The following is a 53,203-nucleotide window of genomic DNA, read 5'->3' as shown; positions in this document are numbered from 1 at the left end:
CCCCCCCCCCCCCCAACTATATAGGTAAAATCCTGTTCTCCAGGGGCTTGTCTATGTTGGGAATTGCTGAGGACAGCCGTTCTAAAACAGTTTATTTTTGAAACTGCTATTTCTGCAGAGCCTCTTGGGGGGATGTTATTCCAGAAAGAAGCAGCAGCTTATGTTTTACTAAATGCAATTTTTAGCCTGCTTCACTGAGGCAAAAAATATTCAAATATGAACCCTAAATATCTGGAAACTGTAGGGACACGGGAATTACTTTACCACAGGGAATTATCATTTTCTGTTCAATCTCATGCTTCTTCAATGGGTCTGACCTATCGTTTCCATGAACTTGCACTAGGTGGTACCAAAGCAGAGTATTGAAATGGTATCAGATTTGGGAAACAGCCATCAGAGGTATTTGATAACATGCTCCTAACACCGCAGGCTGGATGTTTGGGGTGATGTTAAACACTCGCCATGTGGCTCTTGCACTAATGCTCATTAAATATTTCAACCTTAGCACCAGAGCTGTCAGCAGCAGGGACAAAACTGAGTTTATGGCTCCAAGGACCAAGAAAATTATATCAGTTAATCAAGCCCATAAACACAACGTGAACACCAGCCCACTTAAGGCATCTCCAAGGAGCCCTAAATACCACGTCTGGCTTATCAGGGGCTTTCACTGGCCAAACAACTGAGTGAGTGGAGTTAATTTCAAGATGTAAAATCAGCAGGACCCGACCCAAAAGCTGAATTATGTGGAAAATTATTTTTAAGTATTGAAGACCTTGTTTCCTCTGTTTTCTCTTAGAGCTGTCAAAGAACAAGGAATTGCTGTGAACTGTGGGAAAATATGAGCTCATGGAAGGGGAAGATATGGAGAGGAAACCCCTTCTTTAAGTCTCACCTGGTATCACGGTGATGGTTTTCAAGGCACGAAGGACACGGAAGGTCCTGAGAGCAGAGATGTTCCCCAGGTCCACGAACTCAGTAATGTAGCTGCAGAAGAGGAGAGGAAAGGGCTTCAAGGACTCTGTCAGGCACCCACCCCCCTGTTTCTCAGTCGTCCTCCCCAGGGTCCCTCACCGGGTGCAGTGGCCAGACCCCCTGTCCTCCCTGCATCCCAGCAAACTCACGCCATGGAGATGACCATGAAGTCCAGCCAATTCCACGGGTCACGCAGGAATGTGAAGCTGTCGATGCAGAAGCCTCTCGACAGTATCTTGATGAGGGACTCGAAGGTGTATATCCCAGTGAAAGTGTATCTGAAATCGGAACAGTGACTCAGGGGATGCTCACTCGGGTCCAAGGGCCAGCTCAGGATGAGGTTTTGTCTACTCCTGCCAGTGGGACCATCTTGGGGAGCTGAGTCTGGGGGCTCATGGTCACGGGCTGCTGTGTTCTTGGGGTGCTTCAGCACTGTGGGAGGTTTTCAACTCACCTCATAAGGTAAGTTGGAACATCTTGAGGTACCAATCCCTTTGGTGACTATTCTGTAACACCTCTGATCCCTGCTGAAGTCTCAACACCACCACTCTCTCTGTGAAACCCTGCCGAGACCCTGTTGTTCAGAACCATAGCAGAAAATGCTGGATTTCCTCCTCCTCACCTGCGGCTGGTGAGGATTTTCCCCTCCTCACCACGCTCTTTGGACTGGTGGATCTGCTCAGCCTCTCCAGACTCTCACTGCTGACCCAACCCAACCCAACCTGCTCTGCAGTGATCTCCTGTTGCAGGGATCCCACCACATTTTGGGCAGCTTGGAAACACTCCCGCTCTTTGCAATGCTAGTGCAGAGCAAAGACATTCCTTTTGGGATCAAGAGGGCCACCAGCATCTCCCAGTGACACCTCTCCTCCTCAGAAGGGTGCCTACAGCCCTCCCAACAGCCTGGGTCCTGTCCCTCCTAAGGATGGCCAAGCTGGGGTGGCCCCCATAGCTGGGGGAGGCCGCGGGAGGCAGGGACTTACTCCACGTTCTTGGACCATGCCGGGGGGTTGCTCATCGTCATAAACACACAGTTGGTTAAAATCGTGATCATGATGACCATGCTGAATAATTTAAAACCTGGTCAAGGAGAAATGCTGTGGCTGTTGCTTAGATTCCCCCTTTCACACAGTTATGAAGCCAAGCAGCCTTAATCCTCTTGTCCTGGCTCCCACCTTGCTCCTATGCCCTGACCTGCTCCTCCTGCAGCTCCCTCCCACCTCACTCTCCTTCTCACAATTTCCCCTTAGTCCTGCTGTTCCCATGCATGGTCCCCACCCCTGACCTCCCTTTCTACTCCACTCCCCAGCTCTGTGGTGCCAGCTCTGCTTCCCTTCCTGTCCCTTGTGCTCCTTCCTCTCCATCACCCCAGGATACAGTTTTCCCTACTTGTCTGATCTCTCTGCCACAAACACCCACTTTTTTCTCCTACCTCATGGCCATCAACCCCTGCTGTCACCAGAGCTCTGCTGGGATCATTTCCCACCCATCCTAGTGCCCCTCTTGCTCTTGGGGTCCTTTATTGTCTTTCCATCTTTGCTTGTGTCACAATAAAAGCCCCATCACTACCCAAGTTGCCTCGTTCCCTGTACCTCACTGTCCTGGTTCCTCTGTCTTCCCTCTCCAAAGCATCCTTTGAGCTCCCCTAATTCACCTGCTTCCCAGAGGTCCCCCTGATCTGTAAACATTTTCCCTCCTTTCCAAGTCTTTCCAGACCTCAGAGACCTTGAACTTCTTCCTAGGAATCTCCACCACTTAAGTTTCTTCCCTTCTCCAACCAAGACTGAGCTCTTGGTGCCACCAAGGTCACCAAGGCCTTCAATCACCCTCTCACTCCTTGGGAAGGGAACAAAGCACTGGGGTAGCTGGGCTGTGGGTCCTGGCTATGGTGGGGGCCATCCTGGGAGATTTGCTCACCACACCATCATGAAATGCCTCTCTCAGCCCTCTCCCAGGGCTGTTTGCACTCTGAGCATCAGGGTTTGACCAGTGGAGCAACATCACAGAAAGCAAGGATATGAATGGATAAGCACTTTGATGGCTCCTCTGCGGATGGGGTGGAAGGGCCCCAGCAGGTAGAGGGCAGGGGTTGCTGAGAAGCGGAAGATGGACTTCCCTTTGTTGAGGACTATGAATGTCTGTGAAGAAAAGAGAGGAGGGAGATGGGTTAGCCCTTCTGAACACCCCTGAAACACCCACGGATCAAGTGCTGCCATTAGAGGTGGGACCTCTATGTGTGCTTTGGACCTCCAAAGTCTTGGGACTTTGCCAAGGAGGAGAAGATACCACAGCAGTCTGGGGCTGTGGATCACCAAGATGGGCTCAGATGAGACTCTGGGCATGGTGGAAGGAATGAGATGTCCAAACTTTAGTCTTTTTCTTTGGACTTGCATCTAATGCCAAGTCTACCCATGGACTAAACTCTGCCCCTCACCTTCTTATCCTTGTAGAAAGGGTCCAGGTCCTCCAAGGGGGTCCCGATGAGCTCCAGTGGTGGGTCACCATAGATGAGAGGCAGGTTCTTGCCAGCTTCCAGGTCACTTCTGGGCTTGATCTCCTCTTCCTCGGGCAGCTCCACTTGCTGCCGCTTTATCTTGAGCGCCTTTGCCTCGGCGATGCGCTGCTTGATGGCAGCCAACGAGGCGGGGGTGAAGGGGCGAAGGTGCTCGGGGCCCGGAATGTGTAGCAGGCCGGCCATCCTCTCATTCTGCTCCCAGGACGCCTGCGCCCAGCCTGCTGGGGAGAGGGGGGGCTGAGAAGGCAATACCAGCTGATGCCATTTTGGGGCATTTTTGCTCAACCCTTGAAGTCAGGTGATGGCAAGATCTCAGTGAGTTTTTGCAAACTGGTTTACTGCAGAAATACTGAACTTACAAGAAAGATTATTATGCATGCATTTCTTGTAGAAGGAGCACTCCATGTGCTCCTTCTCCTCCCAGACCCCCATTCAGCCTCTGATCAAAAAGCACCATCAGGTTGAGAACCATATGAGCTGAGCAGTTGGTGTCCCTGGCACCAGCTGGCTGTTGTTAGACGTGTAATTTCACAACACAGACAAGGTTGTTCAACAAAACAAACCACCTTTGGCATTAGCGGCACCACTCCAGCTGTCTCCCCTTTGCAATATGCTGCAAGCCATCAGCAGCTTTCCTCCTGCACCTTGTGCAAGCAACGTGCAGTGCCCAGAGCAAGGGGTTCCTCAACCAGAGGAGCTCAGTCCTGCAGTGACCATTTCACAGCACCTGTCCACAGCAAACAGGAGTAACCTGCAGTGCCAGGCGGCTCTGCTCAGGAGCGGAAGGGGTTAAGGTCTTATCTTGAGCCAAAAAGCAAGGCAATAATGGCAGTTTCTAATGTTACAGCAATCAGGACGACTCTCCAGACAGGACTAGGATGGGCCATTTGCAGAGATAAGGGTGGCTCCACTGAGCAGCAGAACAACAAGAAGGGTTAGAGACAGCAAAGTGGGGACAAGATGGGTGGTCCCACTAGGAGGAACAGGCTGCCATGCCCCGAGCGAGGCCAAAAAGCCTGGCTAAGGCTTCCTAGACACTAGAAAAGCTCTTGCTTTGAGTCACCTTGCCTTGGCTTCACTCGATATCTGACCTGTAAACACTGGCTTGTGTCAGATGAGCCCAATATACCGCAACACTCGATCCCGCTTTTCAGGGATACTGGGATAGATGCACCTCTGGGCCTCACCCTCCACAGAATGAGCATTCCCCTTGGAAAACAGCAACTCCTCCATGCACCAAAACTTTACATGGTGCTGCTGAGTGCCTGCCCCCAAAAAATCTTTAGGATCAATAATCCTCACAGACCCAGCCCTGACATGCTGAGAGCTGGAAACCTTCAACCCTTTGTAATTAAGGAGAACTGGACATTTATAGCTCTGATGGGAAGAGAGACTCTGGGTGCATGATGGTATCGACACGTTCCTATGGTGATTATAAAACCAAGTGATAAAAGCAATGGCAAAGGGGGGTATCGATTTCCAGCAGCGCAGGATAACTGCATTTTAGAAATCACCGTGCTCCCTCGCTACCTCTGCTGAATTGAGTCTCTGTGTGCAAAATGGATTTTTTCTGTCAAGGGCAGGCAACCCCCACAGCAGCACAGAATTGTGTGGGCATCCCTGATCACCCCCATTGCATCCAGCCCCAGGGATGAAGCAGGGGCCAGCCCCTGGCTGCAACATCTCTTGGGCAGAGACCTCCTTCATCACAGTGTTCGAAGAGCCCCTTCATGGCTCCAGTGACTGGGCTTTGATGCACATTCACAATACAGCTGGTAGAGGGATGGGAGCAACTCGCTGCCTTCTGGAACAGGGCAACATTTAAAAAAAGTCAAGTGGCAAGAGCACCAATTTTTGTATTTAAACCTGTTTTAGAAGAGGGAGAGTTTTGTCCTTGCTGAACAGGGTTATCTAATAGGATAAACTGAGTCACATCACTGCAAAGTGGAGTCTGCCACTGCCACAGCCCAGCTCAGGGGCCCGAACCACTGCAAACCAGCCACCTCAGAGGGGCACAGTCCCATCTCCCTGCTGGCCCTCTGGATCTTCATCAAAGCAAGCAAAGAGGGTATTTTTGCCACCACATGTCTCTGCAAGGAGACAGTGCCCACAGCAGCGGGTCAGCAGAGCACCACTGTTCCTTCTTCTCATCCAGAATTATTCCGGATTTACACCCATTTCATGCTCTACTTGAGCAGATCTGGAAACCTGCCCTTTGCATTCCCTCAATACCAGTGGCCCCAAAGCTCAAGCCAAAAGCACGGGGCTGCGTGTGGCTCTATTGCTCCGAGTCCCATTGGGGATGCACTGATACATGCTCAAGCAGCACCCACAGCACCCATGGGGACACCAACCCACGCCGTCTCCTGGGGACTCTGAGGACTCACAGGAGCTCGTTGGTCTAGGCAGCTTCAATTTCCCTGGAAATAGGGTTTTGCAGAGCTGTTAGGCAAGCCTGCATTACAGGCCATGCCAGTGCTCTGTAGGGCTCCAGCCCCTGCAGCAGCACACTGCTCTCCAAGGCTTCGAGGTGCTGCATGGTCCATGTCTTCCCTGGACCCCCCCCTCTGGGTGCTGCCCCTCAAAACCTCCAGCAATGCCCCCTCCCTGCTTGCTGCGCTCAGCCTGTGGTCTCGGCGGAGGTGGTTGTGCCTCCAGCTGCCACCAGCGATCACCGCAGGAGTCAGGTTTCTGCAGCCCCATGACTCTGCTCATTCCTCTCCCGGCAGGAACAAGTGCAGGAGGGGAAGCTCGAGTGAGCAGCACCAGCTTTCCTTTTAGCCTGTGCCTCCTCTTCCTCTCGCTGGGCTGAAGCCATCGTGCGGTGCCATGCTGACCGGGCTGCCAACGGAGCACCCCAGGCACAGCATTTGCAGCCACGGGGTGAGGAGATGCTGGGGCTTGGCAGCACTGCCCAAGGCTGAGCAGGGGGTCCTCAAAGGGGATGTTGCCCTGGGCATGGAAATGCTTTGTGGCTTTTTGGAGTCTTTGGCAGCATCTGGTCCTGCTCTCGCCTATTTCTGGCCACCCAGAGACAGTGGGGTGACTCCGGGGAGCAGGATCAGAACTTAAGCATATGTCCAGCTCCCACAGATGGCAGCCCTGGAGACATCAGCATCTCTGGTTGCTCACTGCTTCCCAAAAGAGAAGGAACAAGGAGCCAACCACAGGCTCTGTGTGGGGCTTGGCTCATCATACCCCTCTCCCCCAGTAAGCCCAGTTCCCACACCAGTCTGTGTGGGAGACAGTGTGGGGTAGACAGCCGGGCCCCACCACCCCAAGTGAAGAGGCTCATCCTGGACCAGCCACACCCAGCCACCAGGATGGGGTGAGCAGCCCCTCTGCTCCTGGCCTGGCACATCCTGGCACATTTATAGCAGCTGCTATAAATAACTGAGATCAAACTCCTTGAGCCTCTGATAGGTAAAAGCAGTTTGGGTGCAGCAACAGGTGCTGCCCCGGGCACAAATCACCCCCGTGGTCCCATAGGGCTCAGTCCCAGCTCGCCCCAGGACTGTGTCTCCCCAGAGTCCCTTGTTAAACACAGACTCTCCCTATGGGCTTTTCTGCTAAGAAATCAGTCACTTAAAATGTCTCTACAAAGCTCTGAGCTGCTATTTATTGCCTTCTTAAATTTCGGACTTCCAGCTAAGCTGGATAACTCCTTTTTACTGTGACACAGTTGAGCTGTAGGTTTTGGACACACTGCTCATGTCCTACAACATGGCATGTGATGGATGAGCATCTCATCCCCCAGTTCAGCATCAGCAATTACCAGCAGGCAATGGGGAGCAGGTCTGGGCTCAGGAGCACATGGCCTAACCTGACAGAAATTCAGTTTCCTCTGATATTTTTTGCCACTCTGAGGCTGCACAAATGAATGACCCTCCAAAATAACAGCAGTAGTTTGGAAGCTACCAGAGATGCTGCGTAATAAGTTCTGTATAATCAGGACAGACAGAAGGGTGACAGGGTCCTGTCTGAGACTGCTTGGAGACCCACCCCATCCAGAATTGGCACTTCATCCCTGCAGAGAAAATAACCTGCTGGGGCTGAAGAAGTGGGGAAGGACTTTCTTGGCTGCTGTGTGCAGACATGTGGCTGTGGGGGTGACAGGGTGGCCAGTGGCCTCTTTCGATCTTGCTCACCCATGTGGGTGCTGGGCTCAGCCCATCACCTAGGCTCCAGGGCTCTTCTCCTCCCTTCCTGGGACAATGCTCTTGGAGAGCCTCTATAAACCCAGAGTCCCCCAAGCCTTTGGTTAACCCTGGCCTGGTAATCTCAGGGAGATGCACTTGTTGCCCCCACCATACTCAGGGCTGGGTTAACAAAGACAGGTATGACTGGGGTGTCTCAAGGGGAGACACGCTGCTCCTGAGAGATCTCAGCTCTACAGATACCCAGAACATGGGACGGAGTCAGCGGTACCCTCCGAGTACCTGCAGTATTGCAGCAAGACCACTGAACACATCTTGAGGAGCTGCCCTTGCCCATCTGCAAGCTGGCCCTCAAGATTTGTCCTCTTAACAGGAGACAGTCTGGAAAGCCCCCAGAAGAGACCGATATGGACACAAGTCCAAGACAGAAAACAACCTGAATGGTCATCAGCAAGTGTAAATCGGCTTCACTCACCAAGTAACAGCAGAGCCAGGTGATGCTCAGCCAAGCGCTCGCAGCGCACAGCACACGGGGACTCCCTGCGCAGGGATTAGCTTGGAAACAAGGAGCTCGTGCACCAAAGCCGGGAAGCAGCCAGCTCTGGGACGGCCGGTGCCAGGGAGCCAGCCCACGGCTGGCCCACATCCTTGTAGCTCCAAGAAGTTAACACAGGGGGAGATAAACCAGCACCCAGCACTTCAGGAGCTCTAGAAAGCGGATGCTGTTGCACACACAGTCCAAACCCATCGCAGCACACGGTAAGCACAATCCTGTAGCACCTCCTCCTTACTACCTTCACCCCAAATCCTCCCGGGACACAAACCAGCACCCAGAGGCTGACTGCACACAGGACAACCCAACCCTCTCCATCTCTTGCTTATTTATCCCCATGAGGACACCCAGGGTGGGGCGGGATGGTGCAATGAGACCAGCTGGGACCACGGGGTTTGGGGATGAGTCACAACTCCGTGATGGATTCGCAGTCATGTGCACCCCAAGTGCTGTTACAAACACTGTCCATCCTCCAACTGTTACGGCCGATCCCCGTGGCAGCCCCATCTCACCTGCCCAGGAGGCCCCTGGGGCCATGACATGGGTGTCACTCTTCCAACCCTACCCCATGCCCCACAAAGTCCCCCACAGCAGGTCCTCTCTCCGCCCCTGCATGCATTAAATATGTTTTTGTTTTGGTTTTTTTTTTTAAATCACATGGGCTAGGAGACTCGCTGCCAGGACTTTATGTATTTTATTCAAACCCAGTCCGAGGACTCGGACACTCGGTGCAGTCAGGACAGCATTTACACATCCACGGAGGACAAGGAGCTTTATGAGGATGATTAAATACCAGAGTCCTTATGCCCTCTGCGTTTCCCACCTCTGTATGCCTGACTGCTCAGCCCCAGTGGTGGGACCACGGGGGAAAGGAGGAGCAGGGCCAAATCCTGCCACTACACCGGGCAGGGCAGAGGGACCCCAAACAGCTCCAAACCCCCTGGGTGCAGGCTGTGACTCAGGAGGTGATGTGGTGGCGGTGCCATCCACTGTCTGCTTTGGTTTAACTGCAGGATATCTGTGCGCTTCCTTTGTGTGTGATTTTTTTTGGGGTGATGCTTGAGTGTATGGGGTAACACGGTACTTTGTTGTAAAGTCTGATAGTTGCAGAAAAAAACCCTTTCCAGCACGGTCCTAGGGATGTCATGACTTGAAAAAATCCCACTGGATGTTTATTTCCTACTGTATATTACCCGAATGTTGAAAAACAGTGGGGAAATTGAAAAAAATCAGATGTGAAATGTTTTTTTCCTGCCCACAAATAGCACAGGGGGTGGAGAGCTTTGCTTTAAGTCATGCACATGGGTGATTTAACAGTGTGCTGAGCAGGCCCTGGAGCCGCATTAACGTTTTTGAGATTCTATGAGTTTCTAGCAGTAACTAGGATAAACACCCTTCAGTTGTTCCAGACAAAATTAGCCATTTTATAAACAAGTTTATGTCCCTTTCTGTAACATGATAATGTGCTATTTAAGAGCCTGATGTTTAGTATTCCTAGATAAATTGTCGTCCCTTAATACTTTGCTGTAACTACATTACAAAGACTATCTGAAAAGACAGGTAAAGTCTCCAAAATTTCTTTCTGCAAACAAATGCCTCTTACGACATCGCTGTGGGACGCTGGATCTCCACCACTGTGGCGGTTCTGAGCCCACCATAAACTTGCGCGTTTTTAGGCTGCCCTGTTTTAAAGGCAGGTGGTGCTAAGTTTTCATGAAAAGAAAACGCTACCAACAAAAATATTAAGAGTCACCCCAATCCTTTTCCCACTCTATTTTCAAATAATGGTGGGCTCAGAAGACTTAGAGAAAGAGGAAAAAAAGCTAATTCTTCATTTACCAGCATTATCCTTTGAATTCCTGAGTTTTTTAAACACTCTGCTGGGAAGTCCCATGGGCTATGAAGCTCAAACACCGGCCTCTCGCCCGCCAAGTCCGGCGAGGGCTGCTGCCTCCTGTTAGTGACATGTCCCCTCTGTGCCGACTCCTGTCACCACTGAGGTTTTTTACCCTCCTCTGGGTGTGTTTTGTTCCTTTGCCTGAAGTGTGGCCCAAGCCAACTGCACCGGCAGGAATGTGGGATGCTTCCAAGCAGCATCTGTCATCCCGGGGAGCCGGGTGAAGCTCTGCTGCCTGCAGTTTGCCCCATACCCCGCAAAAGGGATGATCTCTTGAAAGCCCTTGGAAAACAGCGCCGGAGCAAGCCCAGGGCTGGTGGGTGCCTTTCCCCGGCCAGACCAGGGAGACTGAGATGCTGCAGCAGGTTCCTGTGATTCAGGTGCCATCATGGTCCCCTAGGTTAGTCCAGCCCAGCCCAGGTCATCCACTGTGTGTTACCCACAGGTCACCCACAGCAACAGCAACGCTTGCGTGGGCCAAATGCAAAAGGTGATGCTTGATTTTAAGCACATGAATGAATTCACTGCCATGGGAATGATGCTACTCTGCTGCTTTCTGCCTGCTAGAGGCTGCCTTTCTCAGGCAAACCCAGAGGACGTCTCTACGCGCTCTCCAGCCCCTTTCCTGGCAGTAGCCAACCCACTCCCTGCCTTGCGATGCACTTTGGGACAAGGACACCCGTGAGCCGAGGGCTGTGCCAGCGCTCAGGGGATTTACACAGAGGGGGAGAAGGACGTGATGCACAGTCCCATGTTTCATGGTGTGCTGCAGCAGCACCTTCAGCAGGGCCCCAGTGGCAATGGGTGCTCTGCACGTGCCAAACAAGATGCTGCTCCCTGGCCCCAGCTCCTTGCAAAGATGCAGCCAAGCCCGTGTCATTGGCGGCTTCATTTGGAGACCCAAATCCTTAAGGCTGAAAATGCTAAGGGGGCATCAGCCTCCCCCTGGGACACAAACCTCTAAACCCCCCAAAATACGTGCCCTGCAGAGGCGTCTCAGCTCCTGCCACCAGCATTGTTAATTTAATACAATTCACCGATTGTTATTGTCCTGAATTCACTCGAACCCTGGCACTTCAATGCCTGTTTGCCCGCAGCCCCACCAAGGGTACCTCGATGTGCTTAAAGGTGGGGGTGGCATACATACACTGGAAGCTGTGAAGTCCTCAGATACTCTCCCGGGCCACAGATGGAAATAGGAGGTTGCAACATCCTGCAGCAACGTGCTAACCCCCTCCTGCCTGGAGCCTGGGGATGCAGTGGTGTGGGGGGAGACCCCCCCATCCCCACCTGCTTTCTATCCCACTGTCTCTACTGACCCCCTGGAGGGGATTGCTGGAAAAGGGACACCAGAGCGGATGGCTGCTTGGGTTTATTTTGGGGGTGTTTTGGCTGCAGTGGAGACTCGAGCAGGCAGGGAAGGGTTAAAGCAGGGACCCTGCGCTTGCCCACTGCCCACTGCCTGCACTCGGGTGTCATCCAAAGCTCCCTCTCCTCCCTGCCAGCAGCTCTCATGTCAGGCTTGGAAAAGATCTGAGCAGTGCTGCTAAGGCAGTGAGGGGACAATGTGGGGGAAGGGAGGATGATGTGGGGCCCTAATGACTTGCTACCTCCCACGGGGTCCCTCGGACTCAGGGAACAGGGGGGGTCAATGATGCAGCCACCTCTGAGGGATGCCAGGAAATACACGGCCCTGAGGCTCCCATAGGGATCACCAGCGAGCAGTGCTGGGAGCAGGTCTGATGCTCCCACGGGATTTGCAATACAGGAGTCCCTGAAGCATTCTGGGGCTCGAGGTTGTCCAATTTCCTCTCACAGTCTCTGTACCCCAAAACCCGGTACCAGACACCCTGCAAACCAGGACCAACATGGTGCACCTGCAGCCATGACCGCCCTCCCCATGCCCAGTGTCAGGCGCTGAGCCCTGCACCTCCCCTCTTGCCCTTCAGCTCCCAAGGGATCTTGTTCAAATCCACTTGGATCGGGAGAAGGGGGACTCAAAGATGAGATGTTCCCAAGAGCTGTATAAATAACCAAGGAGGGAGGCAGCTGGACAGACAGACAGGCACAGAGGCTGAGCACCCGGCATCTCCGGAGCTATAGCTGGATTCTTTGCCCTCATAAACTCCCCAAACCAAGTTCTCCCCTCTCCTCTCCTCCATATAAATGACCTCATTAGTCCAACCTGCTGCACACAGGAAGGATGCTGGATGGCTTGTCATTACCTGTGGCTGCTTGGTCTCCTACCCCCAAATCCAGTAAGTTTCCTCAAGTGAAGATGGAGCTGCCCAGTGGCTCCACAGGGCCCTTTTATCCTGAATGATGCTCACTGGACCCTTATATACCCACTGGAAAATAGAAAATGCTATTTAAATATTAGCACAACCAAAGCAAAGCAGGACTTTGTGTCCTTCAACCAGTTCCTGTAAATATGCCCTTCTCCCCTTGGACAGTTACAACATCAGGGATTTTCCTATCCAGGACTAGAGGAGGCAACTCCAGCACAAACAGTATCAATCCACTGGCTCCCTGTGAGGATCTCTCCTGTATAACGGGACCAGCTGGGGTGTCCCGCTGTCCCCAGGGTTTTATGGAATTGTTGCCCCTCGCTGATATCCGCTGTTAAATCTTTTGCAGTGCATTTTGCTTGCTGCATACCCAGGCTGATCCCTCACACCTCTATCAGCAGCAGTGTGGGCAGGGGAGGAAACGCCTGTGATTATCTGCAAACTTCACTCTGCAACTGAGCACTGGCTCTGGGGAGCAGAGTAGCGATGCAGGACCTGGCTGAGGGGGATGGTTGTGAGTGGCTGATTGCCTCTGGATAAACCCTGAAATGGCACTGGGGGTGCACAGGGCTCCCTGCACATGCAGAGAGTGATGGGATCTTTGAACAGCCCCATGTACCCACCGCATGCACGTGGGGGGATTCAGCACCCAAAAAATGATCCAAATCCCACCCACTGCCTGTTTCTCTGCTGCCTGTGGGGGGCTCTGAGCCCTGAACCCCACACTGGGCTCACCCTGCCTCCGTGTCACCCCAAAGGCTGTGCGTGTGCACCCCGCTGCCCCTGCATTTGAATAGGGAAATGATGGCCCCCCCACTTTTATGTCACCTCGTCACCGCTGTTTCAGCATGGCAGAGGGGTCCCACCTCCCCCCATCTCCCCATGGGGGTCCCTCCTGGGTCCCCCACAGGGGACAGGGGCTCCGTGGGGACAGGCGCCTTGCTGAAAGGAGACACTGCAGAGCACCCAGCAGACCTTTCCTGAAACCTTGGCTTGGCCAAGCTGAGGTTTATATTTAGATCTCCAGGAGGAGAAGCCAGGAGAAAGGCGACTTGTGACTTTTAAGCCCTGCCTGTAGCTCCCTTACTCTGAGTGGGAAGGTGGCTCAGAAACCGGTTACCCGTCACATCCCCCACTGTCCCCTCTCTTCCTGGCAGCGGGTCCACAGCCACTGAGGGTCTCGTGGCTACTGGCAGCCTCATCCCTGTGCCCTGCCTGCACCTTTGTGGGGACTTTCTCCCCCCATCACAGGCTGTTTTCCATGCAGGGGGGTTCAGCGGGTGCCTACAGCCTTAAACACCACCACAGCGACCGCGAGGGTTGTCCTGCTCCCATCCACCTCCAGTGAATCCCCGGGCATTGCTTGTACCACTCTGGGCACAGCGAGAATGACAAAGCCCTGAACATCCAAGACCCCATAGACCCTGCCCGGTGGCCTGGCATCAGCCCAGGAGTGAACCCAGTACTTACTGTTGGGTGGAGAGAGCAAAATCCCAAGGAGAGACCTTTTAGGGCCAGAATTTCCCTCTCCTTCGACTCCTAGAGGCTTTGGCTCAGTGAGTGCCTGTTGGCAGAGCAGCTGCTGCTGCTGTCAGATGGTCATGAGTGAAACCTGAGGACATGCGGGGTCCTTCAGGTAGCCTCGGCCCGTCTCAGCTGTGGCATTTGTCCCCCGCTGCGCCAATCATGGGGCTGGCGGCGCCTGCAGCCCCCGTGGCCGCATCGCCCAGCGCTCCCGGGGTCCTGTGGGCACCGAGCACCCCTGCACTGTGGCCACTCTGGCCATGCTCTGGGCTGGCGACATGGCCACCCAGAGCAGTCACGGTGGTAGAACAGGGCGTCCCAGATGTTGAGGTGACTTTGGGCTGGCTTTGGCACCAAATGGGATGTGGGGAGGTGGAGGGGAGGTGGGAAGGGACCCTGCCAGCACCTCCCCATCTATCTCTCCCAGAAGTGACATGCACTTGGAAAGAGCAGAGGGACAACTGCGAGGGTGGGGGGGAGTTTGGTGCCAACTCTGCTGCCAATGTTGTCTCTGAGCTGGTGGCACTTTGGGAGTGTTATTCCCGTTGTGCAGCACCCAGCACCAGCCGCAGCTCCTCCTCTTGCTTGTGAGCAAGGGGCATCTGTCATTTCTGCTTTGTTCCCCCCATGCCTGCCCTCCGCTGTTGCCTTTTGCACCAGCACGGTGTTTCTTTCCATGTCAGGAGCATCCGATGGCCTGGAGGATCAGCAGCCATGCAGGGTCACCCCGCTTCTACACTGGCACCCCTCACCCTTGCTGCCCACCCTGCCTGGGGGGACCCCCGTGGGTCTGAGCCAGACCAGGGTGGCACAGGATAGTGCAAAAGGAAGGCTTGACATGTGGTTGTCTCCTCTCTTGTTCTGCCTGATGAGGCCTTTTGGGGCTCTTTGCATGCCCAGGTAGTTGCATGGGTGTGTAGAGTGCACAGGGGGCACCCAGGGTTGGGAGGAGAGCATGGAGGGGTGCTCAGCTTGTAGGTCTCACCCCTTTTGGGGTGCATGGGGCTGCGTTGGGGGTGAAGCAACCACCCCAGCACCCAGCCTGGTCAGAGGAGACTCATCATCTCTCCAACATCGCTGGCTCTGTACAACTCTTCTGCTGATTATCCAGTCCCAAAATACCCTCTAGCACCTTTTCCATGCTGGTGTGGGCTTTACTGGAGCTGAAGCTCCTGCCCTCTCAAGCCTGGCTTCCCTTCTTGGTGCATTCCCATGGAAATTTGCCTTTCCCTGCCTCCAGCCCCTCACCCATGGGCTCCTTGTGCTTGCTGGCATCCCACACAATCCATAAAAACAGGGCCAAGACTGTAGACCTGAGCACCCTGGGAGCTGGGAAGTGAAGTTCCTTGATTCGATTCTGCTTTTCAGTCAATAATTTTCCTTTTCTGTTCGAGACTGAGTAAATGAGGCAGCTCAGGAGACCGGGTTCAGCTCTTCGGGGAGAGGTCGTGCAGCATGGGACAGAGAATTAGCTCTGCACAAGAGATGCCAAAGGTGTGCTTTGGGAAGCATAACGTTGATTTCTTCAATTAAAAACAGATCCCAGGGCTCTTTTTACTGGCTTGGAGCTCAAGCCAGGCTTGGAGAGGCTAAACAAGTGAATGAGAGAGTGAAGAGCCCCATGTTAGCTCCCAGGGACTTGCTACAACTAGGGCAAAGAGCACTGGGAGCCCGTGGGGAGCTCAGCAACAAAGAAACAGCCTTATACCCACGGGAAAAGAACATTCCCTGTGCGGTCGGTGGCTTTGGCCGGTGAGGAGGACGGACAGGGACAGGGACATCCTCCTGCTGTGGATGCGGGCACTTTCCACATGGTCTGTTGGTCACAGAAGGAAATTCAGGGAATGCTTAGTGGGTCCCATCAGCTGCCAGCTGCCCCAAACCCGGCCTCGTCACTACTGGAAAGCCTGTGCAAGCTGAGCTGGTCTTTTTTCCCTTTGCTTATAGCCTAGAGCAAACCTGTGGTGAGGCACAGGAGGGTGGAAACCCTGGGATGTGTCTCCTGCCCTTCTGAAGCTGGGGGCCACCCTGGGGTGCCCAGCCAGGCATTGGGCTGGCACGAGGGCACAGCTCTGCCTGCAAAACCAGCTAAATCCCAACCGGAATGGGAGCTTCGGGTACCCAGGGGTACTCTCAATGCTAATTTGGGTGCTAAAAACATGCCCTTGGGGTGACAGCAGGGGATAAAGGCTATGCTTGGCATAGCCTGTGGGACCCTGGGGTGTTTCAGGTGCCTTGGTTTGAACCCTTCCCTGAAGCCACTGGTGCCGGGTGCATCCAGACCCTCGCCCTACTGTGGGGCTGGCTACATCCATGTCAGTTCTGTGGGGCCAAGCTCTGGCTGTTCTCTGCGCAGGCAGGAGCTGGGCAGAGTCAGAGCTGCCTGCACAGAGCAGGGTGGAAACAAGCTGCCCCAGCGAGCCGGGGCGTGGGGAAGGAACATTTGCAGGGAGAAATCCCTGAGCCGCAGCACCAGGAACTTCCCAGAGCAGGGATGAAGGAGCAGGTGCAGGCACTGGCATCGGGGGCACCCTTGGCACCCGAGAAGGGTGGCCTGGCAGCCCCCGGAGAAGCAAGGGATGCAGGCAGGGACAGAAGCAACAGGCAAAGGCACAGCTCTCCCAGCCCTAAGCCTTATTCCCATTCCCATCGCTGATTAACCCTCACCTGGCCAGAGCTGCAGAGGGATACCCTGGGAGGTCCCAGCCCTGGGACATGTGCGGGGCTGGGCGCACGCTCCCCCAAAGCAGCGTGGCCCCCTTACCTTACTCCCTGGGTGCTCTCAGGGCCCCGAGTAGAGTCATTGGGTGCTGGCACCCAGGCCCAGCAGCTGGCAGCCCCCAGGACGTGCCAGGGTCCCTCCACGCCGGCTGAGCCTTGTGTCCAGGGCGGTCTGCGTGGGGACACTGTGCGCTCCAGGGCTGACACCCTGGATCCGATGTCAGCGCCCAAGGCAGCCTTGCGGGGCCGCAGTGCCACCCACCGGCTCCAGGCAAAACACCCCCCTTCTCCCGGACACCCCTCTGCCCGAGGGGAGGACAAGGGACCCCCAGGGATGCCAGGCTACTGTGGCACCTTGCGCCACGCTGGAGGGGAGACGGGGAAAACCTGGCCCTGCTCTGCCTGGGCTCGGCTACCCCAAATAATGTGTCTGTAGAGCACGGCCCACACTACAGAGGCAGTGAACCCTTTTGAAAACCATTTCTGCAGACTGAAGGGGATGCACAGGCCCTGTGGCCGTGGCACATCAGCCCTCCTGCACCCATGGGGGGCTCCTGCCCTTGCAGGCTCCTCCGCGCACTGAGGAGGCCACGGGATCAGTGCCCAGTAAACCAGCAGGTCATTTAGGGTGCTAGTTTAGCCCCCAGAAAAACCCATTTCCAGCTAAAATGAATGAAAACCCAGTGCTTTTCAAAGCTTTATGGCAACTGTGACGTTCCCACTGAGCATCCCCAGCCCTGGTGCAAGCTGCTGTTGCTGTCTGCCTCGCATCCCCGCCAAAACAGCATCTTCCTTGCTAATGATGGAGAGAGATGTTTATTCACCTGTGGGTTCTTCGTGGCTGCAGGCAGGCATTTATTTGGCAGTTGCTGTGCTCCTCTGGAGGTTTCCTGGTTGGAGAAGCAGGGTGTTGCTGGCCTGAGGGGTTGTTTAATGAAGCATCTTCCATCTTACCTCAAATCAAGTCTGGGGCTCTGTTTCCCTCTCAACGCCTCTTTGTGAAACCAGACAGGATCTCTGGAGATCATGCAGTCTGGAAAAGGGCCAACGCATGGGTTTTATTTAAGGAAGGACATGTGGCTACATGAAGAAATTACAGGAAGTGTGAGAAACTCTGCTGAGATCGGGTGGCTTGGGTCTTGGGAACATGGGAGAGGCCAGGAGGTTTAGGGAAAGGGCATTCGAGGCCTTTCTTGCTCCTGGAGACAGCATTTGCCAAGGCGAGAGCTCTGCTCAGGGAGGGCAAAGGATGCTCGTGGGGGTGAACATGGCCAGGCTGTGGCATAGTGGTGGCAGTGCTGACCTGGAGGGGACGCAGCACCCCAGCACCTCTGGCACAGCCCATTTTGCAGCTATCTTGTGTTCTTCCTCGCTTTCCTCCTCCCCCTCCCTCCATGGGTTTGCCCAGAGCCTGGCTGTTTCACCAGACAGAGAAAAAGCAGATATTTCTCCCCCAGGGAATATTTCCAGGCTTTACAGATATTGTCAGGTTTCTACCCTCTAGCAAGCCTGGTACTAAGTCATCTGGGTTTGTAGAGCAAAGCAAACCTCTGAAAAGTGATGTTGGATTTCAGAACAAGATTTTTTGGTGAAAACCTCACTAGTCCCAGGCAAACAACTCCCCAGTGAAGAAGAGCGAGTCCTACTGTTTTCAAATTGTCCCATTGTTCCAGTGCAGAGCCCCTGGTAGAGGTGCAGAGCCCCTAGGAGCTGGCATGGCAAGGATGATGGACCATCTTCCCTGGCACCAAGCACACCTGAAGCAACAGGCACGGGAGAATGGGAAACATTTTGGAAAGCAGGGGATGATCTGAGTCATGAAACCATCCGGAGTCTCATGTAGAAGCTGTCAGTTTTCAGCTGTCTTTCAATTTGCTACTCCCACCTCCAGAATGGTTCCTAGGGGCTGTGTCTAGGCATCTTCCCATAAGGGAAACAGTTTTATAAACCAAAGCAGGAAGGGGAAAAAGCGCTGGGACCACTTTGGTTTTTATTCCAGTGCCAAATGAAAAATGCCAAATGTCCTTTGTGAAATGAAATTTGTGTTTCCTACTCAGTCCTGGGGCAGAAAAGGTGGAGAATCTCCCTTCCCTTTTCCTAACACACTGACCACTTGGGCAGGTGAGAAACCATCATGGATCAATGAGAGATGCCAGTACCCGAACAGGCAGAGCCTTTTGCAACAGTCATTCACATCACCCTCTGAGGATGCCAGACCCAGAACCTACAAAATTCTTTTTATTGTGTTTCTGGAACCATAGCTGTGGAGCTGCACCACCACCACCACCGTCCTCAGGGAAGTATTTGCCCCCAAACGCTGTCCTCGTCATGCTGTGAAGTCTTGGGTTGCCAGGTTGAAGACGTTGCTCTCCATGGATGACTGCCACTTGCCCCAGTTCCTCTTGATCTCAGCCTGGACCTGAACCGACACCACAGACCAGTGCTGTCACCCAGGGGCTCCCACCAGCACCCGCGGAAGGGGCACGAGCTGCACACTGGGCTCAACAAGGGATTTGGGGTGCAAGAGAGTGGGGACCCTGTGCATGTCTGCACGCATGCATGGTTGTGTGCATGCAGTGCTCATTGGGGTGCACCCTGGGGGTGTCTGTGTGCCCATGTGTGTGGCTGCAGTGCCCAGGGGGTTGGTGCTGGGGGGGCACTCACCTCTCCATTCAGGAAGCAGTACAGCAGAGCCACCAGGAACCCCTGAAAAGGACAGAAAGAGCAAATTTCATCTCATGAAAGGGGCTGGATCCCTTCGTGATCATCTTCTGCCTGCATTTAGCATCCTCCCACACCTCTTACCCCATCCCACAGGCAGTAGGGGTGTGGGATCAGTGCAAGTTTCTCACCAGATCACATCCCTTCTGCTTTGTCTCTGGTGTCTGAGGGGAGCCTGGGACCCAGACTGCAAAGCCCCAGCTGCACATCCCAGGGTCTCCTGGTGTGATCTTGGGGTGGGACAGGATGGGTACATGGGGTTTTTGCCTACCCCTCTCCCCAGTCTGTACCTGGTAGGAGCCGAGAACCAGCTCGAAGTACAGCCGGGCATCCACACCGATGTGCTCAGGGAAGAGTGCAAACACCACATAGTGTACCCCGAAAAGAGGGATGAGGAGCAGCGTGGACTTCGTCAGCCTCCTGCGGAGAGTGGTGGCATGAGCAAGGGCCTGGATGAAGGTGAGAGTCCTGCTGCCCTGGAAGACAAGCCCTTCCCAAGAACTTGGTCTTAACCCAAAATAGGTTTTCCATGAAAGGCAGGTCTTGGAGGCTCCAAGGATGGTCCTCATCTCTGCTCCTCCAGGGAAGGGTCCCTGCTGCCCTGGGTGACCCCAGAAACTGGGGTGAGGGGAGCTCCCTCTTGACCAAGCTAGCCCTTACATGTACTGCTGCTTGTAGTTTTTGCTGATGTCTGGGGACCGGATCTTCTGTGCTAACATCCTGGTGACATTGAGGAAGATGAGGAAGTTCACCTGCCATGGGACACTGTACCTCAGGTGCTGCACAGACCCCTGGTCAGGTGCCCCTGTCCATGAGGGACCCCCAGCTCTGGGGCCGGGATGCTCAGGGGATATACTCACAAATATGGCCAGGAGGATGGGAGCCTTGATCACCCACCAGTAGAGACTGGTGTAGTCGTCCCAGCACCTATGGGAGAGGGGAAATGGCTCTGCCACCCACTTGCACCCTCTTAGCTCAGGTCTTGCTCTGCCACCCCCCCCAGCCCCCTGCCCTGTTTGCACAGCACCTCTTTCAACAGGGCCCAACCCCACCAGAAAATAGAAATAACATTAAAATGAAGTGCTGCCCCACTTATCCCCTCCTAAGCCTCCCATGCAAGAGGTTTGTCCCCTGGGATGTGCATGGGGCACCCGTGGCTGAGCTGGCCTGGAGAAAGATGAGGGGTGCCTGCTCTTACCCGTGGTTGTCGTACTGCAGCCTGGTGAACACCCACACGCAGACTGTAAGCATGGGGACACCTGCAAGGACAGGACCCGGGCAGGGATATGGAGTCACCCCAATTCTCTGGGGAGCCCCCGTACCTCCCCTCCATCCCTTGTCCTGAAAAACATGTGCCTGGGACAGGTCTGGTGCTCTGCAGGTAGCAGGAAGGTGAAGGCCTTTCCTCCTTCTTCGGGTTTTAAAAGGAGATGGTGCCCACTGAAGGTGATGTGTCTGTCTGTGTGTCACCTCCTGGCCACCCTCCTGCTCCCCCTGTGTGCTCTTACATCTAATCTGGTCACCTGGGATGAGTGTTTCCAGCCCCTGGTGGATGTGGGGAGAAGGAAGGACCTGATTCTGTTCAGGATGGGTCAGCAGCAGATGCTGCAGAATCCCTTTGGTCACTGTAGCTGAGGTCACTGAGTGGTTTTGCACACATGTCATGAAGTCAAGGATCAGGCCATGCTGCCCGGCCAGCTCCAGGGGCTGGCAGGAGCTGGTGGGTGCCCCACCGAGCACAATGCAATGCAGAGAGATGTGGGAGCACATGCTGATAGCAGCCATGGGGAGCACCGTGATGGTGGACCTTTGGCCAGGCAGATCTCAGAGCAGCAGCTCCAGGCACCCCAAAAGTGGTGCCTACCCCCCATCTGTGTCAATGGGACCTCACTGGAGGGGGGTTGATGTGCCGGGGGGCCCCGCACTCACCCCAGCCGATGAGGATGTACCACCAGATGTACCTCTTGTCGGAGGTGAAGGTGAGCAGCAGTAGGGTCTGCAGGTACATGCCCTCCACCAGCAGCCAGTAGAAGTTGGCCAGGACGGAGTACTGGAAGAAGGTGATGGCTACTTTGCAGTTCACCTGTGAGGATGAGGAAGGGGGAAGGCTCAGCAGTGCTGGCTGGCATCAGAGCCTGTTCTGGGGGCACAGGGGATAGTCCATGTCCCCATTCATTGGCTTGAGGAGACCTGTGATGGTCTTTCAGTGCAGCCCCAGAGATGTTGCACCGGTCCCACGTCACCTGCAGTATTTTTGGCTCTGCCTGAGCAGCATGGGCTGATGACTGCAGGCCATTATTGTAGGACCTTTAGAAACCCATGTCTGCTGGCATCCACACTGCTGTATCTGGGCTACATGCAGGGAGTTCTGTTTCTATTGACAACCCCAAATCTGCGCATCCAGTGGTGCAAGACCTGTTTGCTTGTACGTGATGCTGATGGAGTTGTGCAGAGCTTTAACCCCTCTGGAAGAGTCTTTCTGAGAGCAGGGAGAGCTCTGAAGGCAGAGCATGTTCTCTGCAGACAGGCCCCAGGCAGGGATGCTGTCGTGAAACTCCTGATGTCCACCCAAGCCAGCCTTTTCTCCCCAGGTTCACAGCCTCTCTCTCCCTCCTCTGCACTGCTAAATCTGCTGCAAATGTAGCAAAACTCTCCCTGATCCACACATGGTGCCCCATGCTGGGGCTCAGCACCTTACCGTTGACATTGTGCAGTGGTCGATGGACTCATCCGAGAAGAGGACGGCATCCTTGATGAACACGGCAGCCCCACGCAGTATAAAGGAGGTGAAGAAGTGGATGTGGATGGAATTCCTGGTGCAATGCAGCTTCCTACAGGAGGAAGAGATGTGCTGTGCCCAGGGATGGAGCAGAGAGAGCAGATGGGCAGAGAAGCTTCTCCTTCAGGAGCTGCTTCCCTAGGTGAACCCCAGCTGAGGGGAGTATGTGTTGGTCATGGTCAAGCACAAAGATCTGGAGGTGGTTTTCCTGCTCTGAAATCATGAAGGACGGGGTTGTTCTGTGCTCGAGGCTGCTGCCTGGAGAGGTGTGCTGGACAACATCCTCCAGCCACCTCCAGAGAGCACCCTTCTGCAGCACAGCGAGGTCTGCAAAAACTAAGCTTGAAAGGGCAACCTGAGCATTTAAAGTCTGTGTGTCAGCAGGAAAGGACAACGCTGCAATTTGTCTCATGTCTCCGTGGTTATCTGTGTTGGCAGGGATGGATTCTGGCTGCTCTGGGAGGGATTTACCCTGCTCATGATTTACCCTGCTTTCCTCCAGCTGCAGCCCATGGAGCCACCAGCGCGGAGCCCTACCTGAAGCAGGAGAAGATGCCGATGGCCAAGAACAGGGCTGCCAGGGACGTGGAGTAGCCGCAGGTGTAAAGCACCTTCATGGTGACAAAATAGCCTTTCTGGAAGGGAAAGCACAGCAGAGTGAGGCAGCATGGGCTGGGAGGTGCTGGTCTGCAATGGGCAGGGAGGTCGCAGGGTGATGCCTCAGCCCCTGCTCAGATCCCTCCAGGCAGCCCAGCAACAAGAATGAGGCCAACAAGATATTCCTGAGAGCACTTTCATTTTTCACTGCCCATCATCATGGATCAAAGTGGGGTAGGGTGATGCTAGGAAGGGTGCCCCACAGCCCCTGGGAATCCACTTGCCTTGGCCTCGGTGTCATTATTGCTGCCAATGGCCTCCAGCTCACAGGCGTTGTAGTAGGGAGGGCTGGGGAAGCTCCACCCCGACTCGGTGCAGTTCCTCTGGATCAGCGCTGCAGCAACAAGAGGGGACCTCATGAGAGTCACCGGCATCGCCTCTGCATCAGCACCCCCAGAATGTCCAGCCTGGGGATGGCACCTTGCTCTCCGGAATGGAGCCTAAATCCCAGCAGCAGCATCCCAGCTGTGACAGCAGCGTGGTACCCGAATGGCCTGGCTGCTCCATCCTGCCCACCCAGATCACATCTCTGCCCTCCAGTGCTCTGCCTGGAGATGCCAGAGCATCTTCGGGCAAGATGTGAAAGCAAGCATGAATCCTCATGTTGGGAGGGAATTAAGGCTAAACAGGGGCTTTTTAATCCTGTGAGGGCTTCAGCAAGCCTCTCCTGAGCTGTTTCTGCCCTAAAGCAGCATTTATCAACCCTCCATTGCCTTTTCAATTATGCCCAGCCAAGGAAGCACTTGGATGCCATGGGGGCAGGTCGGGTGCTCTCCTTCACACTCTGCTGCCTCCAAGATGGATGGAGACAGTGACTCCCTGGGGAGCAGCACCCACCCCAGGAGAGTGCCCAGAATTGAAATAATCATGATCTTATGGTGTGTTTTCCATCTGCATGGCTTGGAGCTGTACTGAGCAGGCCAGGAGCAGTAGGCTGGTGTGTGAATGGGGAAAAGAGGGCACCGAGCAGCAACAGGAGTGTCCTGGTGTCACCCAGTTGGAGGATGAGGTCCTCAAGTGCTCTGCCCAGAGGGGATACTTGGTGATGGGTACTGGGTGATGAAAGGGCTTGGGGACTTCCCTGGCATGGAAGCACCCTGCATCTCTGCTTTTGCCTGTCCCCTGCTTGGATTGCAACATAAGCCAAGCTTTTGGATGGGGCAGGAGCTGTGGGACCAGAGGGGAAGGGCTGAGGTGGCACAAGGATCCCAGGCAGGCAGGGGTGGGCGCAGCTCTGCCCTCCATCCCTGGGGATGAGCCGTCTGGGCTGGACTCAGCACTGCACCTTTGGACTTCTTGAAGATGTGAAGGATGTCAGGGCAGGTGACGGCTTGGGACTGGCCGACGGACACGGCTGACCAGCAGCTCACTCCATCCCACTCGGTCAGGCAGCCTGGGGAGGGACAGGACGGTTAGTGCCACTGGGAAGGGACGTGCCGGACGGACACACACACACACACACACACACACACACACACAGAGCCCCCCGGTCCAGGGGCACAGCCCCCAGCAGGCATGGCTGTGCAGATGTAACACGAGAGCGGAGAGCAGCCAGTCGTCACCCGATCTACAGGGCCATGCCGTACCCCCTCAGGAATTAGGAGCATCCCGGCTTCAGTTCTGGGAATGACCTCCCCCAGTGCTGAGATCTCCTTTTAGCCCGACGTCGACAGGACCTGGTATTTCCTGGGGCTACATCAGACCCAGAGCTCCTGCGAGGAGGTTCCGGGAATGAGGCTGTGGGAAAGGCTGGGACTTTCCTGGTGGCATCTAAAATAATGCCAGGTTTATGCTGGATTTCTGCACGCAGCAGCTGTGGTGACCCAGCTCAGGATGTCTCTCCAGCCCGAAGGAGGAGGACAGGAGAAAGCACTGCAAGACTTGCTGGAGAGCCATTAGCTTAAACATGTTTTGCTCTAGCACTAAGTTAATCTTTAAATGACTCTTCAATTGCCTTGGAAATGAGCATGGCTGAGCAGATGTGGGGCCTTGAAGAATTAGCACTGCAGCACACCGGGATAAGACATAGACATCACACTTCCAGGACAGCTCTCCTTCTTGCGCATGTACATTATTAACCTTGTAGATATACATTATTAACCTGGAGCCACATCTATTCCCAAGCAGGGAATGTGCACTCAGACAAGTCTAATTAGTTTTCTCTGATTTCAGCAAAGCTGTCTGTAGGTATCCGGCCAGGCTTGGAGGGATTTACAGGGCTGTCATTGCAACATCAAGGTACATCTTAATTTTTTTTCTGGAGGATAGTGAAGAGAGCACAGCTATTGGGACTGTTGCTGAGAGTGGTTGCTTCATTTCTTAGGCTCTGAGCAGAGTATCTGGATGTGTCTGTAGGCAGAGCCATCTCGCTGTATATAAAGGCACCTCTTACTGTATGAACGAGCTCTTCCAGCACAGGGAGTGCTGTGGGACCACTTGGTTGGGAGACAGAGGAGCAGCCCGTGGCACAGGGATGGAGCTGGGATTCACACAGCTCTGCAGTGCAATCCCAGGGAATAATTCCATTTGAATGGGGAGAAAAGTTTTAAGTCCCCCTTCCCACTCTGTTTCCCTCTCCCAGGCTGCTGCAGCACCTAAAAAAACCCCATTTCTTAGAGCTGTGCAAAATGGGGAACAACTATCCCATGGAAAAGAGTGATGGAGGCAGCCTCTGGGTGCACAGGGCAAAAAAACATGAGGAAAGGAACTGTCAATGTGTCTCACTGCCCACTCGCAGGCAGAGCTGTGCCTTCGGTGTCCCCGTGTCGTTGGTCCCCAGAGGCCACCACATCCCCATGCTGTCCCCTGTCTCCAGGCTCCCAGCCAGTGTAGCCCAGCAGCCTGAGGTGTTCCATTTGGATCGACCCAAAACAACCTGCTTTATTCCAGTTTTCCCCGTGGGAGGCTAAAACATCCCCAAGGTCAACATTATCCTTGTGACGTTCTCCTTGATGTGGCTGAAAAGAACATTTTTTCCCTCAAAATGCAGTTTGATGAGAAGTTCCTGATCAGCCTTTCTACTGGTTAATTATATGCAGACCTGCCAGGGCTACCTCCTTATTTCTTGCTGCTCTAACTGGTATCTGGACACCTCCAAAAGAGATCACTTGAGCCTCACCAGTAAGTTATTCCTCCCCGGCTATTTCAGAGCATTAAATTCTGAAAGCGCCAGAGCAGATTTTGAAGTGAAAACACTGAGACACGATCTCTAACCAGTTTTAGGGCCCCACACTGGGTTCCCCAGCAGAATGCTGAAGCCTGATGTCCCTGTCCTGTACCTTCACTCTATATTGCCACCATGTTCAGGGCACCTAAGCCTTCCTCCTCATCATCACTTCATGCCACTCTCGGCAGGCCCCTCCCCATGCTGGCACAAGCAAGTGAGGGGGAAGGGAAAAATTCAGTTCAGGTGGACAGCAGAGGCAGCAGCCAAGCCAGAAACCCGGGATTAAATACTGATTTTAATTATGCATTCATGTCTTTTGCTTATTTTCTTACAGTGAGATTCCTTCCCTCTGGCTGGCATGATCTGGGCTGCAAAACGGACTTTTTCCAATCAACTTGGCTTTTCTCTGCTAATCTGGATGAACGTTATATCTCTGCACAGTTACTTAAGCAATTATGCACCTTAACATGCATTTATTGAGATGCTTCATTCCCACATTTGTATTGGATGAAACTCACTGAATGACGCATTTCTTATTCACTAGGTGATAATTTTTACCCAGAATTTGAGCCAAGCTGCTTTTGGATGGAAATTGAAATGCAATTAAACAAAAATGTACAAAAGCAGCTCTTTAAAACTGTTTTTCAATTAGTTAATTGGTTTAAAAGTCCCAGACATGTAAAAATGAAGTTGCTCAAAACATGTTTAGCATTAAAACTAACTGAATTAGGAAAGCAAGAAGGCATGAAGTGGTGACACGCACCATGCAACACTCGCGCTGATGGCCAGGGCTCTGCATTGCCTGTGCCCACAGCCCTGCCTGGCCCTGGAGTGTTGGTGTAGGCGGGATGGGAGTGAGGCAGGAGGCTCTGCTCGGGGCACGGACCACACCATCACTGCCAGATGCTGTAAACTGGGGGGGACTCAGCCCCTGTGGATGTTTTCATCCCTCAGCCCACCCATACCCCCTGACTGCAATCTCAACCTTCCCTCTCTCTCTGCAGCAGCATTTTTTGGGGCTCTCCAGGGATGCTCCTTAGCCTTTGCTTTGGTTCTGCTCTCCATTTTTCTGAAAATATTTGCTTTTCTGCATCCATGTGTGCTCTGCACCCCTCCCACTATGGATCATCCTCCAAAGACCCCCTTAGCAAATCTTCCTCCCCCTCCTGAGCTTACACTCACCTTGCTGCCCAGGGGGTCCAGGGGTTGCTGGCGTTTGGCTTTCACTCTTGATGATCTCCAGACATTCAGCTTCTTGCTCTTGAAAATAGAGGATGATGGAACAGTCGGGATGTGTTGCTTGCACCTTGAGAGGGGGGAAAGGGCAGACAGCAGGATCCCAGGCATTAGAAGACCTGAGCAGGCACCAGCCAATATTCACTATTTCTGCAGCAGCCAGCCCCGGGAGAGCCTATCTATGTAACTGTGCTTTTGGACCTTGACATTTCCTTAGCTTTCCACTGTTTCCCTTGTAAACACCATAAAGAACCACTGCAATTATTTCCAATTCCCTCTGAAAGCATGTGATGCTTAAGGGCACCGCTCCGCCAAGATGCAAGAGCCATGCAGAGGAGCTGAGCTTACAGAGGGGCCAACCCCATCAGCAGGGCAGAGGCAAGCACGTTCAAAGCCTGAGCAAGAAAACCATGTAATCAGAGATTTAAGAAAACCACCTATTCAGGTATGTCTAATCCTTCCCTTGCCGACTGGGTTTTGCTCACGTGTGTTTTCTCACATTCAGGCTTGTGTGTTTTAATCGCAGGCACTGGCAACAGCCATCAGAGTACACCCTTCTCCCGTTCCCCAGTTCCTTGGGGAGATGCTGCAAAAGGGGCACCCTGACCTCCTTAAAGCTTTTGGGTTTGCTGGCAGAAGTGCTGGAACACCAAGGAGTACGCCTCGAGCCCTCAGCTCCCCAAAATGCCAGGATGTGGTGGCTCAGCACCCTGGGATAGGGCTGCCTGGAAATCCCAGTTTTTGACTTTGTCCCCTTGGCTTCCAGCTGGAGAGCCAGGAGGCTGAGGCTGAACTGAGAGCAGGCCATGAATTTCACACGCTCATTCCCAAGCATCCGTGCCCATGGGGGGATGTGGTGGGGGCTGCAGCATCCAGATACAGGACATTTTTGGGGCAGGGTTTTTGGGCCAAGACATGGCAATTGGTTGTTGATTTTAGTCGTGTGGACAGAGATATAAAAGCTGGACAAATAGAGGGATGAGGGTGGGCAAGTGGGCCCAAGGACTGGAGGGAAGTGTGGGGCACTAAAGCATCGCTTGGGTGAGCCATGTCCTTCTCTGCCCTGTCCTAGTCACCATGCAGCCACTTCTCTGGGGTTCCTTCACCTCCCCCAGGAGATTTTGTTTCCTTTTTCTGCTGAACATGAGATTAATTCCTGGTCTGCAAAATGCATTTTAGTGATGGCTGCTGGGCACAGCACTGAGAAAGAACGCTGCTTCATGGTAGTGATGAAGGACCAGGACCAGGCAGAGGTGCCACAGACCCTTTTACCTGCAAAGTGACTGGTTTTTATTATTTACAGTAATCTGGCTGCTGGAGCACTGGAGCAGGTAATATGCAGTGCTCCCTTCAGAGCTTGCTTCAGGGCAGGAAAATCCTTGCCATGCCTCAGTTTCCCCATCTGGGAAGGGGCCTGATGACATCACTTTTCTTATAAAGCCCTCAAAGCCTCCAGCACTCCCCCAGCCCTGCTTGCTTTCCCTGCTCTTTCCCCTTCCTCTCTCTTTTTATTTCCCTTCCCTTCCCTTCCCTTCCTTTTTTCCTCTTTCTTTGTCCTTTCTCTTTTCCCTCCTTCCGTTTCTCTTAATTTTCTTTTCCTTTCCGTTATTCATTCTCCATGTGAGCTAAGGAACTTGTGGAGCAAAGCATGGCTGGGAGAAATCCTGAAGGTTTTGCAGAGAAATTCTGAGCCAAAGCCCTCTCCGGCCTGAGCCCTCCACCCTCCGGTGTTTGAGCAATTTGACAAGTTCAGGATGGGTTTGCCAGTGTGGCTGCCAGACTCACCATGCATTGCTCCTGCAGCACAACTGCTCCATGTCCCCCCCCCATTTCAGTGGGGGCTTGGTGCCAGCTGTCCCCGTTGGTCTGTCCGAGGATGGGGAGCACCCCAAGCATGGTCCTGGCCCCCTGCACCCTCCAGCCATCCCAACCTTCCACCTGTGGATGCTCCCCCAGGCCCTTGGGGTTTGGGGCTCCTTTGAGGTGTGTAGGAGGATGCGAGCAAAGCCCCCGCCAGCACCCACGTGGGGATGGAGGGGACCGTCCCTGAGGCAGGGCACAGTGGGGTCACCCTCCCCGGGGATGTTCTGGAGCAGCCCCTGGAGCTGAACCCCGAGGGAACTTCGCTGGCTGCGCTGGCCGGACCCCGAGCGCTGTCCCAACGCTGGGGAACGCAGGGGGGTCCCAGCATCACCCACCTCCCTCACTGCCCGTCCCTGCGCTGCGTTTGAGAAAATCCTCCCCCAGAAGCAGCAACGAAAGCACCTGAGTGGGTGCAGCGGTGCCGGCAGCTCGCAGGGCTGCAGCTCGACATCACCCCCGGGTCGGACAGTGAGAGGGATGGGGACAGGGGTGGGGATGTCCTGGGGGAGATCTGACCCCTGACCAGGACATGCCACCCCCCAGGGCGGGCTGGACCCTGAAGTGGCTGTCACAGGCAGGGACCCCCACCCTCACTGCCCACCCTTCTCCCCACCGCAGTCCCGTCCTCCCTGGGGACACTTACCCAAAGCATCGGGAGTGCGAGCAGCAGGACCAGCAGCATGCGGGTGCCGGGGGGCTGCCATGGGCCCCCCATAGCTGTATCCAACCCTGTGCTGTCCTGTCCACAGTGTCCCAGCTCAGTCCCCGAGGGGTGGGGGACAGCCGATCTCCTCCTGCATGGCCCTGCAGGTGGGGGGCTGCATCAGGACCTCGGCTCCCAGGGGTGACCAGCACCTTCCTCCCCCTAACCCCTCTTCACTGCTCCTTCCCAGCCCTGTCCTGCTCCTGGCTCCCTCTGAGACCCTTTCCTGCAGCGGGTGCTCAGTCCCACTCAGGTCACCCCGACCCACTCCCCATGCCCACTCAGCTCTGGCTGTACCCCCCACCTTGCTGTCCCTGCCCAGTGCTGATGGGCTCTGTCTCTCTGTGAGACTGAATGTTACAGCTCCTGGATCTGGTAATACGGGAGGCTCCACCCTCCACTCCCCCTCCCCATGCAGCCGGCTGGATGCGAGGAGCAGCACGGGGGGGACAACCCAGCCTGGCACTGCCCAGCCTGGCCACTGCCAGGCTCCCAGCACACCCTTACCTGCTCCTGTCAGAGACCTGGGACTCCCCAGCTGGGCCCAGGGGGATGTGCAGGGGGGACACGGAGCACTCTTGCCTGATCCTTGCATGCTGCTGAGCTGGGAAACTGCTGGCTAAAGGCTGTGGGAAGTGGGGGTGCAGGCAGGATGGGGTGCAGGGGGCATGCTAAGGGCCACACCTGCTCCCCAGCTGGCTTCATGTGGGACCTGGGACTAGAAGAAAGTAGACAGCTCAAAGGAGATGTTGTGATGCTGGGACTGCGCACACACATGTACAAATACATGCCCTGACATGTATGTGCATGCCTGGACACATGCATGCACGTGGGGTGGGGGCAGCGCCGCTCCTTCAGGCCCTGCCTGCACAGGAGGCTCTGCCAGCCCCAGCACGGCGGGCAGCGCTGCCCACACCCAGCTCCGTCCTGCCTGCTCACCTCGCCCAGAAAGGCCCAGGATGGGCACCAGGTGTCTGGCAGGCAACAGGCAGCTCTGCAAAATAACCTTAACTCTGCCCCAACTGAGGTTTTTTGGTCTTGGCTGAGGTTGTGGGTTTTAGTGGTTTGGTGCTACCAGGACACTGGGTGCTGTAACCTTGGTTCTAAACCAGAGCAGAGCAGAGGGGTGCTGGTGGACCCTGGGAACAGGAGCAAACCATGATGGACACACACCTCCCTGAGCACAAAACACCCAGCACAGCATCCCTCCCAGGGATGGGGCTGCCTCAGGGCCAGCCATAGACCCCCAGACCCTCACCTGGGGTCTTCTTTTATATATTTAATATATATTTATATATATATTGAAAATATATTTATATATAACATAACTTTTAATATATTATATATATAAAATATATATTAGAATATATATTTTAATATAGTTTTGTATATATATATAAATAATTATCCATGCTAGAAAGCTCCAGCTCCTTTAGCAAGGGGAATTTTGACCCAAACTTCACCATTTTAATGCTTTTAGTGATGAAGCAGAGAGGACAGGAGGGGTGAAGGAAGGAGGAAGAAACCCAGGACCTTAGGGAAAGCAGCCGTGATAATCTTGGGATTAAAGGTCCAGCCTTGCACCCCTGGACCACCCCAAATCCTCCTCACTGAAACAACTTGGGTGTGGGCAATGGTGAATGGAGGGGCTGAAAATGGCCCCAAAGGCCCTTGCTGAAGGGTAGAGGGCTGGGGGGTCTACACTGTACACTGGGGTGTGAGGAGGGTGAACCATTTGTGCTGCTAATTTTAGTAACCCTACATCATTACCATTTCGTAACGAGGCAGCGAATCACATTAGCTGCTCCTTCCGTAACTTCTCATAATGAGCTACAAAGCCAATGAATGAACTCCTGCTGTTGCTCTGCCGCTCAAAGACCTCAATCAGAATTGCTATGTAAATTAAAGACCTCTAAAAAATGCAAATAAAAGAACTAGGTCCTTAATATTTAAAAGCACTTGTCTGACATTATTAGAAGTGACCGAGGCTGCTCTCAGCAGCGCAGACTGGCACAGGCTGATCCTGCAGTTATGTTGACACAAAAGGCTGCCGAGACCCGGCCACACTCATTACCATCTAATAGTTTCCACTGAAGTGCAAACACCCAAACTTAATCATTTAATTTCCCAACAGCATATAAACACGCAGTGGGAGAGTGCCGTATCAGGTGCTGCTAAAACCAAATAAAACTATACCCGATGCAAATATCCCCGCGCTGAGCCGGCCGCATCGCCCCGCGGGCAGCACAGGCAGCTCCGGCTGCTGCTGGCCGAGGTGGGGGGCAGAGGGATGGGGTGATGGGGGACGGGCTCTGGTTTGGGGGTGGCGGTGACCCGGAGCTGCCCAACGTGTCCCAGGCCAGTTTATTTGGTGCCATCTGGTGGCAAATTGACTGGAGGGTCCCGTCCCCAGCTGGTCGCTGGAGGGGAGCAGCCCAGTTTTGGGGATGGATAATCTGCTCCCTGCCGTGGGAAAGGCCAGATGAGGTTTGCAAAGCATCGCATCGCCGGAGGCTGCGGGTTACAGGAGCAGCGGGGACCCTTCAGGTGATCCCCAACCACCTCCACCTGCCCGAGCTGGCCCTGCCCTTCCTCCAGTGAGGATGAGCTGGGACAGACAATGGTGGCCTGACTTCCTGCTTGGTACTGGGTCACCTGCCCAGCCCTGCCGCTTTTAGGGATGTTGCTCTCTTTTGCAGCAGCAAGTAGAAAATAAATGAGGTCAAACTCACTGCACTGCAAAGCCTGGCCAGCCTGGGACCCCCCAGCCGTTCCTAGGCTCCCCACCTGCACCCCAATATGGGTATGTAGTGGTGACAGTGGTGGGGACCGTGGTGGCTGGCTGGAGGGGATGGGTGGGAGGATTTGCCTCGGGCACATCACTTTGGTGTGGCAGCACGGGCATGCACAGCCATGGGTGGTGGGGAACAGTGGCTGTGGGGCTCCCTGACCATGCTGAAGCCCCAGGAAAACTCCCCAGAGGCTGCCCTCAAGCTACGGGCGCTCCCATTAATCCCACACCAGCGCTGGGATTGCTGCTGGTGCCTGTCAGTAATTGCAAATGACTCAGCCGTTTCCAAAGCAAATGAAGTCACTTGCAGTAATCTTTTTGCAAGTGGCAAATGCTCATTTACCAAGGGTTGGAAATTACTAATTGTCTTCCCTCCATCCCACATTACAGCAAAGAGGTGGGGTGTCCCCTGCCCTCGCCAACAACCTCTTGCTTGATTTTAGGCTCTGTGGAAGGAAACAGTCTGCAAAGGGCAATTCAGAGTAAGAGGAGACCACAGTGGCTGGATGACGGCTCAGGGAAGATGGGGCTCAAAACGCTAGCGCCCCTCCTGGAAGGGGAAAGTAGTATTTTATTTTATTTTTTTTTGTAATTAGCTTTCAAAATGAGATGCTTTCACCCATTCATGCTCCTGGACCCACAGAGCATCCCTGAGAGGTGTGTGCCCGAGTGTGTGACAGAGTGATGCAGAGCACAGGGGACAGTGGTTGCCAAACTGCCGCTCCATATCTCGGGTTTGTCTTCATGTGCAATGAAAAACTGGTTTTCGGACTATTTTTTTTTTCCTTCCCTTAGGAGCCAGCAGTGATTATGGGGGGATATATTGCCTCAGTCATGATTACTTCATCTTCCATGAGTCTTAAGCAAGGTTGCTGCCTCCCGCCTGTGTTTCCTCATTTTGGGAATCTCTCTGGCTCCAATTTGTCTCTGGGGAAGGGAGATGGCACAAGGGATACATCGTCACCTCGCTGTCCTCCCTTAGTTATCGGAGGGCAGCTCTGTGAGTCATTGCTGTCATGCCATGTCAGAGCACAGCTGATCCGGGTTTGATGCATCACCACCCCAATGTTCCCAGTCTGACGGTGGGCCATCGCGCCGTGGGTGCCCCTGTTCTGCTGCTCAGCTAATTTGCCAAAACTTGTTGATGCTAAGCTTTCCTTACTTGCACTGCAAGCAGAGACCTGTGCTGAGGGAGCATCGCGTGGCTCTGATGGGCTGGATCACATTGTTCCTGCTCCACATGTCTGGTGCAGCATCACCCCCTGCTCCTGGCTTGTGCTGTAGCGTCTGCACCTACATGGTGCAGGTGTTGGGTTCATGTCCAAGGTGGTGGCAGAGGGTGCCTGTTCCTCCTGGTCCCCAGGGAACTGACCCTGTTTCAGGACCACTTGGTCCTAACCATGGACCACAGAAAAGCTTCTGGTGGAGCCCACCCTCTGCCTAACCAGAGGGTAAGGCTGAGTTCCTGGCCCTGGGTTTGATTTATGGGGAAGATTTAGGTGAGGGTGTCCAGAACAAGAAATTCCAGACTTACAGTAAGAGAGGGGCTCAAGAGCTTCTGAAGTGAGGACTGCTAGTAAAATTATCTGCTGAGCATCCTTAGGGTGTCTCTTGGTACACATCTCAGTCTGAGGGTTGGGTTAGGCAAGGTGGCTCTTACTGGGGACAGTGGCGTCCATCCCTTCCATAACTGTATAATCTTCTGATCCCCCCTGATCGCTGGCTTTCTATGATGTGCATACAGATGGCTCATGTGCCATCAACAAGCATGCCAAGATGGGGAGCATAAGCTGGTCCTGGGCTGTCACCTCTCCCCAGTATAGGTGAGTGGGCTGTTGGGGGTCCTCACCCCACCTCCTTGGTGAGAAGAGGTGGTATCTCCAGCCAGAGGGTCATTTCTACCTGTGAAGGATGTCTCTAGGCAGTGTCCTGGGGACAGCACAGCCTCGGCTGCCTTTCTCAGTCCCCATCACACCTGCCTTGACACTTGCATTTCTTTGTGTCCAGACTGTGTGGATTGAGAGCCAGGCTGACACGCACTGGTGGGCACGTGGTGTCTGTAACTCCTGCTCCCTCTCTCCCACTGATGCTCAGACCTTCTCTTGTTCACATACCATGGTGACAGGCTGCAGCCAAGCACAGCCCTGCCCATAGCTGAGCCCCCAGCCTGTGCCCCATCCTGCAGTGCTGCACAAGATGCACTGGGGCTGTGGGTCACACTGGACCCATACTCAGTTTGCGCTTGGTTTCATGTGAGCTCATGCTAAATACCCCCAAAATTCCTCTCCTCTCCTCTCCTCTCCTCTCCTCTCCTCTCCGCAGGAGGGCAGCTAATAACATCCCCAAAGCAGCTCAGGCTGCCATGGGGGGCCTGAGGATGTTCAGAGAAGGTCCCCTGCCACCCCTTGTTATCCCACCAGTGGCAGAAGCTTTCTTTACACTGCTCAGCCCTTTGCCCTGGCGCTTGAATCCTTCCTACAGATGAGAACAATATTAGCACCAGCATGACTGATACCCAGGCTCTGTTCAGAGCAAGGAAGGCTCTGCCAGAAGCAGGGGGTAATCAGCACAGTAATTAAATGTGCAAATAATGGGAATTTGGGAGTTGTAACAAAAGGCAGAGAAATAATCTAGAGGGGCTTGGAGAAATTAGGAACACAGAACAAAATCTAATCAAGCAGAAAATAGCTCGACTGGAGCCAATAGCTGGGGGCTAAGGCAGCTGGCCTCGGAGCGCTCCTCCCCTGGCATTTGGGGGTGTCTCTAGTGTCGTTTTGGGGCAGAACAAGAGAGATCTGTTCCTGCCTGGTGAACAGGGCTGGCTGCACACTGGGTTTCTGGGACAAGTTCCCAGATCTGCGCTATTGGTGGACGGTAGATTTTGGATGTAATATTGATGGAAATAATCATCCAGAAGAACAGCCTGGGGAAATGCAGCTGATGGAGGTGGAGGAAATATACCCAAGGCCAGTGGAAAGTTGGGCTGTTTGGAGGGAGAAAGTGGTTTTTCATTGCAATGGGTTTGCTGGGACTTAAATATTTTGTGCAGACATATTGATCTCAGACACACTGTTTCCCTGAGATGAGCTTGGACATGCAGAGCTCTCTGGTCATGAGGAGATTAACAAAAAATGTGAGCTGGTTTTGGTCTGATGGACACAAATCCCCATGTGAGCTTCATGGGAGGGACTTGTGGTAGGGGAGAGCAGCAGGCTGGAGCCAGGCTCTGGTGCAATGAATTCATGCTCATGCTAAGCCTTTTCTGGGTTTCCATTGAGGGATGTGGTCGCTGGTCATTGCATCCCTGGGGAACTGGTCCATGAGGCTGGGAGCCTGACCCAGGGGACCCAGCGCTGTGACAGGGCCATCCTGGGGACCAGAGCTCAGGTGGCAGGGCTGAGAGATCTCCTCAGCCACTGTGCCTTGGTTGTGTGCGGGGGGATGTTGTCTCTGAGGACCTGCAAGAGGACATCCCATGGGGTAGAAGGACATTCTCCCTCCACCAACAGAGACCCCAAACCTGTGGTGCACAGTCAGGGTTGTCTCCATCGGACAGAGACACCACAGAGCCTTGTAGATCCAATCCTAGACTGACATCCAAAGATAGCCCAGACTCTCACCCAGACCTGGTCTCCCAACACTCCCTGAAAAAAACATCTTGCCAGGTTGGCTCTGACATCCCAGAATCACCACCCCCAGGCACAGGTGACATGGTTTAGCCCCACAGGGACATGCTGCAGCTGCCTCCTGGCCCCTCCAGCTGCTTTCCGCCAGCTCTTGAAAGGACCTTTCAGTAAGTCCCAATCAAAGAGGCAGCGTAACGAGGAGTGAGCTGCTCTGATGGGAAAGTGCATCCTGCCAGCCCTCACCCCATCCTTGTTTTCCCATTTCCTGAGGAGATGACCTGGCAGCAGGCTTGAAGACAACACAAGGCATCAGCCCTTAAACTGCAGCTCTCATTGCTACCGGTGTGACTGCTGAAAGTTCATTCACCTGGGCTCAGCAAGGTGTATTCAGCAAAAGGCTGTTAAAGATGGGATTGCCTCTGGCTTGGGTTGTCCTAGAGCCCCACATTGCCAAACCTAGGGAGAAGGTAGCAGGGAACTTTCATTTTCCCTCTTATACCCGGCTGAATGACCGCTGCTCTGTCCTGAGGCTGCTGCGTTTGGGCTCATTATCCCCAAATATCTCCCTGCTCAGAAATGCAGCCCCAGAGACTGGGAAAGAGGCACCGAGAGCATGAGCCACAGGGCAGGAGCAGACCTGTATCTCACCGGCTGTGATAGATGAGACCTGCAGAGACCACAAGGCACCAGGATCTGGGATTTTAAGAAAGCTCCCAAAGCCACAAGCTGTGAGATGCCACCAGTGGGTCTGAACAGCCCCAGCACCAGATCTCCCCTGCAACTGGGACCAGTATCAGGACTTGGATAAACCTGCAACCTTCTGCTTCCAGCTCACTTCCCCACGGGGAAGGTTGTCCTGCAGCCTCAGAAATATCACTGGAGGGGCACTAAATCATCCCTGCCCCACAGCCTTTTGCAGTGGGGGGTTATACTGGGGATACCCTACAGGGAAAACCAGCCCAGGGATACTCCTCTGTCGGCCAAGCCTCCGGGGAGGGTTTGTTTAACCCCAGCAGCTATAGCAACGAGCCCTGCTGCCTGCTGCTGCTCTGCTCGCCCCATCTGCCTGCCGGCCCGAGACATGGAGGTGGGGGCAGCGGGGGACCCCCCAGCAGGGACCTATGTCATCCCTCATGGGGTAAGTTCGGTCTTTGGATCTGTGGGATAGTCTGGGCTCATGAAGGTAGGGTGGGAAAAATGGGATAGGGTGGGAGGAGAGAGGGGCTGGAGTTGGGGTTTTGGGTGGGCACTGGTGTCTGGGGCAGCAAAGCTGCTATTTGCAAAATGCTTTCCTGCTCCCTGCAGACCCCAGGGCCTTGGGGAGGTCATTTCTGTGCAGGGACGTGTCCCCAGGTGTGGGGACTTACCAGGAGTGCAATTCATCCAGGCTTGCAGGGCTGCACCCCTGAAAAGAGAGAAGCCAGTGCAAGCCACTGTCTCCTCTGGGGCTCTCATCCCTGCTCCCCCCGGGGCCAGCACTGCTCTCCTCTGCGCCACCAGCTCCTGTCCCCTCTCCTCCCTGGCTGCCACACTAACAGCACTAAATTAAACCAAGAGTGGGAGAACCCTGGGGTTTTCCTTCCCCTCCTGCCTTTCAGCTCCAACCTGAGCGATCTCCCCAGGAAGCCGTGGCAGTGCCCCAGCAGCCGGTGGTGATCCTCCAGCAGCTTCCCGGGACCGTGGGTGCCCTGGCCCCCGTCAGACCCTCGCACGTCCGGGGAGGTGCGTGATGGTAGACATTGCAGAGGACAGCGATAAAACCAGCTTGACTTCATCCTCTCTTTTTTTCTAGCTTTTTCAAGGAAGAAGGGCAGGCAGGGGGGTTGTGCCCACCCCCTGCAGCCTTGCGGGGCTGGCCACACTGTGCTTCGATGGCTGCTTTGCCCCATGGGATGCGATTTTTGGTGGTTTTACCAACCTTGAAGTCTGGGCCGGATTTGGCCATATCAGGATACTCCAAGGGAATGGTTTTGGGCTGCTTTTTGAAATCGACCTCTCTTTTTACTTTTTTTTCCCAAAAATCCCATTTCATGTGGGTGTAGGGAGCGTCACCAAGGAAAAGCCAGGGTGATGCAGGCTTCTTGACCATGCTAGGTGGGACCGGAGTCAGACACACGCCAGCCCCAGAGGCCATGGGATGTGCAGGCAGGAGCAAAGACCAACTGTCTATAGGGGCTTCACCCACACTTGTGCAACCCAGGATCCAACAATCCTGACTGGGAGAGCTGACAGCAGAGACAGAGGGGGCATGTGATCCCTGGGACATGTCATGGGTGAAGCTCTGCAGTGTTGTGCGGAGGGGGGAAGGTTGAGCTGTCTTTAAAAATCCATGGAGGAAAGACCACGCTGAAAACTGGTGTGGAAAGAAAACGGAGACCCCAGCCTGGCCCCTCACAGCCCTGTGGTGGGGACTGGCTGCCTTTCCAGTGGGACGGGTGGGATCCATTAAGAGCTGCCAGCCTTCGCGTGCTTTCTCCTCCCAGTTCAATGCCTGGCTGCTGGCCCACTCCCTCCTCGTGGCTCCAGCTCCGGCCACCTCTGGGGCTGTGCTGTAATGCTCCTCTCTGGAGGGCCAGCTGACTCATGGGTGCCCTGGGAGCCCATCCCTGCAGCTGTGAAAGCATTTTGGGATCTGGCATGTGGGGCACAGGGATGCCCAAACACTTTCTGACCCAGGCTCCAGCTAACAGGGGCTCATAGGTCTCATGCAAAGCCAGCAGGATCTCAGAGACATCCCCTCCAGGAAGTTTATAGGAGTTTTTCAAGGGAACTTCATGCCTGAGGCAAAAGGGATGTTCGAATGGGGATACAGAGCTAGACGCTGCGCTTCCTCTGCAGCCGGACTGCCCTCAGCAGCCGTCCTGTGGCTTGGGCGTCTAGCCAAGGGGACTGGCAGGCTAACCTGTACGTGCATGGCTGCTCTGGGTCCAGCTCCTTGTGCAGAGCCAGACAGGGGCTGAGGAGGCTCCAAGCATCCCCAGCCTGCTCCTTTCCTGGACCAAGCTCCATAGGTGCTTGCTTCTGGGAATGGAGATCAGCCCCCACAGTCTGGCCCCAGCTCCTGCCGCCTTAGGGGGTTTCTGAGCTCCCCTGTGTGTGACATGGTGCAAAGCAGAGCTGACCCTGGCATGCTCCCCACATGGTGCCACCCCGAGGACACTGTCTCTGTTGCCCAGTGACAAGGCAGAGCCTTGCCAAGCTGCTGAGTGCTGCCAGAACCGGAGCAATTCTCCTCCGAATGGGTGGAAAGTCTGATGCCTCCAGCACCACTAATCACCTTTTGTGAGCAGCCTTTAGCAAGCCAGACCAGATGTTTAATCACATTTGCAAAGAAGAAAAGGCTAAAATATGGCTATTTTAAAGCTTTATCCAAGCAAAATAATTTTTAAATGCCACATGGGCCTTCCAAATTGGGGTGGGGGGAGTCTGGCTTGGCTCCCACTGCTTGGGCACAGGGACAAGCCTTGGTGCTGCCCTACCCCAGGCACTCATCCCATGGCTGCGTTTCTCATGCTTTTGCTCTGGTCTCTGACACAGAATCCCTTACTCTCTGGCAGATTTAATCAAGTTGATGCTGCTTCAAAACTCCCAAATGCACCAGGTGGTGATGAACAGCCTGGCTGTATCAGCACTGACATCCTTTGGGTTTGGGCCATCCCCAGCCACTGCGCAGGTAAGGGTCCGGGATGCTGGATGGGCAAAGGGATCACAGTACCAAAGAGAATCAAAGGACCAAAAGGACCAAAGAGGTGGGAAAAATGACCTTTCCAGAGCTGCTCAGGAGAGTAGAGTGACGGTGTCCCACTTTGGCACAGTGTGGGACACCTCCAGAGACAGAGGTTGGGTGGTCCCAGCCCAGCTCAGTCCACGCTTTGCAGCTCCGTGGGGGTTTGGGGTTCTTTATGCTGGTTTGACCCCCAGCTCTGCCAGTACAGATTGCATCCAGACTGCTTGGAGGCAAGTTAGGCCAGCTGGGAAGATCCAGGACCCTCCCTGCATGCTGCAGCACGGACAGGGTAAAGCGCTGGGCTGCAGCGGCAGAGCAGTGAGGCTGAGCACTTTTCATTAGGCAGGATGGCTCTGCAGGGGCTTTCACTTAAAAGTCCATCTCAAACCAAAATCATATTAAACATTTCATCTCTGTGGGGGAAACAAATGTTGCTTTCTCAGCAGGGGGAGATCTGGGCTGCAGGCAGTTGCCTTGATCTCTGCCAGCTGGCATCTCTAGGCATGCACCCTGCTGTGCTGCCCACCCAGTCCCCACCAGTTCACCATGCTGGTCAACACTGGACCCTGCCTGTTGCATCTCAGTGGCTGGATCAAATGGGTTCTTCCCAGCAGTGTTTTAAGGTCCCATCTGTGGGGCTGTCACCTCCCTGTGTCCTCAGCAGCCAGGTTCTCATGCTGGCTGACCACTGGGGTTTGTGTGGGTTCAAACCCATGCAGCCTGATCCTGGGAGAATCCAGCCATGCTGGCAGCATCGCAGACAAATGCGGCTCCGAGGGAACACTTGCTGGTGCTTTGGGGAGCAGTGCCCCAGGGAGACAGCTGCCGAAAGGGGCCCAACACAACCCTGCCTTTTGTTCCTCCCTGCAGGCATTGGCAGTGCCTTTTCAGACCGGAGAGGAAGAGGAGGCTGTGGTTTTCCACCATCATTACATCCCTTACCCCAGTCCTGCTCCTATCCTGGAGTGGCCAGTCCCAGCGCGGGATCGGAGACGGGCAGCTGTGCGGTACCTGGGCACAGGCTCGTTAGCGGAGGATGGGGAGGTGTGAGTAACGAGGGTGCTTTGTGCCACCCCGTGTGGGGCTGCATGTGCATCCCTGTGGCCCCTGGTGTAACAGGACTTCCAGCCCAAGCTGGGACACTAGGAGCAATGCCAGGCTGGCACTTACTCTTGTCCTTGCTCCTCTCCAGCAGTGCAGTGCCTCCTCCTCCACCCCCCAGTGCCACAGGGACAGTGGGGGCCAACATTCCACCGGCATCAGGTAAGGAGATGTCCCCATGTCCTTCAATGGGGTACACCTTGCCCTCAAGCGTGCATCAAGCGTGGGCGGCCCCCACTCAAAGGCTGAGCCTTCCTCACCCCCTCCACCCATCGGATCCCAGGGTGGCCATGGAAAACATCCTGCGGGTCCCCTTTTCCCCCCACAGAGTACTACGACGTTATGGAGGAGAGGCTGTGAGCTCCATGCTTCCCAAGATGTTTTCTCCTGCACGTTCCAGCCTTTGACCCCAGAAGACCTGCAGGTGCTCAGCGTGGGTGCTCCACAGTATGCATATTTTTGGGGTGCCTCGCTGGGAGGAAGCCAATATCCCCAGCACATTTGCTTCCTTCTGGCGAGCCACCCCAAACCAGGGGGGGTCATGAAGCCTGTCACCAAATCCCAGGTAACAGTGTGACCCCAAACAGGGACTGGCTTTATCTCTGTACTCTGCAGAGAACTCATCCCCAGAAGGTTAGGCGTGACATCCCAATCCTGGCTGGACAATGTGTCTCTGCCAAGACTCTGTGGCACGAGCTGTTCTGTGTCCCTGTGAGTGAGGGGGGTGGGTAATGCCAGCCCAGGTGGTCCTGGTCTTCATTAGTCCCTTCAGATCTCAGTGCAGCACATTGCTTGTAATTAATTTGCTTTGTTAAGAGAGCGCCCTGCTGTCACTAATTAAGCATCTGTAATTACCCAGACTGCTGGCTTTGTGCCTGAGTGCAGGGATCCCTCCAAGCTGGGGGGACGTGAGCCTCTTGCACCTGGGAGAGGGGGTGTATATCAGCGCCTGATGCCAGTACTGGGGCAAGGCAGGGGCTGCTGATGGTTGGTGCTGGGAAGCAGAGTGGGATGCTCCTGGCTGAGCACAGCACTGGGAGACCTGGATCTGGCCTGCAGCTTGTTCCTAGTGGGGGTGCAGTCAGGGCAGCAGCCTGATAAAGGGGAATCAGCATGGGATTCCCTTGGACTCAGTGTCTCCTCTGCTTACCTGGAAAAAAGGGGCAGATGCATTTTGGGTGCTGGAAGGTGTCCCCTGCCGCTGCTATTTCCCCAACCCCATGTGGGGCTGACAGCCCTGCTCTGACCCCAGTGAGATTACAGGCCACTTTTCAGGAGGCTTTGCTTTAACAGCAAAGCTCCTGGCAGGAGACTTCAGGGCTGGTGGCCATCTGGAGCTCACAGCATGCAGAAAGATGATGCTCAAGCAGTTGCACCTTAAATCCCCTCCTTCTGCCCCCATTGGGCATGAGGACTGCCCTGTCCTCTGGGGTCCCTGTGGAAAGGAGGACTCATCCTTCCTGAGGCCAGGACTAAGCTGTGCTCTGTCACAGGCAGATCTTTCCCTGCAGCAAATCTCAGCCTGGCTCTTGCTGAAGCTGGAGAAGCAGCTCTTCAGTGTGGAGCAAAAGAGCCACATTAAGTTGAGGCATGAAGGGCACATCTCCAGCTGGGAAAACTCTGAGAGGCTGTGAGATCGACCAGACAGAGCAGCAAGAGCCAAAGTGAAGGAGACCATCCAGAAGCTGAGCTGAGTTTGATGGGAAGACAGGCTGATGCACAAAGGTTCCCATATCTGCATAGACAGAAAAGGAAGAGGAAGGAGAGGAGTCACCTGGGGATGGGGTGGACAGGAAGGGTGGGCTCGAGCTATGGCCCAATCTTAGTTTGAATATGAGAATAATGAGAGGAATTAGAGGATGGAGCAATGGGGATTGCAACACCCATGGTGGAAGCAACCCCTGGAGGCCTCTCATGGGTTGATCAGGGGCACCCTTCTGCTGGCAGCGTGAAGAGCATCCCACAGCCAGGAGCCCAAAGGCATCTCCTTGGACCCACATCAGCAGGGACAGGGAGGTGTAGGTGGGAAGACCAGCCATGGGCATGGAGGTGAAGGGAGCAGGGGAGATGCAGAGTGGTTTTGCTGAAGGTAGGCTGTGTCAGATGAGGGGCAGGGCTGCTGGGTTTGACCCAGCTGATGTGATGACTCTCCCCAGCACAGCATAATGGGACTGTTTGCCCCAGAGTCATGGTGGGGTTGTTATGGGAAGGTATAAGCTAAGTTCTCTGCTCACAGCCTCCTGCCCCGGGGGTCAGAGACAAACCAATGGGTCTGGGCAACAGCATGTGGATGTCCCTGGCAGGGCTTGGGACATAGAACAGCCGGACTGGGAGATGCTGCCTGTGGCTGAGGCCAAGCCAGAGTTATATCTGCAATGACAAGCACTTCCTTTTTAAAATAAGATCAGAGTTTCTGCATGGCAATCCAGAGCTGGCCTGAATCCTGCGTGGCCAGTGCAAAAGCAACAGAGCGGAAGGAGAGGCTAATTACAGCCCTGTGCATGCTAACTGCACCTATGTAAACACCTAACGCAATGCAGCCCCTGGCAGCCAACTGGGACGAGGGCTGGCATCTCCTTCAGCCCAGGGTGGGAGCAGGGGGGTGGCAGGGCTCAGACCCCTGTGGCATTGCTTAGACCTTGGTGACAGATGCTGGGCCTCGGGAGGGGAAGGGCAGAGGGGCTCCTGCAGCCCAAATCCGGGAGACGGGGAGCACTGTCACCACATGCTTGCTGCAGACGCAAGCAGGGAGATATCTTCCAATAATCTGATAGTCTGCAGGGTGAGGTTTGGGGATTGGCCACAATGCCAACAGTTATCTGCGACAAGCCTTGCAGGGGTGATGGCCATGCACTAAAACCAGTTCCTGCTGTCTCTACCAACTAATCCCCCTTTCCCAGGGTTGGGGGTCCCTGTGACCAGGAGAGGTGCCTGGAGCGTGGACAACAGATCTGATATCACCAACTCAGAGGAACTGCAATGGCTTTTAACAGCTCAGGAGGGCACTTATCAGCAGTGACACCTTGGGTGACCCAGGGTCACTGGTGTTGACTTGCCACCGCTCTCCACCCTTGGTGGGGTAGCATGCCTCCCACCTGAGCCAGTCCATCCTCAGACCTCTGTACAGGGCGAGATACACGCAGCACCTTCCCGGGGACCAGCCCCAAACGCCCACGTGCTGCTCTGCTGATACACTGATTCACCTGCCATGCTCCTCGGCTTCCCCTGCTCCACTTGCCCTGCTCCCAGGAACCTGGGCTGAGCTCCCCAGCAACCTCCCGCCGGGGCAGCATGATGGAGGTGCTCCTGCTCCACGGGCTGCTGCTCCTCCTTCCTTTGGCAGCCCTGATGCTTTTCTGGTATAATGCCACCTTCCACTACTTCTGCAAGGTGGGCTTCTTCAACTTCTGGATTGTGGCAATGGCCACCCTCCTGTCACCCTTTGCAGCTCTTCGGGGACGCTCTGTGGAGAACATGAAGTAAGTACAGCCTGGGGATGTGCATCTGATGTGGAAATGGCTGGGGTTTGGCTGTGATGGAGGAGCTCGTGTGGTCTTGTGAGCACATGGTCTCCTGCTCTGGGCATATCCGCAGCTGTGTTACAGCCGGCGATTGAGCCCTGGGGCCATGGCAAGGGCTGTGGTCATGTCTATGTGGCAATGAAGGGTGCATCTGTATCTTGTGGTGTGGTGAAGAGGTGCTGGCCAGGCCCAGAGAGGGTTACACCATGATGGAGGTGGCAATCTGGGTCAGACTAGTGGTCCGTGGAGGATGAAGTGGCATAAAAGTGATCATTTTTGGCCATTGCAATGTTGGGGTCATCAGTTGGGTGGGTGGTAGGGGGGTTTTGGCAAAAGCTGACAAGCATTAGCAGGATGCAAATGCACACCTGTTGTCGTCTCCCTGGGAGTGCAGCCAGGTCTTGTTTAGCGGGAGCCCCAGGGACCGCACATTGGCAGAGGGATTTTGGGATGTCTCCGTGCCATCAGCTGCCAGGCATGGCACAGTCATGTCCTGGTGAGTCACGCGCTGGTGCTGTCAGCTGTGCTCGAGGGTGGTGGCAGCCGAGATAACATCACTGTGCAACACAAGAGGAAGGTCTGGTTGCTTTCAAGAGTGTTGCAATCTTGTTACTGGATTCCTGGGCATGATAGCATACTAGAAGGGATATAATTATGTCAGAGTGAGAAATGTCTGAGCTTGTATTTGCTGAGCTTGAGCTGTCATGTACTTATGCTGATGAATTTCGGGCCCTTGGCAGGAGTGTGGTCAGAGGTTTGATGTCATCAGTCCATTGTGTAGTCTCTCTCCCTTGTCCTTTACATGCAGAAAAGCTGTGCACACATGCACACATTGCGGGCACTTCGAGCTCTGGCACAAACGCTTCCGGTGTAGTGGAAATACCTGGCGCGATGCAGTGGTGACTCATGCTGCCTTATCTTGTCCCACCAACATCTTGTAACCATCCTCCACCAGAGCAGCACACCCCTTCAGCATCCAAATCCCAAAGCCTCCGGCTTAGAGCACCTTCCTGTCATTAGTCTTGGCTTTGGGGCATTTCCATAAGTGTTTTGCTTCTCTGCAGACACAGGGATCTCTGAGTTTGCATCTCCCAAGGGATGGGTGGTCTGATACAATGGACCTTCTAAAGGTGGATGCCTCCTTCTCCCTCTGTGCCTGCCTCTACCCTCTCCTCTCAAATATCATCTCATCTCTGTATGGTGCTGAGCTCTTGCTGACAGCCCTGTCCCCTGTCCTGTTCGCTGTGGGCCCCCTGGGACCAATCTCTGCCAGATGTGTGGATTCTGGCATGGGTGCTCTTCGTGCTGTGGGTTGGAGAGTCCTTCATTTCAACACTGAAAACGTACCAGCTTTTTATCTCCACTGTGGGTGCTGCAATCCCTGTTGCTCCATCCTCCCTCCATTCCTCTTGTTATTCTCATAATGAGTGTCACTCATCAGCACTGCCATCCTGATGTTACCCTTCCTGTCCAACCCTCCTTGGATAGTGACACCACTCTTCCTTGTTCTCCCTTCGTTCTGCACAGATGGAAATTCTGGCTCTTTCTGATGCTGCAGGTCCAGTGAAGTTATTCTTTCTGATTTCCTCTAATGAATGGAGCCGAGATGTTTTTCCTTCCCTGCTCTTTTCCCCCTCCACCTGCAGCAGAAACTTGGTGCCTGCAGCTCTGCCCTTTGGTAGGTCTGCTGGGACAGCCCCTGGAGCCATCCTCAACACTGTAGACCTTGTCTGTCTCAAGACTGTTTCTCTGCATGTCCATCCTCAGTGCTCATCCATCCACAGCTCAGCACCTCTCAGCTGCAATCCAGTTCCTCTGTCTTCTGCGTTGCAGGCTGCTAGCCTGGGGTCTGGGTTTCCACCCTGCACATGCAGATCAAGCTCTGCACTTTGGGGAGCCTCAGGGTGAGGCTCACCTGGCCAGAGGCAGTTGTCCTCCTTGGGATGGGATGATTTGCACCTTGGCTGCAGGCAGACATCCTATCCCTTCTCTTCTTGCTTTCCCGTCATCCCTGGACATCAAAAAGCCTGTTGGTTTGGGTTTTTCTCCCACCACCTTGTGCTGGCTGCTCTTCAGCAGTGGCTCCAATGCAGACATTCCCCTACTGAGACAGCCACTGCTCTCAACTCCGGGATGGTTTCAAGCTTAGCTCTGAACTACTCAGGCTACAAATGTGCTTAGAAAAGCAAAGCATCACTGAGACTGAACACAGAGACACCTCGGGATACACTATTTGCTCACGTAGACCAGATCTAGCCTGGCCCACCTTGCACCTTGCTCCCTGAGTGACTGTGAAGGACTGGAAAAAAATCCAGCAGCCCCCTCTGTGACAATCTGCTCCCCACATGTGTTCCTGTGCCCTAGGCTCCTGCGTGCTGCAATCCTGCCCCTCAAACTCTTCTATGGCATCAAGATGCAGGTGCGGGGCTCTGAGCATCTGAACAACAAGGAGCCCTTTGTGATAGTTTGCAACCACCAAGCTTCCCTTGACCTCCTGGGTATGTGCAAGGAAGAGGCGGGCTCAACAAAACATGGGCAGCCTGTGGGGTGCTGCAGGGGAGGACCCAGCTCACCCTGGGGGGGATTCCAGTGTGGCCAGTGCCAGGATTTCTACAGGGCAGTGTGGTAGGTAGAGGCCAGAAGAGCTGGTGGGACAGGAGCTCAGGGCTATGGATGTGCTGCAGAGAGAGGGTTGGGACAAAAAAAGACAATACCAGGTCACTACAGCCACAGGGCTGGTTGGTTCTGGGTGTCACTGGGCTGGGATGGATCGTTTCCTCTCCCATCCATCTTCCAGGCATGGTTGAGGTTATTCCTGACCGCTGTGTGCCCATTGCCAAGAAGGAGCTCATGTACATGGGCACCGTAGGGTGGGCCTGCTGGCTCAGTGGCATCATCTTCATCGACCGCCACAAAAGAGAAGATGCAATCGATGTCATCTCTCAGACGGCCAGGACCATGCGGCGTGAAAATGTGAGGGGGGCTGGCAGCGGGGGGGAGTTGGGGAGCAAACATCGATAGGGCAAGGGGGGTGTGGGGAGGACTCACAGAGCAGGTCCCAGGATGCTCTGGTTGGGCTCCATGTTCATGTCTCTCCCTGTCCTGTGCAGCTCCGAGTGCTGATTTTCCCTGAAGGCACCAGGAACCAGAACAAATCTATGCTGCCATTCAAGCGCGGGGCTTTCCACTTGGCTGTGCAGGCTCAGGTGAGGCTGAGTGGAGGCTCCCCCTCCACTTGTCCTCGATGGAGCTGGGTGGGCGTGCACCCTGGGGCAGCGGACTGGGGGACATTCGGGACTTCTGGGGTCTGCAGTCCCCAGGCACAGGCACCCTGCTGTGCAGGACCCAGGGAGGGGACGGGGACCTGCTGAAGCATGGCAGGAGCTGGAGTCCCAGCTGGGGAGGGTGTCTGTATGAAAGACGTCCCTGACCCTCCATCTCCTACAGGTTCCCATTTTCCCCATCGTCATCTCCCCATACTGGGACTTCTTCAGCTCCAAGGAAAAGAGATTCACCTCTGGTAAGTGATGGACAAGAAGCCCTGTTGCCAGAAAGCAGGGCTGTGCTGGAGATGAGGCTCGTGGTACTTGGAGGTGTCTTTGCGAGACGCTGAGGTGTGTGGCGGCAGCTGGTGGTGGAGGCAGCAGATGGGAAGAGCTGGTTCCTGCTGGGAATGTCTAACAGAATCCCCGGCCTTTCCCCTCTCTCTCCCTCCAGGAACATGCACAATCCAGATTCTTCCCAGGGGAGAAACCCAGGGGCTGAGCCCAAAGGATGTCCCTGAACTGACAGAGACTGTTCACCAGGCCATGGCTGATGCCCTCGCTGAGATGTCTGCAAATCACCGTGGGGACCAGCACGCGGAGCAGCCTCCACTCCCCCGCTGTGCTGGGTCCAGTGCTGGCAGGGGGACGGGCAGCTCACAGTGCGAGGAGGACACAACCACGACCAGCCATTAGGCAGAGGGACCCGGAGGCACTCGGGGGTGTAAGGCAGGTGGCACAGCCGGCGGCTGGGCTGTGACATCTCCTTGTCCCCTGCGGATGTTTCCACCAGACCTGCCAGAGCAGAACGGTGCCCCGGTGCAAGGGGAGGCAGAGCAGTGTGGGACAGTGACTAGGCAGCACCCCAACACCAGTGCAAGGTGCCCCAGAACCCCCTTGCTATGGCTGTGCATCCCCTGTGCCCCCAAACCCAGAGCTGTGTCTGGCCCTGGGGTCGCCAGCCCCCTCTGCCTGGATGGCTCCTGCCTGCACACTGGGGAGGGGGGAGGGATGTGCCAGGCAGGGCTGGGGCTTCACTGCACCACTTTCCACCCCTGACTGCGCGCCTCGCTGTGGGGTTCACCCGTGGGCTTGCTGCCTTGCTTCTTCCAGAGGCTCCTGCAAGCTGGCAATGCTGTTCAGCTACAGCCAGCTCTGGGGAGGGGTTCAGAGCACAGCAAGGGGCTTGTGGGGGCGGGCAGGAGGTCCAGGGGCTACAGGGGATATCGACACATGAGAAGAGCATCCATGATGAAGAACTATGAGACAAAGGGGCAAGATTAAAGAGTCCGTACCTGGCAGAGTGTGTGCACGGTGTCCTGCCTGCGCCTCGGGTGCTGAGGGGAGCATGGGCAGGGGGATCCATCTCCTCAGGGCCACACGGGGTGCCTGCATTGCTGCATGTTTAGCATTCCTATGGACACCACAGCTTCTCCTGGGTGCAGCGCGGGGTGGTGTGAGGAGCTTGTGACAGGGTGAGAGTTATGCCGGTCTAGGCTAGGTCTGCCCCCGAGGTAGACCTGTCCCTGCTTCGGGGACAAGCACCATGTGCACAGGAAGAGCATCCATTAACGCCCCAAACCCTCACAGGGCAGAGGTGTCTGCATTATGCCCACCTGGGGCACCACCAGACCCATCCACCAGCTACCGTCTTCCCTGGCCTGTTCCCTGCTCCCAGGAAGGGCTTTGGGCATCTGCTGGCTCCTTCCCAGCTGAGCAGCTCCTGTCCCAGCCACCCCTGGGTGAGAGCAGGGCAGGGAGAAATGCAGTGTGTGCCTGTCCCCAGTGCTGGGAGCAGGGTGGGCAGCTTCACCTCCCAGATTCAAATAAGAAACCCTGGCAAACCGTGGCCAAACAAGGGTGAAGCGCTCTGGTCTGGCATTGTTCCTGCCCTTGGGAGTGGCTGGCTCGTTAAGGAGGAAACTCTACAAAACCATGGCAATTGTCCACCCAGACAGGTACCACTAGGCAAAGATATTAGCAAGAGAAAAGAGGCTTCCCATGAGTAGCAACTCAGCAGATCAGGAACCGTCACGTGCAGATGGTCAGGGGCAGCATGCACATGGAGGATCTCATTTCCCACAAAGCCCCTCTATTCCCTCCCTTCCTGCCAGGGCTCCCTACGTGTGGCTTAGTCTGTCAGCTCTGAGCTGGCTCAGCGGTCCCACCATGTGCCCACCACCATGGGTGTGGTTTGGCTGCCTAGAGCCTTGAACCCAGCAAAGTCTAGGTCTGGTAGTTAAACATTGTCCGAGCTGGGTGGCTGGGGCCCAGCAGAGACCTTGCTGGCTTTTGCTTGCTGCCAGAGCGGGGAGTGAAACCTTGAGGAGAGGAAGAAAAACTCATCACGGGGGTTCTGGGACCACCTTGCTTCCACAGCTTCTTCAAGCATGGTGCCTGCAGCTGTCCTGGCCTGCCTGCTGCTTTGCATCCTACCCCTCACAGCTGGAGCATCTGCAAAGCCGTAAGCCCTCCCCATGTCTGCCTGTCCACGTCTGGTGGGATGATGGTTTGTCTCAGTGGTGTGACAATCCTTGCTGTGACTGCGGTCGCTGCTCAGGATGGAAGTGCTCGGGGTGGTGGGTTGTCCCCATGGAGGACTTTGTACCAGGGCTTGGTGTCTCCAGGCTGCTTTGATGTAGGTGCAACCTGACACCCAAGCTGGTGGGTGAGCAGAGCCTTCCCTCCCTCTGCTGATCATCCCCTCGGTTCTTCCCCAAGGTGCTTAGGCAGAGGGGGCTCCGCTCTGCTCTGTGCACTGGCCAGTCTCCCTGGGTGGATGGGGGGAAGGCTGGGTGGCATAGCCCTGCTGGAAAAACCCCCGAGTACCTCCCGCCTTGAGAGTCTGGAGTGGAGGGGAGCCCTGGGATTTGGTGGGGTCTCCCTGGTCTCCTCTACTGCCGATGTGGCCCCTCCCCAGACACTACATGGTGCTGTTCCCCTCCGTGTTCTACTACCCATACACGGGCAAAGTGCATGTGCACCTCATGGACCTGGACGAGCCCGTGCGCGTGACCCTCCACCTGGCAAGCAGCCACAGCGTCCCCAACATCACCCTGGAAGAGCAGCACAGCGATATCCTCCGGCTGAACTGGCCCCGCTTCTCCAGCGTGAGTCCTGGCCCCATGGCAGGGCTAAAGACCTCAGGAAGGGCTATCCATCCCCTACCCACTGCCAGAGCTGTGCTGGTGGAACTGGGAGGGGACCTGGGGTCCATTCTGCATGGGCAAGGAGTGAGCTGGAGAGTGGGGAGACATGGGGCAATGTACAGAGACCTTGTGGGCTTTATCGGCATCATCTGCCCATGTTACCAGTCCCCTGGTGACTTCATGGGGCAATGGGATGGTGGCGATGGGGTACAGGTAGGATGTGCCACTGGCATCCAACATAAAGGCTTTGCAACCATCTCTGCTGTTTCTCCGGGGCAGGTTTCTAGCCCTCCTAAATGGGTCAATGAGGTTGCGCATCTTCACGTCTCCATCCAGGGAGGTTCCCTGGAGGTCTCTGAGCAGAGGCAAGTACTGGTGAGAACCCTGGAGCTGGGGACCTTGGTGCAGACAGACAAGGATGTCTACAAGCCTGGACAAACTGGTGAGGGGCAGGAGCTGCTGGAAGAGCTCACAGGCTCTTCGGATCCCCAGGTTGGGGTCTCAGGCCCTAGTTCTCACTCTGCTCCTGCCTTTGCTCTCTCCAGTGAAGCTTCGAATTGTCCGTTTCGATCAAAACTTCATTCCCAGCAACAGGCAGGTAAGGCAGGGTCAGGGCACAGGACGGGCGCAGAGGCAATAGGATCCCCCCGCACCCAGAACAATCGGTCTTGGCAGCAGTGGCACAGCCTTCAGTGTCACCGAGCGTGGAGGAGACGGGTGTGGGGAGGGAACCCCCCAAACACCGCAAGGACGGGTGGGGTGGGGGGTGGGACACAGCTCTTCCCAGCGCTCCCAGCCTGAGTGCCCAGGGTACAGCCCCTGGCTTTTGGCACTGCTGCAGGGGATGAATTATTCCCTTTGCACCATCCCTTTGCCTGTCTCCTCTCGAGCGTAGCTTTGACACACCATCACAACGCCTGCTGGTGTTACACTCCTGACGGTACACGGTGCTGACAGGCCCAATTGCCCAGCTAACGCTGTTGGCACAATGCAGCCTCGCTGCTCGCGTCCCGCTGCTTGGGAAAGGCAGCACAAGGGCTCTGGGAGCCGAGCCATGAGAGCAGCCCTGAGCCCTGCTGAGCCCCCAGCCCAGCTACCAGCTCTGTGGGGGCCAAGCCAGACCCCAGAGGCACAGCGCCCGGCTCAGCTACAGCTCAGCCCTCTGTGCTTTGGTCTTGCTGAACGCTTCCTCTCTCTTTCTTTGCAGCTCCCCTTGGTGACCGTGCAGGTGAGTCCTCACCCTGTGCCGGCCTGTCAGCTCCCTCGGGAGGAACAAAGGGCCCAGCACACGGCTGAAGTTGGAGATGAGAAGCAGGGACAGGGACATCCCCGCTGCAGGTGCTGAGTTATAAGGAGCGGGGAGAAGGGCTTGGCTTCCCCGTGCACATTGCCAGCCCAGTCAGGGCCAGCTTGTTGTCTGTCTGCGAGACACAGGTTCCTCTGGGGAGATGGTGCTAAGGGACAGGTTACACAGAGGAAGAGAGCAGTGGCTATTGCCACAGACACTTTGACCCAAACTGGAGAACCCCTGAGCTCCCAGTCCACGCTGGAGCGTCCTCCTGCCAGCTCTGGCTGCTGTAGCCAGGCTGGAGCTCAGCTAATACAGACCCCAGGGGGAAATTTTCCTCTGGAGAGGTGATGCCCTCAGGGCCATGCTGAGTGTGATGGCAGGGCAAAACCTCTGCTTCTTGCCAGGAGATGCAGAGTGACTTGAGTCCCTGAGGTTGTCAACCCACCACCACCACCACGCACCCCATCTTCAGACCCGCGAGCGAGGGCTGACTCTGCGTGTCCCTGTGTGCAGGACCCCAGTGGGCACCGTGTGGCGCAGTGGCAGGAGGTGAGCCCGCGGCAGGGCATCGTGGACCTGTCCTTCCCGCTGGGTCTGGAGCCAGCCCTGGGCGTGTACAACATCGAGGTGGAGGGCAAGAAGAGCTCATTCAGCGTGAAGGAATATGGTGTGTGGGGACAAAGGCTGGGCTCCCCACGGGGTATTTGGGAGCCATCGCATGGGATGGCAAGAATCTCCTGAAGGAAGAAATGGGCACAGTGCCATTCCCTGCTGGTGTTCCCCCAGGGCTGCCCCACTTTGAGGTGCTGCTCCAGCTGCCCTGTGTCTTGACTGTGAAGGATGAGAAGATCCCACTGGACGTCTGTGGGCGGTGAGTTGGAGAGCAGCCCCAGCAGCAAGGCTGACTGCTCCCGAGGTGATGTTCCCCCTGCAGCCTCCCCACCCATCTAATCCCTTTCCTCCTCCCTCCTGACAGGTACCC

The 53,203-nt window shown here is 55.1% G+C and overlaps 4 protein-coding genes across 6 annotated transcripts in view; 2 read left to right on the top strand and 2 right to left on the bottom strand.

Moving 5' to 3' along the window:
- Window positions 1–3,670, bottom strand: part of SCN4A (sodium voltage-gated channel alpha subunit 4) — a 33,009-nt gene extending 29,339 nt beyond the window's left edge. The window contains 5 exon segments of the mRNA XM_026864620.1: window positions 893–984; window positions 1,122–1,250; window positions 1,956–2,052; window positions 2,972–3,110; window positions 3,407–3,670. Of these exon segments, the coding sequence (XP_026720421.1) occupies window positions 893–984; window positions 1,122–1,250; window positions 1,956–2,052; window positions 2,972–3,110; window positions 3,407–3,670 (721 nt within the window).
- Window positions 3,671–18,354: 14,684 nt separating this feature from the next.
- On the bottom strand, window positions 18,355–30,068 carry LOC113489177 (vasoactive intestinal polypeptide receptor 1-like). 3 transcript variants are annotated; one of them, XM_026864720.1, is made up of 14 exons: window positions 30,057–30,068; window positions 29,693–29,853; window positions 27,133–27,256; window positions 24,070–24,177; window positions 23,009–23,118; window positions 22,665–22,762; window positions 22,047–22,179; window positions 21,278–21,431; window positions 20,547–20,607; window positions 20,209–20,275; window positions 20,009–20,100; window positions 19,639–19,768; window positions 19,292–19,333; window positions 18,355–19,046 (listed from the first exon to the last, which is right to left on the bottom strand). In XM_026864720.1, exons 2-14 carry the CDS (start codon window positions 29,762–29,764, stop codon window positions 18,954–18,956), a joined length of 1,284 nt encoding a protein of 427 aa, XP_026720521.1. In that variant the 5' UTR covers window positions 29,765–29,853; window positions 30,057–30,068; the 3' UTR covers window positions 18,355–18,953. The 3 variants fall into 3 exon arrangements, 2 of the variants coding, with proteins under 2 accessions (XP_026720521.1, XP_026720522.1); XM_026864721.1 differs by lacking the exon at window positions 30,057–30,068 and having other exon boundaries at window positions 27,133–27,208; window positions 29,693–30,006; XR_003400011.1 differs by lacking the exon at window positions 30,057–30,068 and having other exon boundaries at window positions 18,974–19,046; window positions 21,310–21,431; window positions 29,693–30,006.
- Window positions 30,069–37,250: 7,182 nt separating this feature from the next.
- Window positions 37,251–41,357, top strand: PRR29 (proline rich 29). The gene is made up of 6 exons (XM_026864574.1): window positions 37,251–37,307; window positions 37,768–37,891; window positions 39,727–39,842; window positions 40,767–40,942; window positions 41,089–41,159; window positions 41,326–41,357. Exons 1-6 carry the CDS (start codon window positions 37,251–37,253, stop codon window positions 41,355–41,357), a joined length of 576 nt encoding a protein of 191 aa, XP_026720375.1.
- A 2,934-nt stretch (window positions 41,358–44,291) lies between these two features.
- LOC113489197 (1-acyl-sn-glycerol-3-phosphate acyltransferase alpha-like) lies at window positions 44,292–48,477 on the top strand. Its single transcript, XM_026864745.1, has 6 exons — window positions 44,292–44,476; window positions 46,883–47,016; window positions 47,316–47,491; window positions 47,629–47,724; window positions 47,966–48,038; window positions 48,236–48,477. Exons 1-6 carry the CDS (start codon window positions 44,292–44,294, stop codon window positions 48,475–48,477), a joined length of 906 nt encoding a protein of 301 aa, XP_026720546.1.
- Window positions 48,478–53,203: the final 4,726 nt, after the last annotated feature.

This window comes from Athene cunicularia (assembly GCF_003259725.1).
Source record: "Athene cunicularia isolate RWA chromosome 27 unlocalized genomic scaffold, athCun1 chr27_part1, whole genome shotgun sequence".
In the NCBI taxonomy this organism is placed as follows: domain Eukaryota; kingdom Metazoa; phylum Chordata; class Aves; order Strigiformes; family Strigidae; genus Athene; species Athene cunicularia.
This window is presented reverse-complemented; position numbering and strand designations above follow the sequence as displayed.

Coding starts and splice junctions, on each gene's coding strand:
- LOC113489197 (XM_026864745.1), top strand. CDS start 44,292: ATGGAGGTGCTCCTGCTCCACGGGCTGCTGCTCCTCCTTCCTTTGGCA. Junction 47,017..47,315: donor AGCTTCCCTTGACCTCCTGG/GTATGTGCAAGG, acceptor TCCATCTTCCAG/GCATGGTTGAGGTTATTCCT. Junction 47,492..47,628: donor GGACCATGCGGCGTGAAAAT/GTGAGGGGGGCT, acceptor TGTCCTGTGCAG/CTCCGAGTGCTGATTTTCCC.
- PRR29 (XM_026864574.1), top strand. CDS start 37,251: ATGGAGGTGGGGGCAGCGGGGGACCCCCCAGCAGGGACCTATGTCATC. Junction 37,308..37,767: donor CCTATGTCATCCCTCATGGG/GTAAGTTCGGTC, acceptor CCTGCCTTTCAG/CTCCAACCTGAGCGATCTCC. Junction 39,843..40,766: donor CATCCCCAGCCACTGCGCAG/GTAAGGGTCCGG, acceptor TCCTCCCTGCAG/GCATTGGCAGTGCCTTTTCA.
- LOC113489177 (XM_026864720.1), bottom strand. CDS start 29,764: ATGGGGGGCCCATGGCAGCCCCCCGGCACCCGCATGCTGCTGGTCCTG. Junction 20,101..20,208: donor CCATCCTCCTGGCCATATTT/GTGAGTATATCC, acceptor GTCCCATGGCAG/GTGAACTTCCTCATCTTCCT. Junction 19,334..19,638: donor TGGTTCTCGGCTCCTACCAG/GTACAGACTGGG, acceptor TGTCCTTTTCAG/GGGTTCCTGGTGGCTCTGCT.